Below are 72,089 nucleotides of genomic sequence, written 5' to 3'. Positions count from 1 at the left end.
AGAGAAAAACAAATATCATATATATGTGGAACCTAGATATATGTTCCATATATATATATATATATATATGGAACACATATATGTGGAACCTAGAAAAATGGTACAGATGAACTGGTTTGCAGGGCAGAAATAGAGACACAGATGTAGAGAACAAGTGTATGGACACCAAGGGGGGTAAGCGGCGGGGTGGTGGTTGTGGTGGTGTGATGAATTGGGCAATTGGGATTGACATGTAAACACTGATGTGTATAAAATTGATGACTAATAAGAACCTGCTGTATAAAAAAATAAATAAAATAAAATTCAAAAAAAAAGTTTAGAGAGAGGGAATCTGATGGATCAGTTCAGTCTTTGACATCTGAACATATCATAGGTGGTTGGTATAAGGTAGGTTTGTTTTCTCCTCCCCTCCTCTTCTTCTACCTCTTCTCCTTCATCATCATCGTCAATACACAGGTAATACAATGCAATGATTAAGAGTGAGGGCCTTGACACCAGGCTGTCTGGGTTTGAATCCCAGGTCTGCTACTTATTAGCTCTGTGACGTTAAGCAAATAATATAACTTTCCTTGCCTCTCTTTGCTCCTCCATAAAGCAGGGATACAACAGAAATTACCTCATACAGCTATTGAGCAAATGCAGTGAGTCAACATGGTCCTGGCACATCAATCTTAGCTATTATAATTAATAATAACAGCTACCATTTTAAAGCTCAGGATAGTGTAGTGGCTGTAAGTACAGCCTGTAGCCTCACTGCCAGTCTTTGAATCCCAGCTCTACCATTTACTCATTGTGTGGGCTTGGGCAAGTCATTAAACTCTCTGTGCCTCAGTTTCACCATCTATAGAATGGGAATAATAATGTACCTACCTCCTGAGGATGATGTGAAGAGCAATGAGTTAATACATGCAAAACGTGATTGGAACCAAGATGGTGGAGTAGAAGGACGTGTTCTTGCTCCCTCTTGCAAGAGCACCAGGATCACAACTAGATGCTGGACAATCATCAACAGGAAGACACTGGAACTCACCAAAAAAGATACCCCACGTCCAAGGACAAAGGAGAAACCACAGTGAGACAGTAGGAGGGGCACAACCACAGTAAAATCAAGTCCCATAACTGCTGGGTTGGTGACTCACAGACTGGAGAACACTTATACCACAGAAGTCCACCCACTGGAATGAAGGTTCTGAGCCCCACGTCAGGCTTCCCAACCTGGGGGTCTGGCAACAGGAGGATGAATTCCTAGAGAATCAGACTTTGAAGCCTAGTGGGAATTGATTGCAGGACTTCGACAGGACTGGGGGAAACAGACACTCCACACTTGGAGGGCACACACAAAGTGGTGTGCACATTGGGACCCAGGGGAGAATGAACCACACCTACCTGCTAGTGTTGGAGGGTCTCCTGCAGAGGAGGGGGGTGGCTGTCGCCCACCGTGGGGACAAGGACACTGGCAGCAGAACTTCTGGGAAGTACTCCTTGGCGTGAGCCCTCCAGGAGTCGCCATTAGCTCCACCAAAGAGCCCAGGTAGGCTCCAGTGTCGGGTTGCCTCAGGCCAAACAACCAAACAAACAACCTGGGTGGGGAACCCAGCCCCACCAATCAGCAGTCAAGCGGATTAAAGTTTTACTGAGCTCCGCCCACCAGAGCAACAGTCAGCTCTACCCACCACCAGTCCCTCCCATCAGGAAACTTGCATAAGCCTCTTAGATAGCCTCATCCACCAGAGGGCAGACAGCAGAAGCAAGAAGAACTACAATCCTGCAGCCTGTGGAAAAAAAACCACATTCACAGAAAGATAAACAAGATGAAAAGGCAGAGGGAGGGACAGATGAAGGAACAAGATACCAGATGAAGGAACAAGATAAACCCCCAGAAAAACAACTAAATGAAATGGAGATAGGCAACCTTCCAGAAAAAGAATTCAGAATAATGATAGTGAAGATGATCCAGGACCTCGGAAAAAGAATGGAGGCAAAGATCGGGAAGATGCAAGAAATGTTTAACAAAGATCTAGAAGAATTAAAGAACAAACAAACAGAGATGAACAATACAATAACTAAATGAAAACTACACTGGAAGGAATCAATAGCAGAATAACTGAGGCAGAAGAATGGATAAGTGACCCAAAAGACAGAATGGTGGAATTCACTGCTGCAGAACAAAATAAAGAAAAAAGAATGTAAAGAAATGAAGACAGCCTAAGAGACCTCTGGGACAACATTAAATGCAACAACATTCGCATTATAGGGTCCCAGAAGGAGAAAAGAGAGAGAGAAAGGACCAGGGAAAATGTTTGAAGAGATTATAGTCGAAAACTTCCCTAACATGGGAAAGGAAATAGCCACCCAAGTCCAAGAAGTGCAGAGAGTCCCATACAGGATAAACCCAAGGAGAAACACACTGAGACACATAGTAATCAAACTAGCAAAATTGAAGACAAAGAAAAATTATTAAAAGCAGCAAGGGAAAAATGACAAATAACATACAAGGGAACTCCCATAAGGTTAACAGCTGATTTCTCAGCAGAAACTGTACAAGCCAAAAGGGAGTGGCATGATATACTTAAAGTGATGAAAGGGAAGAACCTACAACCAAAATTACTCTACCTGGCAAGGATCTCATTCAGATTTGATGGAGAAATCAAAAGCTTTACAGACAAGCAAAAGCTAAGAGAATTCAGCACCACCAAACCAGCTCTACAACAAATGCTAAAGGAACTTCTCTAAGTGGGAAACACAAGAGAAGAAAGGACTTACAAAAATAAACCCAAAAAAATTAAGAAAATGGTCATAGGAACACACATATCAATAATTACCCTAAAAGCGAATGGATTAAATGCTCCAAACAAAAGACACAGGCTTGCTGAATGATAACAAAAACAAGACCCATATATATGCTGTCTATAAGAGACCCACTTCAGACCTAGGGACACATTCACACTGAAAGTGAGGGGATGGAAAAAGATATTCCATGCAAATGGAAATTAAAAGAAAGCTGGAGTAGCAATACTCATATCAGATAAAATAGACTATAAAATAAAGAATGTTACAAGAGACAAGGAAGGACACTACATAATGAACAGGGGATCAATCGAAGAAGAAGATATAACAATTATAAATATATACACACCCAACAAAAGAGCACCTCAATACATAAGGCAACTGCTAACAACTATAAAAGAGGAAATTGACAGTAACACAATAATAGTGGGGGGCTTTAACACCTCACTTACACCAATGGACAGATCATCCAAAATGAAAATAAATAAGGAAACAAAAGCTTTAAATGACACAATAGACCAGATAGATTTAATTGATATTTATAGGACATTCCAACCAAAAGCAGCAGATTACACTTCTCAAGTGCGCCCGGAACATTCTTCAGGGTAGATTACATCTTGCGTCACAAATCAAGCTTCAGTAAATTTAAAGAATTGAAATCATATCAAGCATCTTTTCTGACCACAACGCTATGAGATTAGAAATGAATTACAGGGAAAAAAATGTAAAAAACACAAACACATGGAGGCTAAACACTACATTACTAAATAACCAAGAGATCACTGAAGAAATCAAAGAGGAAATCAAAAAATATCTAGAGACAAATGACAATGAAAATATGACAATCCAAAACCTATGGGATGCAGCAAAAGCAGTTCTAAGAGGGAAGTTTATAGCTATACAAGCCTATCTCAAGAAACAAGAAAAATCTCAAATAAACAATCTAACCTTACACCTAAAGGAACTAGAGAAAGAAGAATAAACAAAACCCAAAGTTAGCAGAAGGAAAGAAATCATAAAGATCAGAGCAGAAATAAATGAAATAGAAAATAAGGAAACAATAACAAAGATCAATAAAACTAAAAGCTGGTTCTTTGAGAAGATAAACAATATTGATAAACCATTAGCCAGATTCATCAAGAAAAAGAGGGAGAGTACTTAAATCAATAAAATTAGAAATGAAAAAGGAGAAGTTACAACAGACACTGCAGAAATACAAAGCATCCTAAGAGATTACTACAAGCAACTGTATGCCAATAAAATGGACAACCTGGAAGAAATGGACAAATTCTTAGAAAAGTATAACCTCCCAAGACTGAGCCAGGAAGAAATAGATAATATGAACAGACGAATCACAAGTAATGAAATTGAAACTGTGATTAAAAATCTTCCAACAAACAAAAGTCCAGGACCAGATGGCTTCACAGGTGAATTCTATCAAACATTTAGAGAAGAACTAACAGCCATCATTCTCAAACTCTTCCAAAAATTTGTGGAGGAAGGAACACTCCCAAACTCATTCTATGAGGCCACCATCACCCTGATACCAAAACCAGACTAAGATACTACCAAAAAAGAAAATTACAGACCAATATCACTGATGAATATAGATGCAAAAATCCTCAACAAAATACTAGGACACAGAATCCAACAGCACATTAAAAGGATCATACACCATGATCAAGTGGGATTTATCCCAGGGATGCAAGGATTCTTCAATACATGCAAATCAATCAATGTGATACACCATATTAACAAATTGAAGGAGCAAAACCATATGATCATCTCAATAGATGCAGAAAAACCTTTTGACAAAATTCAACACCCTTTTATGATAAAAACTCTCCAGAAAGTGGGCATAGAGGGAACCTACCTCAACATAATGAAGCTCATATATGACAAACCCACAGCAAACATCATCCTCAATGGTGAAAACCTGAAAGCATTTCCTCTAAAATCAGGAACAAGACAAGTATGTCCACTCTTGCCACTATTATTCAATATAGTTTTGGAAGTCCTAGCCACAGCAATCATAGAAGAAAAAGAAATAAAAAGAATACAAATTGGAAAAGAAGAACTAAAACAGTCACTGTTTGCAGATACCATGATACTATACGTAGAGAATCCTAAAGATGCCACCAGAAAACTACTAGAGCTAATCAATGAATTTGGTAAAGTTGCAGTATACAAAATTAATGCACAGAAATCTCTTGCATTCCTATACACTAATGATAAAAAATCTGAAAGATAAATTAGGGAAACACTCCCATTTACCATTGCAACAAAAAAAATAAAATTCCTAGGAATAAACCTACCTAGGGAGACAAAAGACCTGTATGCAGAAAACTATAAGACACTGATGAAAGGAATTAAAGATGATACCAACAGATGGAGAGATATACCATGTTGTTGGATTGGAAGAATCAGTACTGTGAAAATGACCATACTACCCAAAGCAATCTACAGATTCAATGCAATCCCTACCAAATTACCAATGGCATTTTTTACAGAACTATAAAAAAAAAATCTTAAAATTTGTATGGAGACACAAAAGACCCCGAGTAGCCAAAGCAGTCTTGAGGGAAAAAAACGGAGCTGGAGGAATCAGACTCCCTGACTTCAGACTATACTAAAAAGCTACAGTAATCGAGACAATATGGTACTGGCACCAAAACAGAAACATAGATCAATGGAACAAGATAGCAAGCCCAGAGATAAACCCATGCATCTATGGTCAACTAATCTATGACAAAGGAGGCAAGGATATACAATGGAGAAAAGACAGTCTCTTCAATAAATGGTGCTGAGAAAACTGGACAGCTACATGTAAAAGAATGAAATTAGAACACTCCCTAACACCATACACAAAAATAAACTCACAGTGGATTAAAGACCTAAACGTTAGACCAGACACTATAAAACTCTTAGAGGAAAACATAGGAAGAACACTCTTTGACATAAATCACAGCAAGATCTTTTTTGATCCACCTCCTAGAGTAATGGAAATAAAAACAAAAATAAACAAATGGGACCTAATGAAACTTAAAAGCTTTTACACAGCAAAGGAAACCATAAACAACACGAAAAGCCAACCCTCAGAATGGGAGAAAATATTTGCAAACGAATCAACGGACAAAGGATTACTCTCCAAAATATATAAACAGCTCATGCATCTCAATATTAAAAAAACAAACAACCCAATCCAAAAACGGGCAGAAGACCTAAATAGACATTTCTCCAAAGAAATCATACAGATGGCCAAGAAGCACATGAAGAGCTGCTCAACATCACTAATTATTAGAGAAATGCAAATCAAAACTACAATGAAGTATCAGCTCACACCAGTTAGAATGGGCATCATCAGAAAATCTACAAACAATAAATGCTGGAGAGGGTGTGGAGGAAAGGGAACCCTCCTGCACTGTTGGTGGGAATGTAAATTGATACAGCCACTATGGAGAACAGTATGGAGGTTCCTTAAAAAACTAAAAAAAGAACTACCATATGACCCAGCAATGCCCTCTGGGCATATATCCAGAGAAAACCATAATTCAAAAAGACACATGCACTCCAATGTTCATTGCAGCACTATTTACAATAGCCAGGTCATGGAAGCAACCTAAATGCCCATTGACAGACCAATGGATAAAGAAGATGTGGTACATATATACAATGGAATATTACTCAGCCATAAAAAGGAACGAAATTGGGTCATTTGTTGAGACGTGGATGGATCTAGAGACTGTCATACAGAGTGAAGTGAGAAAGAGAAAAACAAATATCGTATATTAACACATATATGTGGAACCTAGAAAAATGGTACAGATGAACTGGCTTGTGGAGCAGAAATTGAGACACAGATGTAGAGAACAAACATATGGACACCAAGCAGGGAAAGCCGTGGGGGGTTGTTGGTGGTGGTGTGATGAATTGGGAGATTGGAATTGACATGTATATACTGATGTGTATAAAATTGATGACTAATAAGAACCTGCTGTATAAAAAATATATATATGTATATATATTATTCAAGTCATCCAAATATGGAATGACCCAGTTGATTGTATGACTGATTTGACCAATAACAGAGTGATGTGAGTAAAAAATATATATATATTTTATATATATATATTGCTTACACCAAAAAAAAAAACATACACTGTACATTTGCTCTAACCATTAAAGAAAAGTGTGCATTGTCCAGAAGTAAACAACGTCTGTTTTGAAGAGAGAGATAAATACCTCCCTTCCTGGAACATCAATGCTAATACTCCTTTGATGGTAAGACTCTCTTCACAGGTGCCAAGGCCAGGCTGATTTGCTGTGTACGTGCTCATCTGTCTTCTTTGAAATTTTGAAGGAATGTATCCTGTAATGTTTGATGTTGTTTGCTCTGACAAGATACAAAACTGTGCTAAAAACCATGCTTCTTTGGAACAATGCCTCAGAGCTATCTGAGAGACTGTCTCCTTGGCTATAGTCCTCAGTTTGGCTCAAATAAAACTCTTTTCTGGTCCCATTAAAAAAAATACAGGCAAAATGTTTTCAGCAGTGCCTGCCATCTAATAAGGGCTGTGTGTGTGCCATGTAAACTATTCATTTTTATTATCAATTATCTACCCTAACTACCAGCACCATATGAAACATTGTAAAGATACTGTTGCTGTGAACCCACTCAACAGCTCTGCAAGGGTGATATTACAGATATCGGATGAAGAAATTGAGCTTTAGTGGAGCTAAGTGGCCCAAAATAACACACTGAGTAAATCTCAGATCTATCTTCTGCCTAAGCAGACCTCTGACCCACAGCATGATGGTGCTCTTCCAATCAGCAGCAGTGGAGGGAGGGGTGCTGTGGGAAAGAGGATGCAGAGATGCTGGGTTCACATGCCCCCCTACCAACCCCTCCACTCTTTCTGGCAGAGTCTGGGGCAAGACAGTCTCTGTATGTGTGAAAGGAACTCAAAGACATCTCTAGACAACACCATCTGGAATCACCATGGTTGGTGAGTAAGCCTAGAGTCGGGGTGTCTCCAGTAGCGTGCCCCCTTCCCTGCCTCCAGCATATCTTGAACCCAGTTCATAGGTGGGGTTTCTGCCCTGCCTCTGCCCCGTGGTCGCAGTTCTGCTCCTGTTTCACTGGACCAAAATCGAGGTGTGGGCCAGGCAGCACTCCCTGTGGAAGCTCTAGGGGATAATCTGTTCTTGACCTTGTCTAGCTTCTGGTGGCTGCTGGTACTCTGATTTGAAGCCACACCCATGCCTTCTGCTCTGTGTAAAATCTCCCTTTGTCTTCCTCTTACTGAGGATACATGCGATTGTATTTAGGGCGCACCTGATAATCCAGGATAATCTCCCCATCTCAAGATCCTTAATTTAATCACATCTGCAAAGGAGGACCCCCCCCTTCCCTTTGCCACATAAAGTAACATTCACAAGCTCCAGGGATTAGGATGTAGGGGTCATTTTTCCACCTACCACAGTAGGTGATCAACAAAAAGGAATTTCCTTCTCATTCCTGCTGGAAATCATTCTCTGGCAATGTGCAGGGCTAAGAAGAATTTTGTACAGCTGCAGATTACCGTGGGCCCTGTCGGAAGAAGTAGGATGCATGTTTGTTGAATATGGGCCGTGCATGGGCACCATAACGTATCGCCTGGTTAGGAAGTACGTGTTAATATTCCCATTTGACAGAAAGGAAACTGAGACCCAAAGAGCAAGTGGTCAATGAAGGAAAAGCAGGGCAGTTGAAAGCAAATGAAACTAGTGGTTCAAACTTTGGTTTCTGATAAACCTTTTTGACCTTATCAAGTTGCTATCAAAGACTAGGGTAACTACTCGATGGATCGCGCCACCTGGTGTCCATGCAGAGTAACTCTTCTGGGAACCGGCCTGCTCTGCGTTCTGGGACTGGCTTCTTCACTGTCTGCTTTCCTACTGTGGGACAGGTTATTGGGAGTGCTGTGGACATTGAGGCTTTCTGGCCCTGGAGATCTAGGTTTGAAGTTCAGCTCTGCCACTGACTGAATGACCTGGGGCAAGTCACTTCTCCTCTTCTGAACTTTAAATCTAAAATGAAAATGACATCTCTGAGAGTTATGGAGAGATCTTGGGAAAGTATTTTGTAAATGGAATAACTGGAGGTAATGAAAAGAAGCATTATCTGCAATAAAACAGGTCTGGATTCATTTAGAAAAATACTTATTGTGCACCTGCTGTATGCAAGGCACTGTTCTGGATGTGGGAATGTAAGAACAAATAAAACAGACAAAATTCATGTTTCCCTGGAGTTAACATTCTAACATTCTGGCTTCTGAGTCATTCATTCATTCATTCATTCATTTATCTACAAATAGTTTTCTGGTACCACTGTGTGCCAAGCAATTTCCTAAGCAATGGGCATAGAGGGGATCCAATATGGCTAGAGCACAGGGGGCAAGAGCACAGGGTTGGGCAGAGACAGCGCCAGGCTTTATGGGGCCTGAAGCTTATAAAATGTAGAGTATTCTTTTTTTTTTTTTAAAGAAGATGTTGAGGGCTTCCCTGGTGGCACAGTGGTTGAGAGTCCGCCTGCCGATGCAGGGGACACGGGTTCGTGCCCCGGTCCGGGAGGATCCCACATGCCGTGGAGCGGCTGGGCCCGTAGGCCATGGCCGCTGGGTCTGCGCGTCCGGAGCCTGTTGTTCTGCAGCTGGAGGGGCCGTGACAGTGGGAGGCCCGCGTGCCGCAAAAAAAAAAAAAAAAGAAGATGTTGGGGTAGGAGTTTATTAATTAATTAATTAATTTTTGCTGTGTTGGGTCTTCGTTTCTGTGTGAGGGCTTTCTCTAGTTGTGGCAAGCGGGGGCCACTCTTCATCGCGGTGCGCGGGCCTCTCACTATCGCGGCCTCTCTTGTTGCGGAGCACAGGCTCCAGACGCGCAGGTTCAGTAGTTGTGGCTCACGGCCCGGTTGCTCCACGGCATGTGGGATCCTCCCAGACCAGGGCTCGAACCCGTGTCTCCTGCATTAGCAGGCAGATTCTCAACCACTGCGCCACCAGGGAAGCCCGAGTATTCTTTTCTTAAAGAAAAAGAATAAAGTCATAAATACAGAACTAGGTTAGAAAGGGAAATTGTTTCTAGAATGACAGAAGAAATAAATTATAAAATGTTAAAAGCTGACAACCATAAAATCTGGAAACATAGCATAATATTTTATTAATTAGCCGCCATGACATGGTTCTATAATTTTTTCTCTACATTTTTTGCTGTATATTCTTTGACCATATACTCATAAGACAATGATTTTGTTGTTTTTTTATAAAAATATGAAGATGATAATTTAGTGTTTACAAGATTGATTAACTTTTTTGGTGGATAGTTTAAACAATTTTCTTTAAGGTGTAAAGCTTAATGCCATGTAAATTCTTAGGGTTATTGTCAAATTTGAGAAAACCTCTAAATTTCTTTCATACATGAGCTATAAGCCTTTTTATATAGTGACTAAGCTTAAATACTTTTTGGGTTGACAGCATATTAACTAGTTTTATTGTCAGCACCCCCATGTGGTGGTATAATATGAATTCTACATTATCTTCATCCATATCAGTATTTCATGTCAAATAAGTGAGATATTTGAATCTTTCCCCAAATGTATTTATATAATTCACTCCTTTTAATTAATTAGATTATCACAACAATCTACAAGTGTATTCATCACTTTGATTTGAAATGTATCTATTCCTCTTAATGAATTACTATTGCCCTTTGGTATCTGTGGGGCAATTATTCTCCCACAGATACCAAAATCCACGGATGCTCAAGTCTCTTATGTAAAATGACATAATATTTGCATATAACCTACTCACACCCTCCCCATACTTTAAATCATCTCTAGATTACTTATAATACCTAATACAGTGTAAATGCTATGTAAATAGTTGCCACTGTGTGGCAAGTTTAAGTTTCGCTCTTTGGAAATTTCTGGAATTTTTTTTCAAATATTTTTGCTGAGGTTGATTGAAACCACGGATGCAGAGCCTGTGGATATGGAGGGCCTACTATATTACTTTTGTTACCATCTACAGGCCATTTCTTCTGTAAGACATTGCTAGGGCAGAAATGCTAAGTAAGGCATGACCCAACACAATGAGATCATACAACACTCAAATTCCCTCATGGACATACTCGCTATTTACAGTTCGCCATATCCCTACAAACATAGGACTTTGATATCTTCTAGTTTGTGCAATTCCTATTAGAAAGGAAGAAAAAACGTGCAGTGCATTTATAATTGTATAGGCTGCACTGCCAAATATACTTCTGCTTTTAACCAGGCTTTGTGGGGAGCCAAATCCTCTGCATATAGTTTAATACATCTGATGATCAGAAGAATTTTCTGTAGATTAGCTCTAGCACTGTATGTTCCAAATCTTGTTCCACCCATTTTGCACTGATGCTGGGCAATGATACAACATGTGGCCCTGCACCTTCCTGTCACAGTGCAGGGTGAGTCAGCACAGTGGACAATAGGGATATTCCTGGAAGCCATTCCTACACTGAGACGGACAGCAATGACACAACTAAAGATGAAAGGGGCTGTGAACTGTATAAATTGATCCTTCTTGTCCTAATCTGTTCAGGCTGCTATAACAAACTACCATAGACTGGGTGGCTAAACAACAAACATTTGTTTCTCACAGTTCTGGAGGCTGGGAAGTCCAAGATCAAGTTGCCAGCAGATTTGGTGTCCGGTGAGAACCTGCTTTCTAGTTCACAGACAGCTGTCTTCTCGCTGTGTCTTCACAAGGCAGAAAGGTTGAAAGGTCTCCTTTATAAGGGCACTAATCCCATATTATTAACCCATCAGGGTGGAGCCTTCATGACCTAATTACCTCCCAAAGGCCCCATCTCCCAATACCATCACATTGGGGATTAGGATTTCAACATATGAATTTGGAGGGACACAAACATTCAATCCATAACACCTCTGAACCTAAATTAATGTACACCTAACTCAACTCTGCCTTAGCTGCATCCTTCAGGTACTCCATTGCCACAATACAGTATGATAAAGGGAGAGTTGAAAGACATCGATCTTAAAGGATTACCATTAAATATCTTACTTCTGCAATGTTTACAAAAACACACACCCAGGTGAACACACTGCTATGTTTCTCCCAGGGCCTTGGAGGGGCCCATGCAAGCAAGGGCCCTGAAACTGAAGATTCATTGTGGTCAGGATAAATCCACCCATAGGACATGAAGCTAGAATAATAAGTAAGGGGGAGACTATACAGGACCCTGTAGTTGTTAGGAGGGAGTTTGTTTTTATTCTAAGAGCAACAGGAGGACTTAGAGGGCTTTAAAGGGGGGAGACCCTTCTGGCTTCAGTGTGGACAATGGGCTCAAGGAAGGCAAGTGACATGAGGGAGATTGCTGAGAAAGGTGTTGGAGCTTTTCCAGGAGGGAAGTAGCTTAGACCAGGGTAGAGAGGGTAGAGGCAGTGAGAAGTGGATAAAGTCCTATTTGAAGGTGGAGTGATGGGCTTGCTTATGGAGTGATATTAAGGTAGAGGTGAGGTTGGCATCAAGGGCATCTCCCAGATGTCTGCCTGAGTGGTCATTGTGATACCATTCCCTGAGGTGGGAAAAGGGGAGCTAAACCCGAGCTGAATTCTGTCTCTAACATCCCCAACTATGTGACCCTGGACAGGTGGCTTCTCCCTCCAGGCCATTTCCTCATCTCAAAAGGAGGGAAATTACTAACTACCTTGTGAGGTTGTTTGAAGAGTAAATAAGACAACCCATCAGCAAGGAGCCTGGGACCTTATCAATAACCTATATATTGGATGCCATTGTTATTCCAAGATTTATCAGTATTTACTATGAAGTTCAAGGGAGGAAAACAGCCTTTGATCCATATGCTTTTGTATGATTTTTCTTATGTTGTAGCAGTTGGCTTTAGCTATTGAAAGCTGTGATATTCCAGGCAGGAAAATGTTTGCTGTCCCTAAAGTGCTGGTCAATGTGAATGATCTTTTTAACAACAACAATAATGATAGCTAATATTTATTGAGCATTTATTATTGCTAGGCTCTTTACATGCTTCATCTCACTCATCTCTTACAATACCCTATGGCACAGGTACTTTTATTATCATCATTTCCATTTTACAGATGAGAAAAACTAAGGTTAAAGAGATTTAATAACTCTCCAGGGACCTCCTCGCTCTAAGTGCAAAAGATGAGACATCATCCTGGTGATGTTCAGAGGCCAAGCAGAGGGGTCAGACATTACCACCCCTCACAATTGTTTTGCAGTGACTAGTGACCGGGTCGCTGAACAGATAAGCTCCAAGAGCAAGCACCACGCGGGAAACTGCTCTCAGTGTCCCCCATCCCCGCCCCGGTCCGGGTCCCTGGCCCCTGCCCCGCCCTGTGCCCCACCCACTCATGCCGCTGGCCCTTAGCCCCGCCCACCCTACCGCCCCGCCCTAGGCCTGCCCTGTTCCCCGCCCACTGCCCCGCCTATAGCCCCGTGCCATCCCCATAAGCCCCTCCCCTCGCCCCGCCCCGGTCCACTGCCCCGCCCTTCCCCGCCCTGTAGCCCGGCCGCGCACTCCCAGACGCACAGGAGCTCAGGGCGTGGAGCGCCAGAAATCTAACGCGAGGATCTAGCGACTCCTCCTCCAGCCCCTGTTCGGGCACGCCTCGCTTCAGACCCGGCGCTGGAAGTAGGGCGATGGGCGGGACCCACTGGAGGCGGGCTGGATCACGGCGGCCGCGGCCACCCTCATCCCCACACGTGTGCCGCCGGGCTCTTCACCGGCACGAGCCCTGAGGGACCCCGCCTGAGGGGAGGCAATGGGCGCTTGCGGTCACTCCTCAGCCTCGGTGTCCCTCTCTGAGTACCCGGCCTTCAACTCTGAGGAGTCGTGTGTGGAGGGAGCCCTAGGCGTCCGAGCCCTTGGCTCTCGCCGTCTTCTCCTCACGCCCCAGCCCCGCTCCCCGACCCCAGCACCTTCCATTCCTCGCCCCTCCCCCCTTCTCTCTTCCTGGAAGGAGCGCCCTCTGTGGCTCTCTCCACCCCCGACGCCACCCGCCCCCAGGGTCCGCTTTCTAACCCTTCCTCCCGCCCTCTGCTCCCCTTCGCCCACCGCCCTCACTCTCCTCACTGGGACCCTCTTCCACGAATTAAGCCTCCTCCCTGTCTCCTAGTTCCATGTGCTATCCTTAGCTTTACTTTGCATGAAGTCAATTCAACCTAGAAATAACTCACAGGACAATGGGGCTTCTGTGGGGGATTTTTTGTGGGGTGAGGTCTCAGGAAAATCAACGTCTCAGGAATAGTAAATCACAGGGTTGTTTTTTTCTTAAAGTTTACTAGTAATCATACACCTGGGAGCAGTTGAAAAAGACAAATTGGAATTTATTCTAAAATACCAGACACAGGAGAAAGGAAGAAAGTGGAGCCAAGGCAGGCAGAGGCCACACACATTAAAATCTCTAGCTGTCCCATTGAGGAATGTGGTTCGGTAGACTGCATAACCTTTATTTTGGGCCCAATGATTTGATTCTTGGGGTGGAAATGGGCATTGATCAAAGGTCATCTAAGTTTTTAATTCCGTGGCTGATTTTGTTTTTGTATTCGCTTTGGTTCAGTTTTCTCTTTTATCAGAACTTTAAGTAGGAAAGAAGTTAGAAAATGGTTCTCTAGTGGCAGTTTAAGATTACCTATATGTAAACAATGACTTGATTCTTCTCTAGAAGTCAGACAAAGCGTTATGACATTCCTTTGCCTAGTACTGGAGCCTTATGATGTTATTGAGAATAGTACAGTTTGTGGAAATGTGCATAATTATTTTGTCTTTAAGTGAAGGTTTTCTTTTACCATTCTTATTTCAAAACATTAAATTGGATTCTTTTTTTTTCTTTCCTTCCTCTGATTCTTTTCCTATAGTTTCTTTTCTTTTTTAAAAAAAATTATTTATTTTTTGGCTGTGTTGGGTCTTCATGGCTGCGCGCGGGCTTTCTCTAGTTGCGGCGAGCGGGGGATACTCTTCGTTTCGTTGCAGTGCGTGGGCTTCTCATTGCGGTGGCTTCTCGTGTTGCAGAGCATGGGCTCTAGGCTCATGGACTTCAGTAGTTCTGGCACACGGGCTCAGCAGTTGTGGCTCACAGGCTCTAGAGCTCAGCCTCAGTAGTTGTGGCGCACGGACTTAGTTGCTCCACGGCATGTGGGATCTTCCCGGACCAGGGCTTGAACCCGTGTCCCCTGCATTGGCAGGCGGATTCTTAACCACTGCGCCACCAGGGAAGCCCAATATAGTTTTGTATTTTAAATAAAAGTTTCTTTTTATAAGAAAATAATTTGAATTGAATAATGCATTGAATTAGAAGATAATCTATTTTATATAATTAATGAAAAATGGTTTTGCTTGCTGTAAAATAGCACTGAAAGATTTTTGCATTAAAATTTAAATGTCTTTTAATGTTCTCTGTAGTTCATTAAATACTACTAAGGAATACAGGCACCATGTTCTACACACATGTGCTTATGAGTAAGCGAGGGCCATTGGCCAAAATCTGGCTTGCAGCTCACTGGGAGAAGAAACTCACAAAGGCCCATGTATTTGAATGTAATCTAGAAATAACCATTGAAAAAATTCTTTCACCTAAGGTATGTTATTCATTAAAATTATAGTATGTATTTGCTATGACTTATGGAGAGGAAAGGAATTAAAATACATTATATCATGAAATATATTTCCAAGGAAGCTTTACTTCTTAAATGGTCTTCTCTTTTTTATTTCCTATAGCATTTATTTTCTGGACATAAACATATATTGATTTCTGTTGGTAATTAACTCTTATATGTTTATCATAAATTGATTGGATCCTGAAGGATAGAGGCCATGTTTTATACATATTTTGTGATTGTTTCTTATTCCCTAACAAAATATTGTATACACAGTAGGTACCAAATGAGTATTTCTTAGAAAAATAATGGGTGAATGAATAGGGAGAGTAGAAAGAAAGGAGGATTGAATATAAATCAAAATATATATGAAGTCACTTCATAAGCAAGGTACTATGTTCATTATAAAATACTATAACAAGCTATTAGAATTTGCATTAAAATATCATTTTAATATTTTTATAGGTTAAGTAGTTTTCTTCTTGAGAGAAGGATGAATTATAATTGAAAATTTACCATGTGTCAGGCATTGGGCTAGACTTTATGTATGTTCATTAGTTTACTTAATCTTCACAATAACCCTATGAGATAGGCTTCTTTTAGCCTCAGTGAAGTGTGGTAATTAAGAGCATGAACTTCTGAGTTGGTCAAATTTAAATTTAATTCCTCCTCTATCACTTAATAGTTTTGTTACTTTGGGCATGCTGCTTATCATGTCCGAGTCTCAGTTTTTGCTTCTGTAAATAGAGGTTGTTGTCCAAATTAAATAAATTAGTGTATGAAAAGCTCTTAGGACAATTCCTGGCACAAAATAAGTATATAATAAATTGTAGCCATTATTAATAAATTGAAGTTCAGGAAGGTTAAATGACTCAGCCTCAGCAACTGAGCCAAGGCTTGACCCCAAGTCTGCCCGACTGCAAAGGTTATATACGTCCCATAAAACCAATAATAGCATACTTCACTTAAATGCCACATTAGATTATCTTCACTGAATAAAAAGTTAATCATTTTACAAGGTGAGGTAAAAGTTAAGTGATTCACCTTAAATAAGAATACAAAATGTCTGCTTTTTAAAGAGAAGACATTCTTATTATTTTATAATTTTCAAAGAACAGAGTTTATGAATCTAATTTTTAATATTCTAATACTTTAAAAAATTTTTGAAAGGTGAAAATTGCACTTCGAACTTCAGGACACCTTCTTTTGGGAGTTGTTCGAATCTATAATAGGAAGGCAAAGTATCTTTTGGCAGATTGCAGTGAAGCATTGCTTAAAATGAAGATGACATTTCGCCCAGGTATACATGCAATATTGATTTGTCTCACTCATCTTTGTTCCCTTTTGCATTTTTATTTTGGGTGGGCTCTTTTAATTGGCAGCACTCTGTAGTTCCAGTGTGAGTATGGTGAATGTAAACTTCCTTCTGACTGAATCTAAGTTTCCATGGTTAAGAAAAAATTATATTATTTTCCTTGCTCTTTTCCTGTGTTTGCAGGAAGAGGTTATGCTTTCAAAAACTTGGAATGTTCCTGCATATTTACACAAGAAATATACTTAATGCTACCACACTTGTGTAAGAAACTCTGATATTCAGTTTTAATGGGTCACTTGGTTTGCCATATCTGTTTTTGCCTTTATGAGATAAATTAGAAATAGTGTGATTGACAAAACCTAGATATCAGTAATTGTCATTGTTTTCACAATTCTCAAGACTCTAAGTACAATAGCATGCTATTTATGAAATATTATAGAAAATTTTTAGGCATTCCAAAGTGCTAGAGATTTACATATCATAAATAGAACGCTTTCAAATTTTTATTTTAGTTTTAAGACTTTAGTCATTTTCCACCTTGTATTATGTTTATCTAGGTACAGACCTTGCCTCTCACACTAGTCTGCAAGCTCCTTGAAGGCAACATCTTTGTCATACTTATTTTCTGAATCTCTTATAGTGCTTGTCTCAGTGCCTTGCACATACTGTTCCCTCAGTTAATATGGGTGAATCAGGATTGACAAGTTTTTTTTTCTTTATTTAAAATATCTGTAGAATCTCTTAGTAGATTTATAATTATATCAAATATGGTTCAGTGAAATAAATTTGTTCATTATTTCACTTATATATTCCATAAATATTTATTGATCTCATACTTTGTGTGAAACACTATGTTAGGCTCTGGGATACAAGGACAAACAAGACAAATAAGGTCCCTTTGAGCCTGGTGAGAAAATCAGATAATGAAAAAGATTTTCTAAAAAAATTATTATAATAATTATAGATTGTGCTATGAAGGAATATAAAAAGAGTACTACTACAGAAAATAAGAGAGAAGTGTATTTTAGTTAGGCTAATTGGGAAAAGCCTTTCTGAGAGGAAAGAATTTAAGCTCATACTTGAAGAATGAGAAGTATCCAGCCATGTAAGAAGTCCATGAGGGAATAGCATTCCGGAGAGAGGGAACTGCAAGAGCAAAGGTCTTGAGGTGGTAAAGTGCTTGACTCATTCAGAGAGCAAAAGGACCAGTACGGCTGGAGTAGAGTGAGTACGGGAAGGTGTTGTTAGATGATGCCTATAGGTTTTGTAGGGATACAGGGCCCTGATTAGAAATTTAGATTTTATTTAAGTGCACTAGGGAAGTCCCTGAGTCATTTTACGTATGGGGGTGATCTGATATAATTGCATATTTAAAATATCACTCTGGCTGTTTTGTAGAAAATAGACTGAAGAGGAGCAGGAGTGGATACAGGGAAACCAGTTAGGAGACTAAACAGTTAGTCCAGTGAGAGAAAGTAGAGATTTAGTTGGAAGTTGATTTTATATAGCATCATGGCTTATTGAATGTGGTATTTTATCCTTTTCAGGACTGGTTGACCTTCCAAAAGAGGATCTCGAAGCAGCTTACAATGCGATCACATTACCAGAAGAATTTCATGATTTTGATCCCCAAAATATGAAGTAAATTATTTTATTTTCCTTCAATTTGATTTTCCTGATATTTTGTTGTTTTACATTTTCAGATTTCATGAATGCAGATGGAACATAGTTAACAACTGAAATACACATGCAGTTGACAAAGACTTAAATTTAGTGTGAAAGTTCGAAGTAGAAGACGGAAAATGTATCATTATATTCGCTGAATGTAGTTTGCAATATTGACAGTATATTCATTCATTCAATATTTGTTGGGTGCCTGCCATATGCCAAGCACTGTTCTAGGCACTGAGGAGATAGCTCCTGGCCGCATGAATCTTATATTTTAGTTGGGGGAGACAGGTAATAAACAAACAAGTAAATATATAGTATGCTAGGAGATGATCAGCATTATGAAGAGAAATAGAAAATAAAATAACAGAGAGATTAGAAAAGGCTTTTCTAATAAGGTCCAAACAGAAATCTAAAGGAAATGAAGGAACAAATCATTCAGTAATGTGGGGAAGAATGTTCCATGTAAAGCAAATGGAAAGGCTCTAAGGCAGAGCATGTTGGACCTATTCAAAGAACAGCAAGGAGGCAAGTGAGACTGGAGTGGAGTAAATGAAGGGCCCAGTGGTAGGAGATGAGATCAGAGAAATAGCTGGGGTGCAGATGATGGAGGGTGTCATAGGCTGTAATGAGGACTTTTCTTTTAGTCAGATAGGGAGCACAGGAGGGTTTTGAATAGGAAAGTGACTGGATCTGACTTGACTTCAACATGCTTCCTCTGGCTACATACTATAAGGGCGAAAGGAAGGAAGCAGAGAGCCTGTGAGAAGATTATTGCAGTAAGAAGTCCAGACAAGAGATGATAGTCTCTGTGATCAGTTCTCAGTCTTCATTTTATCAAGGTGGTAGCAGTCAAGTTATGGATATATTTTGGAGGCAGAGCTGACAGAGAAAGAGAGAAGTGAAGGTTGACTATATGATTTTTGGCATGAGAATGGAGTTACCAGTTTAATGAGATTAGGATAACTAGAGCATGGCAAGTTTAAAGAGGGCAAGGTAAAGGAAGTAAATTAGGTTTTGGATATAGGTTTTGAGATGACTGTTACACATCCAAGGGGAGTAGGTAGGTAGTTGAATATCTGGGTCTGAAATTCAGGAAAGATGTTTGATGGGATATATAAATTTGAGAGTTGTGAGTATGTAGATGGAACTTCAACCATGAGTCATAAGAAATCCCTGAGGGAATGAGTGTAGATTTGAGAGAGAGAGAGGTCTGAGGACTGAATGTTGGGTCATTCCTAATAGTTAATAATCTGGGAGATGAGGAAGAACTAATAAAGGAGATGGAAAAGGAACAGCCAGTGAGGTAGGAAGAAAATCAAGAGACAGTAGTATTGCAGAGGCCAAGAAGAGAATGTGTTCCATGAGGAAGGGAGTGAACATCAATTTCAAATGCTGTTGGGTATGGTAAGTAAGATAAGGACTGAGAATTGCCCATTGGATTTGACAACCTGGAGATTACAGTCCATTATATCATATGTATAATGAACTAGTGTTTGTAAGGAATACTATTGAGAAAATAAAATTCTCCTTTGTTTTTATAATAAAACATGTTTTTGTTTAAGGGTGTTTGTTTGTTTTTCAGTATACTGCAAAATCATTGTGTTCTGTTCACATGCTTTCCTCAATCTTATGTTTCTCCATAGTGCTATTGATGTTTCAGAATACTTTACTCAGAACCAAAGCAAACCAGAAGAAATCACACTTAGAGAAGATTATGGCAATGATCTACTATTCCACACTGGGAGCTTTGGTGAGAATATTTGAGAAATTCAAATTATAAGTCATAATCAATTATATTTGCATTTTTGTATTAAAACAATGCCAAAGCTATTTCTATGCCAGTAGAAATATCTTTAGAATGAATGAGTTTTTTGATGTATAAATGTAACCCCCCAATAAGCTTATTCTTGCCTTTTTCTACTGTAGGTGTCAATGCCAAGACTCAGGCTTAGCCTATGCTTCCCTTCTCAGTGTACAACCGTTTATTAAATATCTACTATATGTCAGGTGCTATCACAGGCATGGGCAATACAAAGTTTAAAGAAGCATTTCCTGCTCTCAAGGAGCTTCAGGCCGGGAGAGAGACATATAAGTAAACAGTTGCTGTAGTTAACATATACACAAGGTTTTACACATGTGCTGCATACAGAGCCTTCAAAATATATTTCCTCTAAATATATATCAATAACAGATTTTAAAATAGCTTGGGAGTGAGGAGGAAATACACACTAAATACACATTGATTGGGAAACAGAAACTGTTGAATGTATTTTAGAATTAAAGCTATATGGTGTAATTTAACTATATAGTATTTGTTCTTTTTTATGGCGTTTACCATTCTCTGATTTGTATCACGATATTTATTGTATTGGTCTGTTTTGTTCTGAAAACTCCATGAGGGTAAGATCTGTGTCACATTCATCTTTGACTTTCTTATAGTGGCCAAAGCAGTGAGCATAGGAGAAGGCTGGCCTAAATTTGTCTTAGGTGGAGGAGGGTGATCAAGCATCAGTAATGCTCGAGCTACCTCGTAACCTCCACTTCTCATCCTGACTCTCCTTCCATAACTCTTATGATCTATAGCTGTGTTTCTCAAATGATTTGTGGTGAAGGACCAGTTTTATAATTTTTGTCAATTTCCTATCTGTCATGGAATGACAGTTTTGTAAAATATAATAAAAATTAATTACTAGAAAAATTTAAAAACTTACTTAAAAATCAACATGTAAGCCTCAAGTTTTTGTTATTAGATCCAACATGTATAAAATTACTCTGCGACGTTATATTAAAACTTTGTGAACATTTACCTCTAATTTGTGTATTTACTCTGTTGTGGACCAACACTGTCCACAGACCCTACTTTAAGTAGCACGCATCTCTTACTGGCTGTTACCCCAAACCTTGAAATATAACACATTGGTAAAAAGTTAATCATATTTCCTACTGCCCAAGATATTCTTTACACATTTCCCTGTAAATGCTACTGCTCTTCTTCAGCCCTGCAACTTTAGGATCACTTTTAACTATGCTTTCTATACGCTTCATACCAGTGCTAATTAAAAAAAAAAAAATGGAAAGGTCTCAGGTATTCTTTCTGTTTCCCTAGCCACCAGTACTAAATATATATATATATTTAGTTCACCAGTACTAAAGTGCTGAAGTGCTGTATACCCTCCTACACAGTTTCTTCCAGGCCCCACATTTTATACAGCTCTGCAAGAGGAATTGTCCTTAAATTCCATTTTTTTTCCACATCACATTTCTCTTCTTAAGTGCCTTGGGTCCCTATAACTTACTGATAGATACTCCTGCCTCTCCTCAAGGCCCTCTACCAATTTATCACCATCTTTATTAACTTTGTTTTACCTTAATATAGACTTTTTGCTCTAGTCAAGCAAATGTCTTACCAGTCAACCAATACAATTTAGTTGTTCTCAGTTCTGTCTACTACAATTCAAGAAGGTGGGGAGAACATGTCCTGAGTAGACTGACAGACCTGGGTTTGAATCTGGGCTTTCTCTGTTGATTTGCTGTGTGATATTGGGCAGATCACCTAGCTTCTCTGAGCCTTACTGCCCTATATGTTAAATCAGGATATTACTAGCAACATCACAGTTATTTCCCTTATTCTCTCCTTTAGTACTCTCTACCAATAAGGGATTTTCTCTCCTTCAAAAACTATTTCAAACCTAATGTCCTCTAAGAAATATTTAATGTTAATCCATCCTATTCTGGATTATAGTATAAGAGTGAAAGCAAAGATTATTTCTTTAATTTTTTGGTGTACTCTCAGGTTCTCATGATGTTCAGTGCTCAGAATATACTGTCTGTTCATAAATGTTATTATCTTATTGACCAAGAATGATTTTTCTTTTGGGAGCTATCAAGGTGCATCTGGAAGATGTGAACAATATCTTTAGTTCTTTTGAAAAAGTTAATCTTTTCTATTGAGCAAATCTTTAGTCCAATACAATGAAGGTTGCCTTTTTTAGCTCTTTCTTTCTAGAAGATGTAGGCCTGTAGAAAAATTTCCAGTGAGTGATACTTCATGAGTTTCTTTACTGACTAACAGTGACGTGGGTTGCTAGAGGAAGGAAAGAGAGGACCAACCTCTGACCTCTGGGATTTCAGACTTCTAGACTCTGACCCCTGGGGTTTCAGACTTCTGGACCCAAAGATTCAAACCCAAGGAAGGGAAAGAATATGCATGTACTGACAGCCAATCTAGAAGCAGGCAGTTTGAAGCAGGGAGTTCATTTTATCTGCTGCTGTCAGTGTCTCAGGAGTTTTCTCTCATTAGTCTCCATTTTGCTAGAATTCTAACACCGTTACTAAGACGATCTTTGCTGCCTTCAGATCCTGGCTCTATCATTTATTAGGGTGTGACTGTGTGCAAGTTATGAAACCTTTCTGTGGATGTTTCCTTGTCTGTACAATGAGGATTATAATAGTATCCTCTACTACATAGTACAATGCACATAGTAACCACTCAGTTTATGTTAGCTGACCAGGTTTTATCTTTTTTACTGCTGTATCCAACCCCTAGCATATTGCCTAATACCTAGTCATTCAATAAATATCTATTGAACAAATGTTATAAGCCCATTGTTTAATATTTTACCTACCTTTCCATTACTTAGAAGGCAGACATACTCCTTATTTTCCAATCCCTCCTTATGGACAAACAACTCAAGCAACTGTCCATGAAATAATACTCAATCAAGTAGGATATGACCCACCTAAGGTAGAAGAAATCATTTGACTGCCAATAATAACCTTCTGGGAAGTATTAAACTGTACCACCACTAAAAACTCTATCCTGATATTTTGGAAATTTTTGTTATTGTATTGGAAAAAGTGTTAGACTAGAAATCCAGTCTCCACTGATTAGCAGAATGACTTGAATAATTCAAATATTTTTTCTTTTTTCTTTTTTAAATTTAAGTATAATTTACCATGTTGTGCTGATCTCTAGTGTACAGTAAAGTGACTCAGTTTTACACATATATACATTCTTTTTTTAATATTCTTTTCCATTATGGTTTATCCCAGGAGATTGGATATAGTTTCCTGTGCTATACAGTAGAAGCTTGTTGTTTATCTATCAACCCCAAATTTCCAGTCCGTCTGTCTGCCTCCTCCGCTCTCCCTTGGCAACCACAAGTCTGATCTCTATGTCTTTGAGTCTGTTTCTGCTTTGTAGATAGGTTCATTTGTGCCATAATTAGGTTCCACATATAAGTGATATCATATGGTATTTGTTTTTTTCTCTCTGACTTACTTCACATAGTATGATAGTCTCTAGGTCCATCCATGTTGCTGCAAATGGCATTATTTTGTTCTTTTTTATGGCTGAGTAGTATTCCATTGTGTATATATATACTACATCTTCTTTATTCATCTGTTGATGGCCATTTAGGTTGTTTCCATGTTTTGGCTATTGTGAATAGTGCTGCTATGAACATAAGGGTGCATGTATCTTTTTGAATTATAGTTTTGTCCAGGTATATGCCCAAGAGTGGGATTGCTGGATCATATGGTAATTCTATTTTTAGTTTTCTGAGGAACCTCCATACTGTTTTCCATAGTGGCTGCACCAGCTTACATTCCCACCAACAGTGCAAGAGGATTCCCTTTTCTCCACACTCTCTCCAGCATTCGTTATTCGTAGACTTGTTAATGATGGCCATTCTGACCAGTGTGAGGTGGTACCTCATTGTAGTTTTGATTTGCATTTATCTAGTAATTAGTGATGTTAAGCATCTTTTCATATGCCTACTGGTCATCTGTATGTCTTTGAATAATTCAAATAAATGTTTAGCTCTCACTTTTCTCATTGTAAAATGAAAGGAGCTATTCAAAATGATATCTAAATTCTAGCTTCTAACCCTAAAATTCTGTGTTTCTATGACTAACTCAATATTAATTATATGTATTTATTTAGAGGAGCAACCTGAAATTCTCAGAAGACATAGCTTCTTTGATGACAACATATTGCTAAATTCCAGTGGTCCTTTAGTTGAACATAGTTCTGGAAGCCTCATTGGAGAAATGTTTCTGTTCTGTGACAGTGGAGATGGATTTGGAGATGAAGGAGCTGCAGGAGAAATATTTGGTATACTATCTGGTCATATAGAAATTGGATATTTGTTTCAGTCAAATTGCGTAACATACTGGAAGTTTTATTCCATCAAACTAAAATTTCAGATATGCTTCTGTGTCATATAGGTCAACACCGTTTTTTACACAAGTTTTCAAAGTCTATGGTATATTTAAAAATTTAGGCTAGTTCCAAGTAAATAGCTATCTGTTTAAACACATTTATCATATAAGTTCTTGTTTTTATTTTTATAAATTTCTAGTCTTTAGAGGGGAAGAAGTGAGGTAAATATATTCCTCACAAAATATACTAGATTGTATACTAGAAAACATTGTTTTCTTTAGCAGAAATGGTGGGACAGCTATTCTAAAGGATCTGTCCAGCATTTTATATTATTATTTTATATTTATATTATGATATTATTCTAAAGTCATCATAGAAATAGGATAGAGAGAACTTGGAAATCGAAATGCACTTAATTTTAAAGATACTGACTATTATATATCAAATCTTTTTTTTTAATTCTCTAGTTTACAGTATAAGGCTGGTTATGGCAACCTTTTTGAAATTTGAAAACTACGAAAAATAGTGGCTCTACCTTAGATCTCTACCAAAGGAGTTTGAAAACTTTTACTTCTTAATTTGAAATCTAAACATGGCTTTGTAACAAGGCTACTATCTTGGTAGTTTAGTAAATATTTCCTGAAATAAACGTTTATAAATAGACTTTTAATAAAGGAAAGGAAATTAAATATATAAAATTCTACGTCATACTGCATAAAATGTGGTAGTCTATATAATCAGTCAAATCTAATTAAGTAGGGTTCACTCATTTTTGTATCCCATCACAACTCCTTGCATGCAATACTGTCAAGTGTTTAGTGAACAAATGACAGATTCAACTCTGTATAACCAAAGTGTTTATTGTGTTTTCAAGACAATCTGTTGCAAGATGATCAGAATATCCTGTTAGAAGACATGCATTTAAATAGAGAAATTTCCATGCTTCCTGAGCCTCCCGATACTATAGTGGGTATGTTGTTTCTTTTGTGTAGAATGTGAACAGATACTAATATTCAAATTAAGCCTCAAAACTTATGGGTTTAAGTAGCAGTATAGTATAGTGAAAGATAATAACGAGTGTTGTCCCTCAAACTCTTAGTCTGACTTTAGATAATATAGAATAGAAAACTAAGTTCTGGGAAAAGTACAATGATGGGTATTTAATCGGGATTGGGTTTATTTGTTATGAGAGCACATTTAAATACTCTGCCAAAATACCCTGCTTTTGAATCATTAAAATAATATATGTTACATAGTAAAAGCATCATTAATGTTTGACACTAACATGGTTGTTAATTATTAATATCACATTAATATTAATATAGCTTGACAATCTATATATAATTTGATAGAAATTATAAATTTGGGGATATTTTCTACTTGAAATTGATGTGAAAGTACCTCAGATGATTTGAAGTCTTGTAGTCTGATTTTTCTTAAGAATTAAAAGAATGATTAGCCCCATTTTGATTTTTCACTCTTTTTGATGTTACATTTGCTTTCTAACACAGTAGTAGAAATTTTAAATGTAAAAAGAGGCAATAAAAATTTAGTTATGTGTGGTTCTTTATGGGTCAACTAATCATTAACAGAACACAATTTTTTTAGCAGACATATTGCCAAATTTATGTCAATCATTTATTGTGGTTCCTATCTCTGTTTTCACTTCTGATGTGACTGTAGCCCAGCCTTAGATGTGACAGGTGCAAAAGAGGGTGATACTACTTGACTCACCTGAACACTGCAGGCCCCAGACTGTATAATCTCTGAGTCTCTTCAGCTCTATTAAATACATGATTCTAAGAATTCAGATGTGGCTCCAGTTAGCAATATAAATCTACAGTTAGTTTATCTTTCACTTTAATTCTCATACAGTCCTCTAGTTTGCAACATAACCATTATTTTTTTTAATAAATCCTTTTATGGCAACGTTGATTAGTAGAACCAGATAATCCTGAGTGTATATGTCCACCTGAAAATGAAAAAATGGATGAAACCACATTATCAAATGAAGAGGAAGGATTTACCCTTGAGCCAATTGATGCTTCAGGTCAGAGTCATTCATGTTTTTATGTTTAGTTTTGATGCACTACTATCTTATTTACCCTGAGATATTTTAATAATTATTAAAATATTATAGGAGGTAGTCAATCTAGTAATAACATTCATAATACAATAAGGGAAAGGTGTGAAGAAAATTTGGGATGGTCCTTTCATTATATTCAGTCTTGGTCAAACCATCTATCCAGCTTGGGAAATTGGAAAATGTAAAACAGAGTTCAGTTCCAATAGTTATCAAGCCATTATTCTGGGCACAGAAATGAAGACATAGTTCCTGCTTTTAAGAAGCTTACAGTCTGATCAGGAGATAAATAAGCATGCAGTATAAAATAAGACAGAGTAAAAGGGTCAGAATAGAGGCACTGAATATGAATCTAATATATAACTAGATCTTTTAAGAATATGCTAATTTTAAGTAGTATAATTGATATTTCAGTTTATAAACTCAGGCATGCAAAGAATAAAACATTCAACGTTTTCTTTGCAAAATTCAACTCTGAGCCTCTATCCCACTTGGTTGGCAAGAAATGCAATCTGCAAACCTCCCCTATCTGCCCTGAGCCATGTATAGTATCAAAGTTTGGGGGAGGGGTACAGCAGGTGGAAGGGAACTTCTGGTCATCAGCCACACCACCGTGTGATACCCAGTGTCCCAGCCTACATAACCTCTGGAGTCATCACACAGCCAGCCCCTTTGGAATCTTGTCCTATTCCCAAGATTTTACTGAGGCACATCAGCAAGCAAGTTCCTTTGGCTCCATCTGATCTCAGATCTCCACCCATTCCAGAAAATCTAACTGCCCCCCACTCCCCTTTTGCATCTTTACTAAGGAAAAGCTTGACTTCTACTTTCTACCTGGCCAAATTAGTTAAAGGAGCAAAATCCCATGGCCCTAACTACCTACTAGGAATTTGTATATGAATTTCAATGGGGGAGGGAAAAATACACTGGACAAATACAAATTAATGTTTTAAAAAGTTATCCTGTTAGGTAGATATTTTAAGGAACTTTAGAACTGAGTGACTTCCCTCTCAATATACTCTCTGCTCCACATTCCTCAGTTGTCCACTTAGTAGATCAACAGGGTGCCTGCCTCCTAAGCACTTTACAAAATGTGTTAACCCTTGGCTGCTGAGACACACTAGCTGTGCAAAAACCATATAAAACATAATTTTCAGTAGAGAGAAGGAGATTTTCTTCCCAAGTCAACTCTGTAGGTTGTATTGTGGTAGACATTTCTTAGATATGCAATGCCTAGAATATCATTATACAAAGTTGTACAACCTATCACATTTGTATGTATTTATTATATTTAGACATTGCTGAAAAAAGAAAAGGCAAAAAGAGGAAACTGCTCATAGATCCAGTCAAGGAGATCAGTAGCAAAATTATGCATAGACAGCTTACTTCCTTTACGGACACACTCATGGTTTTGGAACTTGCACCTCCTACCCAAAGGTTGATGATGTGGAAACAGAGGGGAGGAGCAGACACACTTCTGTCAACTGCTGCCCAGGATCTGACTCATGCTGAACTGAAAATGGTAATAGTTTCTATTCTTTTACATGGGTGCAATGTTTGGTGATAAATAAATACATATTTATATTCATATATACAACGGAATTTAAACTTGTGAAAAAATACCCCCTTTTGAATTAATTTGCTGGATGTGTGTGCATGAATAATAGTTTTAAAGTTTTAGCATATATGCTTGTATTTTGTTGAATTGCTTTACTTGTACAAAAGCGAGAAACAAAAATGTATATTTTTACAGTTGTTTACAAAATGCTTTGTGTCCTCTGGCTTTAAACTTGGAAGAAAACTGATGCAGAAGGAGTCAGTAAGGGAAGAAATGGGAAGCGAAAACATAGTAGGTGAGACATCCTAATTCTATTGGTGTTGAGGGGAATGTTGTAGAAACAAAACTTTGATTTTACATTTCAAAATTAAGATGGGATCCAATTCCATATTCCCAAGTATAAATGCTCTTAGAAGAGTACTTGAACTTAAAAGAAATTGTTAGATCAGCCTTGCGTTCTTCTATGTGGATTAATTTTTGTCCAACAAACTACCTTAAAAAGATGAAGTATATATACTATGTGGACTATTCTTAATCTCACTCTTTCCTACCTCCCCCACCCGCAAAGGCAGTACTCACAAGCCTTCAACAAAGAAAATTTTATACCTCGTAGGATAATGTTTCACTTTAAGACAACTAACATGAAAAATCACTTAGTGATAAGAATAGCATTTAAACAATACAGTTAACCTGAGATATAGATATATCTATCCCCCTAGAGGATACATGAAATTTTAATAATATTAATAATGAATTATTATTGTGACTATTATAAAGGAATAATAAAGCTAACTTATGTGGTGAGTGAACCTCTGCTTACTGAAGGCATTAAAATCTGCTGAACAATATACTAAGATGGACTTGGTATATCCATGTTGTCTTGTGAGTTAAATGTGTGGGAACGAGAGTGGAGGAGATGGGTGGTGGAACATGGGGAGTCGAGGTGATAAAGAGGCAGATGAAGGAAAATGGAAGATAAATATGTGAGACTTGGGGTGCTATAAGAAAGTTTGTGCACGCTTAAATTCTTGGATTTTAAGTTGTCAGAAGTTTTCTTTTGTAACAACCATATCCCAATTTTAAGTTTGAAAGATATGTTAGTGAAATCTTTTTTACTTCCTTAATAATTCAGAGACCTCCATGATGGAAGAGCCAAATTCCCTGCAAGAGTTAAGTCAATCCAAAACTTGGAAGGAAGCTACTGATGGATCTAAGTGTAGCTCTTGTGAGGATACCAATAAAAATATTAACTCTGATGTAAGTTAACCAACGAGAGTAATAAAAATATTATTATCTTCCTGTCACATACAGTGAAGGAACATTGAGACTCTGGTATATCGTCTTATATTTATAGTTTATATTTCATCTTACGTTATTCTATAACTAGTATGTAGCAGTACTACAGGGTAAAACATAATTTACATCTGCAGAACAGTATTTTCTAGAAGTTTAGGATAGTAAATCACAAGATAAGTAGTTTCATACTGGAAGAGTATTTTTCATGGTACACTGAATAAATTATTATACCTGAATCTGGTTATATGCTGAGGTCTCACATTCAATATGTCATGGAATCCTTTAGAACTCTAGAAAATACACCTATGCTTTGCTTCTGATCATAAGTTCACCCTTCCTAACTCTAAAAATAATATGTGTTAGACCCACCAATTATCTTAGCCTGAAAGACTAAAGATCCATGACCAAAAAATTTTTTTTTAATTTTTACTTGAAGACATAATTTTTATTTGAAAAATAGTTATTAAAAAAATGTAGGGGCTTCCCTGGTGGCGCAGTGGTTGAGAGTCCGCCTGCCAATGCAGGGGATACGGGTTCGTGCCCCGGTCCGGAAAGATCCTGCATGCCGCGGAGCGGCGGGGCCCGTGAGCCATGGCCGCTGAGCCTGCGCGTCCGGAGCCTGTGCTCCGCAACGGGAGAGGCCACAACACTGAGAGGCCCGCGTACCGCAAAAAAAAAAAAAAAAAAAAAAATGTAGTTGGAAAAAGTGTGCTGTAAAATATTTTCCCAATGTCACTTTACTGACTGTACAAGTGTAAATATTATACCACACCAGATAAAAAGAAAACAGTGCTTTTCTGGTTTGTTCCATCATCACTGTATTTTGATAACCACTCAGGGAATTGAGAGTCAATCCACATTGAAACTGAATGCCCTTGGAAGGAAAGACAATTTCATAATACATTAAAACAGAATGTGTTTTAATTTGATCATATACTGGATATTGAGATACTGGGTTGCCAGTACTACTCTCTTCCTTATTTGGATTCAGACATTTCTTAGAATGCACCTACTGAAATTACGATTAGGTAAATTTGTTTAGTTTATTATTTTTTAACATAGTGACAAAATTTTGGTGCTTGCAGTGAAGGAAAGATTGTCGCACTACTTCTTTTGAACCTTTTACTCCTTTACCCTATACTTATGCTTTAACCTTCAATTTCATTCTTATTCTGCTTCCAAAAATGGTGAACAGATATGAAATATAGTCAGTAATGGAAGCACAGTCAATTTAAATGGATAGAAAAATATTGATTCTGATAATCATTTTCAAATCTTTCAAAAATTCAAACAATTTTTTGTAAAATAACTGCACAATTGAGAGTATCTAAAATGTAGAATATTCATAGAAATTAAAAGGGAGAAAACATGATAGGGCTCCACAAACATGTATATTAAAGAATAAAATGCAACCTCATACTCATGAAAATTTTTAAAAGCTAAAATGAAAAATCAAGTAAGCTATGTTGTGGGAAGCTTCTAACTTAACCACAACCACCGATAACAGCTGGGGAATGAAGCTTCGAGACAGGCTGAAGATGAGAAAGGGGCCAACAGCTTCCATAGCAATGAGAAAAGAGAGTGTTGATGAATGGAGAATTTCTCTTTTTCCGTCTTCCTTTATGTCTTCGCTCCCCTTCCAGAGGACACAGTTTTTCTTCCCTCTTGCTAGTGGCAGCTCCAGCAGCAGTGGCAAGAATCCTGTCATGGCCCTAGGTAGGGATATTAATATCCCTTCTGCCATTCTCATTCCCTCTGCTTACAGTTCTTCTTCCTCTGCCACCTGGTTCTGGCATGAGAATAGAGGTAGGGCACTGGGGCAAAGACAAACTGCTTCAAAGAAAGTGGTCTCAGCTGTGCAGCAGCAGAGACTTTTGATATGACATCTGTAGTGTTGAGGGAAATAGGAAGGGAAAAGATACATAGCAAGGAGGGCAGAACATGCAAGTTCTTCATTGCGGGAGGCATAAAGAAAACAGGAATATTTAAGTCAGGGATTGCCTATTTGGGATATTTCAGAAATAATATTTTGAGAATGCAGGTAGTATTTTAAATTACTTTTAGAAATGAGCATCCATGTGATTAAAGCATTTAATAAAATGAGATTGTTCCTGTGATGACTACTACTACTGTGATAACTTACCTATATTTCCCTAATTTGCTTTAGCAGGATATTGCTGAAATGGTATCTTCAGCTGCTGAGGAATCATCTTTAATGAATGCCATCTTAGCACAAGGAACTGAAAACTGTCCAATTGAATTGGTAAATAGATGTATAGTCTTAAGAATGTTATTTAAAACTTTGTTCCTAAATAGTTAACACCTTATTTACCTAAAAATTGTTTTTAGCTGTCACGTTACTCTCTAAAATTACAATTTAAATTTGTGTTCTTAACAAAGATGTGTATGAGTAGCTTGATAAAACATATTCAGAATTCCTTTGATCTTTTATTCTTTAATTTATTTTGAAACTTTAAGTAATTTTAAAGAAATGTATGGGATTTTTATGCTTATCACAGGTAGTCATGGGTTTAAAATTTTGAGAATCATTGTTTTAAGTTATTCTTATAAAAACTGTAAAGAAGCAGAGCTGTATTATGGCTATGTCCTAGGGCATTTGAAATTTCATTTTATTTAAAGAAAAATGTATGGGCATTATTTCCCAAAACAATGACTCACGGTCTATACCAAGACCTTGGCTGATATAGACCAAGGTCTGAGTCAAGACTTCTAGAAATCAGAAAAAGGGAATGGTCTGCACAGAGGACCACAAGTCAGTAGCAAAGCCAGAGCTAACATGTGACTCACCTGACTCCATATAGATTACTGTCTTATTTCTCTAGTCCTTGTCCCATAGTGCTGAAGGCATTTTTAAGATTGTAATGAATTTCAACAAAATTTCTTAAATAATATCAAAACACTTACTAATGCCTAATGTTAGTTTGTTTTTAAATAAATTATCTTTACAATGAGTTCTAAGACTATTAAATTGTTTTTTTCATATGACTGACTTCTCTGGATAATCTAAGACAGAATAAATACATGAAATTTTTACCTGAAACATCCAAACAACTGAGCCAGAAGAGAGTTGAGTCACTTTCGCCTTTCTCTTTGCTTCTAGACACAGGTTATTTTCATACATGGTCAAGAAAACCACAACACAGCACAAGTTCAGCTGTTTTAATAATCCACAGGGCTTTCCACACAATGGACTCAGCTGTAGGGTGTCCAGATAGATCAAGTGGACAGGCTTCAGCAAAATGCACAGACTATTTTTTTCTGAGCCTTTTCCTGATTTGTTTAGTTGTACAATATAGGTGAAGCTGCAGTCTCATGGATCTTTAAAAAAGAGTTGGGCCATTGCTTTTTACACTTGAAAAATACATTTGTGTATTTAACAATAAAATAAACATTAGTAATTGGGTGAACTAGTTTATCCCAGAATAAACCAGAAAGAAATAAACATAAATTTTACCTGGAGGAATTCAGAAAACTCTTCAGAATAAAATTGACCATGTTTTCAGATCACTATCTTTGGAATGTAAGAAAGGATGCTGTATAGGCAGAACCAGGAAGCCAGTACAGCTGGCAAGAATGGGGACTTGGCAGTCCCCTTAGCCTCAAAAGATTTAAAATATCATACAGGATATTCTGAAGCTCTCTGAAATCATCTCGGAGTTCATGAAATTGAATGCAATTTTAAGAAGTGTCTGGGCTCCAGAGGTATACACGAAAACTTGACAAACAGTGGAGCTGTGATAAGGGTGACACAGAAGCTGTTAGGTTTCATGGTCAGAGATAGCATTGGGAAAATTATAAAGTAGGTCAGATCTGTGCCACTTGCCTCCCCCAACCCTTTGTAGTCTTGCTTTTTTATCAGACTCATCAGCACCTTTCCTATGCCCAGTTCTGTTCTCAGCTTATAAGGTGTTAGTTGGTAAGGGCTTAGAATGAGTTCCTGTGAAGGGATTTCAACTCTACAAGTTTTAAATATTAAGGTGTTTCTGAAAGTGGCTAAAAACTGAAAAGATTGAATCTATTCAAATAACATGAAAGGCAGTGGGTTGATCTTTTTCGGACAAGGCACCCTTGAAATTCGTAAGATTCCTAACCTAATTGTACATACTAAACATCAGTTATTGTTACAGCTTTTATATCACCAGATAAATTCATATAAAGGCCTTTACAAGGTAGTTCTTCTATAGCTTTTTGTTTACTCCTGTCATCTGAGTTCAGATTGACCAGAGCTGGGACAGTCCTAGCCAAAAGTGGTCATCTTTACTTCTAAAAGTAAGTGCACAATGCCTGGGATGCATCACCAATAGAGATGGCAGAATCTCCAACTCTGGAACCCCTTGTCAGAAGATAGCCTGGGAGCATAGATATAATCCTGTAAAGACTGAGCTATATTTGTATATTAGTCATATTCTCTCAATTATCAGACTATAAGCTCCTTATTTGGCAGGACCCAGTGTTACAGTTGTGTTTCTTGCGGCAGCTAACACTATGGTTGGCAAATAGTAAACATTCAGTAAAATTTGGTTAAATGAAATATTATATCAATTATTCAAACAGGAGTCATTGGGGAATGAACAAAATATTGAGGCGGAGAGATGGAATCGAAGAATACTTCAGATGTTAAATAGCTTGCGGGTAAGACTTAGTAGGGTTTGTCAACCCTATTTTTATTTTTAAAAATAAGTAAAATGTTGAGTTCAACCTTCTAAATATTAATAAAAATAAAACAATTTTCATTGTGTTTTTGTTGAGGCCAAATTACACTAGAGTGAAATGATTTTTAAGCTGTATACCCGAGCCTAAATGTGAGTTTGCTTTTAGTGCCTACATGTTCTAATCAATTCTTACCCATTTTCATGTCCCTAGACATCTATTCTATGTCCAGTTCTTGTGTTTAGCAGCCTGTTAACTAATTCTCAGTGTGAAACTAAATTTATAACAGTTTAAGAATGAAACAGATAATTTTAAAATTTAACTTATATTTTTATCAAAATAATACATGTAGGGCTTCCCTGGTGGCGCAGTGGTTGAGAGTCCGCCTGCCGATGCAGGGGACACAGGTTCGTGCCCCGGTCCGGGAAGATCCCACATGCCGCGGAGCGGCTGGGCCCGTGGGCCATGGCCGCTGAGCCTGCGCGTCCGCAGCCTGTGCTCCGCAACGGGAGAGACCACAACAGTGAGAGTCGCGCGTACCGCAAAAAAAAAAAATAATACATGTATATAATTTTGAAAGTTCAGTAGTACTATGCTTAAGGCTGAAAGGGAAACACAGAAGTCTTTTGTCCCGCCCCTCCTTATGCCTAAGTTCTGCTTACCAGAGGAAACTATATAAACTGTTTCTTTTAGTATTTATATCTATGTTTCTAATTACATGTTCTTACTGCTCTTTCCTAATATTTCAGCTTTATATTTTATCTGTTGACTTCTTTCAGAAGAAAATGAAAATTTAGCTTAGTTATTATATCTCCCCTGCCCCAGTGTATTTTCAGCACAGTATTCAGTGCTTACAATGTTATAATTAGAATAGTCACGATGCAGGTTTGATTGTGACACAGAGCCAAAATGTCAGTGGCTTAAAAAGATAGAAGTTTATTTCTCTGTCAGGTAGGGTACTATCTGGTATGGCAGCTATGTTCACAAAGTTGTCAGAGGCCCAGGTTCCCTTTATCTCATTTTCTTTATCCTTGGGATCCAAAATGGCTAACTATCCACCATGTCTGCATTCCAATCAGCAGCAAAGTTTCCTTTAAGGGTATATCCCGGAAATTGTATGTATCACTTTTCACATTTAACTGACCAGCACTTAATCACCTTGCCACATCTAGCTGGGAAACGTAGTCCTTATCTGGCAACCATGGGACCAGCTAATAATTCTATTACTATGGAGGAAGAAGAAAATGGATATTAAGGGACAACCATCAGTTGCCACCATTATGTAAAAATTAGTTTAAATTGAGGCTTCATAAGCATAATTACATTTCTTGCCAACTTTATGGGTTTTTTATTTTGGTGTTAATCTTTACCTCATTTTTCACATTTGCTTAGTATCTATATACCCATCCTTAATTCTTTTTCAAAACTCTGACAATAAAATAAAACCCCTTTTAGTATGGTCAAATACATCAATTAATTCATCAGTTCCTTTCTTTTTTCTTGAAAATATCCTTCCCAGAGCTCATCCTCCTCTTGTTCTAATCTAGACTAGTTGCTCTCTAGGTCTGCTCCACAGTTTTTGTCTTGAGACATTCCTTTACCATAACATGGGAATTCCTATGTCTCTTTCCTATGTTAGTCCCTCTATTTTTGATGATTTGATCTTTATCTTGAATTTTTTTGGTGGTTAACATCCTCTCATAGTTTCCTGAGACAAAGAGTGCATAGGAGGTCAACTAATCTATGACAAAGGAGGCAAGGATTGACAGTGGAGAAAAGACAGTCTCTTCAATAAGTGCTGCTGGGAAAACTGGACAGCTACATGTAAAAGAATGAGATCAGAACACTCCCTAACACCATACACAAGAATATACTCCAAATGGATTAAAGACCTAAATGTAAGACTGGACGCTATAAAACTCTTGGAGGAAAACATAGGAAGAATACTCTTTGACATAAATCACAGCAAGATCTTTTTTGACCCACCTCCTAGAGTAATGAAAATAAAAACAAAAATAAACAAATGGGACCTAATGAAACTTCAAAGCTTTTGCACAGAAAAGGAAACTATAAACAAGAGGAAAAGGCAACCCTCCAAATGGGAGAAAATATTTGCAAATGAACCAATGGACAAAGGATTAATTTCCAAAATATATAAACAGCTCCTGCAGCTCAATATTAAAAAAACAAACAACCCAATCCAAAAATGGGCAGAAAACCTAAGTAGACATTTCTCCAAAGAAGACATACAGATGGACAAGAAGCACATGAAAAGCTGCTCAACATCACTAATTATTAGAGAAATGCAAATAAAAACTACAATGAGGTATCACCTCACACCGGTTAGAATGGGCATCATCAGGGCTTCCCTGGTGGCGCAGCGGTTGAGAGTCCGCCTGCCAATGCAGGGGACACGGGTTCGTGCCCCGGTCCAGGAAGATCCCACATGCCATGGAGTGGCTGGGCCCATGAGCCATGGCCGCTGAGCCTGTGCGTACAGAGCCTGTGTTCCGCAACAGGAGAGGCCACAACAGTGAGAGGCCCGCGTATCACAAAAAAAAAAAAAAAAAAAAGAATGGTCATCATCAGAAAATCTACAAACAACAAATGCTGGAGAGGGTGTGGAGGAAAGGGAACCCTCATGCACTGTTGGTGGGAATGTAAATTGATACAGCCACTATGGAGAACAGTATGGAAACTAAAAATAGTATTACCATATGACCCAGTAATCCCAGTACTGGGCATATACCCAGAGAAATCCATAATTCAAAAAGAAACATGCACCCCAGTGTTCACTGCAGCACTGTTTACAATAGCCAGGTCATAGAAGCAACCTAAATGCCCATCGACAGACTAATGGATAAAGAAGACGTGGTACATACATACCATGGAATATTACTCAGCTATAAAAAGGAACGAAATTGGGTCATTTGTACAGACGTGGATGGGCCTAGAGACTGTCATACAGAGTGAAGTAAGTGAGAAAGAGAAAAACAAATATCGTATATTAACGCATATATGTGGAACCTAGAAAAATGGTACAGATGAACTGGTTTGCAGGCCAGGAATAGAGACACAGATATAGAGAACAAACATGGACACCAAGGGGGGAACGTGGCGGGGGGGTGGGGGGCGGGTGGTGGTATGAATTGGGAGATTGGGATTGACATGTATACACTAATATGTATAAAATAGATAACAAGAACCTGCTGTATAAAAAATAAAGAAATTAAATTAAATTTTAAAAAAAAGAGGGCTTCCCTGGTGGCGCAGTGGTTAAGAATCCACCTGCCAATTCAGGGGACACGGGTTCGAGCCCTGGTCCAGGAAGATCCCACATGCTGCGGAGCCAAGAAGTCCATGCGCCGCAACTACTGAGCCTGTGTGCCACAACTACTGAAGCCCACGCACCTAGAGCCTGTGCTCTGCAACAAGAGAAGCCACCACAGTGAGAAGCCTGCGCCCCACAATGAAGAGTAGACCCCGCTCACCACAACTAGAGAAAGCCTGTGCACAGCAACGAAGACCCAACACAGCTATAAATAAAAAATAAATAAATTAATTTTTTTAAAAAAAGAGTTCATAAGAGATAGAGACCCTACATACAAGTCTGAAAATATCTTTATTTTACCTTTAACTTTATTGGGTGTATCTGAACATAGTTTGAAAATAATAACTCTCAGATCTTGAAGGCTTTGCAACATTTCTAGGCATCTGTGTTGTTATTGAAAAGTCAGATGCTGCTTGGTTGGTGGTCTTTTGTAGGTGACCTTTATTTTCTCTCTGGAAGCTTTTAGATCTTTTCTTTATCCCCAGTGGCCTGAAATTTCATGATGATGTGCTCTGGTATGGGTCTTTTTCATTTATTGTGCTAAACATGTAATAGATTCTTTATTCTGAGAGTTCATGTTCTTGCATTGGAAATTGTTTTGGATTTCCTCCTTGTTAATCTAGTCTCCTTTTCTGCACTACCTCTGCGTCAGATGTTGGATCTCCTGAATTGCACCTTTACTTTTTTTTTTTTTTTTTTTTGCGGTACGTGGGCCTCTCACTGTTGCGGCTTCTCCCGTTGCGGGGCACAGGCTCCGGACGCGCAGACTCAGCGGCCATGGCTCACGGGCCCAGCCACTCCGTGGCATGTGGGATCCTCCCGGACCGGGGCACGAACCCGTGTCCCCTGCATCGGCAGGTGGACTCTCAACCACTGCGCCACCAGGGAAGCCCCTTAGTGATTCTCTTGAATGCATTATTTTCTGCTCTTGAATGTTAGAAATTTTATCCAAATGTCTCTTAGATCTCTTTTTTTTTTAAAGAGTGAGACACCAAAAAGCTGATTGGAGGTTAGATAAGCATGGATGGGGCTTGTAGACTTGTGGTCTTTATAGTGAGATAGTTGGGTGGTGCCCCCCCAATACACACACACACACACACACACACACACGTCATTATCTATAGGATTTTTTTCCTTGGAATGTTCACTTTCCCAGCTTAATCTTCAGATCTACTGCCTAGGAGATATAAGCATGATGCCCGTGGTTCAGGAACCAAAGGGAGTAAGGGAGAGGCTGCAGTCTCACTGTTTAGACATTAGAATTTCCCATATTCCCCCAGTCTGTAACACTTCTCCTCCACCATCCACAGTGCCTATTATTCCAAGTCTAGAACCTCACTGGTTGATATCTCCAGAAAGACAACTCCCTGCTTCCTGCTAGGTATGGGAGTAGTGGTCTTAAGGTTCTGTGAGGTGGTGGAGTAGACCTGAGGATCTAACTGTTCCCAAGTAGCCTTTTAAGGAACTCTCATGTTTTTAGCTTCACCCCTCATTTCCAGCTTATGACATCCTGCTGCCTACAATTCCTGAGCTTTTCCTAGGTTTTGTTTCACTTTGGGGTTTTGTCTTTTGTTTTATTCAAGTGTGTTTATAGGGATGGTATCCCTCTCATCTTGATTCAGGATGCTTTTAGAGCTGCTTCTGTCTGAAGGAGCATCCTTCTGTAAGCCTTGCTTTTATTCCTGTAGGCTGGCGAGAACAAGGAGCAACCAACACACAAAACTACTGTTTGTGCATTGCTAGAGGTGGTAGTGATTTTATGGCATCCTGGGTATTTCATAACCATGGAGTAGGAATTGGGGCTCTGGACCAGGTGCTTCTTCTCATGTTTCCTCTTCTCTTTTGGAGAGGGATGAAGGAGATCCTTTGCAAGAGGCACATACTCATGGGGAGGCTGTCACTGCTGGAAATGCTTTTTTTTAATTATTATTTTACAGTTTTCATGTTTTATTGTACTTAACTTAAATTTCACCATTAAATACTGAGCAGAAGTATATGCTGGCCTTATGTCCAGATTTTTGACATGTAAAGATAAACGGACGGATGGCCTTAAGGATGTGATGTATTAGAGGTTGTAGAATATATTAAATAATTAGAGAATCTGGGGGTAGTAACATTCTGTCTATATACATTTACACATTTAGTGGCACAAGTAAACTCTATAGGGACAGGAAGACAGATGTAAAGCTTTGGGTTGCAATTAGAGGAAAAGCCCATTCAGGACTGAACTGAGAGGTCCTTGCTTGCTGACAGAATCTCCCCTTGACTTCAGACTTTAGACAAACTAAGTAGTTTTTTTGTTCAGTGTACAAAAACCACTGAATTGTACAAAATCCCTATTAGTCATGAGAAGCAGTAGCAACAAGATAGATTAAGGAATTGGCTCAAGCCAATTCAGATTGTAGGGTCTGGCCAGTCAGAAGTGAGCAGGGCTGGCTGGAGGCTGAAAATCCAATTAGATGTTGCAGTTCAAGTCTGGGATCTATAGATTAGAACAGCCAGCAAGAAACTCAGTCTAGAGGCAGAATGGTTAGTGCATTCCTCAAAAATCCTTGTTCTCCAAATAAGTTCCTAAAAGACTTTCCTCAAACAGGGTCAAGTTTCTGTATCTCAAGTTGGCTTGCTTTTTGCTGGCTTTCCTCTCTGCTGGCATGTAGGGTTCGGCTTTCTCTAAGTCTGATAGTCTTCCACTTTGTATTTCTCTCCTTCCTTTATTCCTTTACCTTCATTTTAGAGGAGTTTCTGGAGGAAACAGAATAATCCACTCAGGGTGTTTTTCAAAAGGATTCTTGGAATTGAGAAGGCTGTCCCTGCTCTCTCCCTGGGGAAAAAGCCACCCGATCTGCATTTTGTCTCCTCAAGAGGGGGGGATAAATGAAGGCTTGGCATGCCATCTCTGAAAGGTTGCTGACACTGGGCTGCTCCTTTGGTTGAGATAAAGTATGATAAATTATTTAACTTATTGATTTGTTAAGTGTTATGGACTGGCAAAAAAACCCAAAACAAAACAGAACAGAAAACCCTTGTATATGTTATTTAAAAAAAAAAATGCTTCACAGCTATCAAATTAGTACAATACTCACAGGGATACTGACCAGTATTCACCACAGTATTTCTAACTAAAAAACAATACTCCTGTTCTAGAAATCTGATTCCAAGTACGTAGTCTAATTAAATACTTTATTGTACCTCAGTTTTTTCTAGTAGATTCACAGGTGTCCTATAGTGAATCCAACATCTTTTTAATCTGTGCAAAGAAACTGGGAGATGTATTTAGTCATATTCCCCTGCCATTACATTTACCACTAGAGTTGTTTAGTCACCCCCATCCTGCAGTACCTTTAAAGAAAACAAGCCTGATAGGCTGATAATTTTCATTGATTTTGAAGATTCCCAAGGTTCTGTGGACTTTTTTCTGCCTGCAAGTCTAAATTAATTTGCACTTTCTCCAGGAGCCACTTATGTTAACATCAAGTTTTTAAAAGACCTAACATTTGTACAACACATTAGAAATTTGTGTAATACTTTAGAGTTCTTTTGCATGTATTTTCTCAATGAACCAAGCTGTGCTCAATGACCTATGATGTTTTTTATGTTTCCTGATAAGTCATTTGCATTTCTCCATTTAAGAATTTCACAGTCACTTATCAAAAATATCAATATTTTGTTGTTCATTATGCATCCACAGCCTGCTTTATTTCTAATCATCTTGTTTCCCTTTCCTTTCTTCTTTTATAATTGTTTTCCCAGGAATCCAACAAGATGGGAATGCAGTACTTTAGTCTGATGAAGCTCTGCAGAAATAATGACCGAAAACAAGCTGCAGCCAAATTTTATAGCTTTCTTGTCCTAAAAAAACAGCGGGCTATTGAGCTGAGGCAGAGTGCTCCCTATGCAGATATTATAGCTACAGAGGGACCAATGTTCCATAAAATGTGAAGGAAATCCAGAACATGCAGATTTATGTCACCATTGGAATTTCCTTATAGATTGTTCAGTTTAATGCCAAAGCTGTCTGGAAGCAGCTGAAGGTCTGATCCATTTCATAAATAGGTTGATCTCGTATTTCCTCTTTGTAAGCTCAGAATAATCATAGCTAGAATTGGAAACCTATATGCTTACAGCAATACTTAATTATAGCTAAGTAATATTTTAACTTAGCTGACTTGAATGCATATCATTTACCATTTCCCTGACTTGAACGTTGCATTTAGAATACATTGTTAAAATACTTTATGCCTTCAAGAAACATTCAAGGATTTTTTAAAAATTGGATTATTTACTTAAATTTTATGGGATTAATTAATAATTAACGCTTTCTTATTTCCCCACAGACAATAATTTATTTGATCCTAATGCATATCATTCTTGATTTGATATGCCCCGGCTTTTAATCTAATATCTTAATTGAAGAGTTATAAAATTCACCTTAGCTTTTAATTATCTGAGTGGCTTTAGTCTAATAATAGATCATTCAACCTATTTATATACTATTTAATGATTATTATGACCATTATTTATGTATCAGCAAAACTGCTTCTTAACATTAAAAAAATTAACGCATACTTATTCAGCATGTTGTCTGCAGCTACAATTCAAGTAAAGGTCACTAAAATAAATGTTCTTTATGTGGTGTTTACTGAGCATTTTTTTTTTTACATCTTTATTGGAGTATAATTGCTTTACAATGGTGTGTTAGTTTCTGCTTTATAACAAAGTGAATCAGTTATACATATACATATGTTCCCATATCTCTTCCCTCTTGCGACTCCCTCCCTCCCACCCTCCCTATCCCACCCTCGCCCCCAGGCGGTCACAAAGCACCGAGCCCATACCCCTGTGCCATGCGGCTGCTTCCCACTAGCTATCTACCTTACGTTTGTTAGTGTATATATGTCCATGCCTCTCTCTCGCCCTGTCACAGCTCACCCTTCCTCCTCCCCATATCCTCAAGTCCGTTCTCCAGTAGGTCTGTGTCTTTATTCCTGTCTTACCCCTAGGTTCTTCATGACATTTTTTTTTCTTAAATTCCATATATATGTGTTAGCATATGGTATTTGTCTTTCTCTTTCTGACTTACTTCACTCTGTATGACAGACTCTAGGTCTATCCACCTCATTACAAATAGCTCAATTTCGTTTCTTTTCATGGCTGAGTAATATTGCATTGTATATATGTGCCACATCTTCTTTATCCATTCATCCGATGATGGACACTTAGGTTGTTTCCATCTCCGGGCTATTGTAAATAGAGCTGCAGTGAACATTTTGGTACATGACTCTTTTTGAATTTTGGTTTTCTCAGGGTATATGCCCAGTAGTGGGATTGCTGGGTCATATGGTAGTTCTATTTGTAGTTTTTTAAGGAACCTCCATACTGTTCTCCATAGTGGCTGTACCTATTCACATTCCCACCAGCAGTGCAAGAGTGTTCCCTTTTCTCCACACCCTCTCCAGCATTTTTCTAGATTTTTTGATAATGGCCATCTGACTGGTGTGAGATGATATCTCATTGTAGTTTTGATTTGCATTTCTCTAATGATTAATGATGTTGTGCATTCTTTCATGTGTTTGTTGGCAGTCTGTATATCTTCTTCGGAGAAATGTCTAATTAGGTCTTCTGCCCATTTTTGGATTGGGTTGTTTGGTTTTTTGTTATTGAGCTGCATGAGCTGGTTGTAAATTTTGGAGATTAATCCTTTGTCAGTTGCTTCATTTGCAAATACTTTCTCCCATTCTGAGGGTTGTCTTTTGGTCTTGTTTATGGTTTCCTTTGCTGTGCAAAAGCTTTGCAGTTTCATTAGATCCCATTTGTTTATTTTTGTTTTTATTTCCATTTCTCTAGGAGGTGGGTCAAAAAGGATCTTGCTGTGAATTATGTCATAGAGTGTTCTGCCTATGTTTTCCTCTAAGAGTTTGATAGTTTCTGGCCTTACATTTAGGTCTTTAATCCATTTTGAGCTTTTTTTTGTGTATGGTGTTAGGGAGTGATCTAATCTCATACTTTTACATGTACCTGTCCAGTTTTCCCAGCACCACTTATTGAAGAGGCTGCTCTTTCTCCACTGTACTGTCCTTTCTCCTTTATCAAAGATAAGGTGACCATATGTGCGTGGGTTTATCTCTGGGCTTTCTATCCTGTTCCATTGATCTATCTTTCTGTTTTTGTGCCAGTACCATGCTGTCTTGATTACTGCAGCTTTGTAGTATTGTCTGAAGTCAGGGAGTACTGAGCATTTTTGATATTACAACCATTCTTTTTCTTTTTTCTTAGTTGAAGTTTAAGTTAAGAAATTTTCATGTAATGTTCTGTGAGCTCCATAGTGTGCTATAAAATGAAGCCTGTGGGACTGTCTAAAATACTATTGTATCTGGTATTATGCTACAGACTAAATTCTAAATGACCCCTTTGAAAGTATTAACTATAAGTTTTAAATGTCAAAATTGCCTTTTTATAAATTTCCTTTAATTCTTAATCAGCACACAGAAAAAATTGACTTTTTAATTTTGGTGCACAGTTCTATGAATTTTACATGTATAGATTCCTGTAAGCACCACCAGAACTAGGATACAAGAAAACTATGTTGTACTATCCCTTAGTAGTCACACCCTTCCCCCATTCTAACTCCTGGCAAGTACTCTTCTACATGACTATAGTTTTATCTTTTTAAGAATGTCATAAAAATGGAATTACATAGTATGTAACCTTTTTGAGACTGGCTTCTTTCACTGGGTGTGTCTTTGAGCTTAGTACAAATTGTAGCAAGTGTCAGTGGTTCAATCCTATGTATTGCTGAGTAGTGTTCTGTTGTCTGGATATACCACAGTTTATTTATCCATTTACCCCCTGAAGGACATTTAAGTTGTTTCCAGCTTTTGACAATTATAAATAAAGATGCTACTTATACCTGTGTATAGTTTTTTTGGTTTTTTTTTTTTTGCAGTATGCGGGCCTCTCACTGTTGTGGCCTCTCCCGTTGCAGAGCACAGGCTCCGGACGCACAGGCTCAATGGCCATGGCTCACGGGCCTAGCCGCTCCGTGGCATGTGGGATCTTCCCGGACTGGGGCACGAACCCGTGTCCCCTGCATCAGCAGGCGGACTCTCAACCACTGCGCCACCAGGGAAGCCCTGTGTATAGTTTTTGTGTGAATAAAAGTTTCTTCTCTAAGATAAATGTCTAGGCCTGGGTCATATGATAAGTGCATGTTTTTTGTTTTTATAATTAGAGTATAGTTGCTTTACAATATTGTGTTAGTTTATACTGTACAGCAAAGTGAATTAGCTATATGTATACATATATCCCCTCTTTTTTGGGTTTCCTTCTCATTTAGGTCACCACAGAACACTGAGTAGAGTTCTCTGTGCTATACAGTAGGTTCTCATTAGCCATCTATTTTATACATAGTATCAGTAGTGTATATATGTCAATCCCAATCTCCCAATTCATCCCACTCCCTCCTTCCCCCTTGGTATCCATACGTTTGTTCTCTACATCCATGTCTGTATTTCTGCTTTGTAAATAAGGTCGTCTATACCAATTTTTTCAGATTCCACATATATGTGTTAATATACGATACTTGTTTTTCTCTTTCTGACTTACTTCACTCTGTATGACAGTCTCTAGATCCATCCATATCTCTACAAATGACCCAATTTCATTCCTTTTTATGGCTGAGTAATATTCCATCTTCTTTATCCATTCCTCTGTTGATGGACATTTAGGTTGTTTTCCATGTCCTGCCTATTGTAAATAGTGCTGTAATGAACATTGGGGTGCATGTGTCTTTGAATTATGGTTTTCTCTGGGTATGTGCCCAGTAGAGGGATTGCTAGGTCATATGATATTTCTATTTTTAGTTTTTTAAGGAACCTCCGTACTGTTCTCCATTGTGGCTGTATCAATTTACATTGCCACCAAAAATGCATGAGGGTTCCCTTTTCTTCACACCCTCTCCAGCATTTATTGTTTGTAGATTTTTTTGTTGGTTTGTTTTCTTAACATCTTTATTGGAATATAATTGCTTTACAGTGGTGTGTTAGTTTCTGCTTTATAACAAAGTGAATCAGCTATACATACACATATATCCCCATATCCCCTCCCTTTTGCGTCTCCCTCCCACCCTCCCTATCCCACTCCTCTAGGTGGTCACAAAGCACCGAGCTGATCTCCCGTGCTATACTGCTGCTTCCCACTAGCTATCTATTTTACATTCGGTAGTATATATAAGTCCATGCCACTCTCTCACTTCGTCCCAGTTTACCCTTCTCCCTTCCCGTGTCCTCAAGTCCGTTCTCTACGTCTGCATCTTTATTCCTGTCCTGCCCCTAGGATCTTCATAACCAATTTTTTTTGCCTTAGATTCCATATATATGTGTTAGCATACGGTATTTGTTTTTCTCTTTCTGACTTACTTCACTCTGTATGACAGACTCTAGGTCCATCCACCTCACTAAAAACAACTCAATTTTGTTTCTTTGTATGGCTGAGTAATATTCCATTGTATATATGTGCCACATTTTCTTTATCCATTCATCTGTTGATGGACACTTAGGTTGCTTCCATGTCCTGGCTATTGTAAATAGAGCTTCAGTGAACATTGTGGTACATGACTCTTTTTGAATAATGGTTTTCTCAGGGTATATGACCAGTAGTGGGATTGCTGGGTAGTATGGTAGTTTTATTTTTAGTTTTTTAAGGAACCTCCATACTGTTCTCCATAGTGGCTGTATCAGTTTACATTCCCACCAACAGTGCAAGCGGATTCCCTTTTCTCCACACCCTCTCCAGCATTTATTTGTAGATTTTTTGATGGTGGCCATTCTGACTGGTGTGAGGTGATACCTCATTGTAGTTTTTTTTTTAAATTTTTGAATTTTATTACTTTTTTATACAGCAAGTTCTTATTAGTTACCCATTTTACACATATTACTGTATATATGTCAATCCCAATCTCCCAATCCATCACACCACTGCCATCTTCCGCCCCACCACTTTCCCCCCTTGGTGTCCATACGTTTTCTCTCTATATCTGTGTCTTTATTTCTGCCCTGAAAACCAATTCATCTGTACCATTTTTCTAGGTTCCACATATATGCGTTAATATATGATATTTGTTTTTTTCTTTCTGCCTTACTTCACTCTGTATGACAGTCTCTAGATCCATCCACGTCTCTACAAATGACCCAATTTCGTTCCTTTTTATGGCTGAGTAATATTCCATTGTATACATGTACCAAATCTTTTTATCCATTTGTCTGTCGATGGGCATTTAGGTTGCTTCCATGACCTGGTTTTGTAAATAGTGCTGCAATAAACATTGGGGTACATGTGTCTTTTCGAATTATGGTTTTCTCTGGATATATGCCAAGTATTGGGATTGCTGGATCATATGGTAATTCTATTTTTAGTTTTTTAAGGAACCTCCATACTGTTCTCCATAGTGGCTGTGTCAATTTACATTCCCACCAACAGTGCATGAGGTTCCCGTTTCTCCACACCCTCTCCAGCATTCGTTGTTTGTAGATTTTCTGATGATGCCCATTCTAACTGGTGGGAGGTGATACCTCATTGTAGTTTTGATTTTCAGTTCTCTAATAATTAGTGATGTTGAGCAGCTTTTCATGTGCTTCTTGACCATCTGTATGTCTTCTTTGGAGAAATGTCCATTTAGGTCTTCTGCCCATTTTTGGATTGGGTTATTATTTTTTTAATATTCAGCTGCATGAGCTGTTTATATATTTTGGAGATTACTCCTTTGTCCCTTGATTCGTTTGCAAATATTTTCTCCCATTCTGAGGGTTGTCTTTTCATCTTCTTTGTAGTTTCCTTTGCTTTGAAAAAGCTTTTAAGTTTCATTAGGTCCCATTTGTTTATTTTTGTTTTTATTTCCATTACTCTAGGAGGTAGATCAAAAAAGATCTTGCTGTGATTTATGTCAAAGAGTGTTCTTCCTATGTTTTCCTCTAAGAGTTTTATAGTGTCTGGTCTTACATTTAGGTCTCAAATCCATTTTGAGTTTATTTTTGTGTATGGTGTTAGGGAGTATTCTAATTTCATTCTTTTACATTTAGCTGTCCAGTTTTCCCAGCACCACTTATTGAAGAGACTGTCTTTTCTCCATTGTATATCCTTGCCTCCTTTGTCATAGAGTAGTTGACCATAGGTATGTGGGTTTATCTCTGAGCTTTCTATCCTGTTCCATTGATCTATATTTCTGTTTTGGTGCCAGTACCATATTGTCTTGATTACTGTAGCTTTGTAGTATAGTCTGAAGTCAGGGAGTCTATTCTTCCAGCTCCATTTTTTTCCCTCAAGACTGCTTTGGCTACTCGGGGTCTTTTGTGTCTCCATACAAATTTTAAGATTTTTTGTTCTAGTTCTGTAAAAAATGTCATTGGTAATTTTGTAGGGATTGCATTGAATCTGTAGATTGCTTTGGGTAGTATAGTCATTTTCACAATATTGATTCTTCCAATCCAACAACATGGTATATTCCTCCATCTGTTGGCATCATCTTTAATTTCTTTCATCAGTGTCTTATAGTTTTCTCCATACAGGTCTTTTTTTTCCTTAGGTAAGTTTATTCGTAGGTAGTTTATTCTTTTTGTTGCAATGGTAAATGGGAGGGTTTCCTTAATTTATCTTTCAGATTTTTCATCATTAGTGTATAGGAATGCAAGAGATTTCTGTGCATTAATTTTGTATACTGCACCTTTACCAAATTCATTCATTAGCTTTAGTAGTTTTCTGGTGGCATCTTTAGGATTCTTTATGTAATGTCATGTCATCTGCAAACAGTGACAGTTTTACTTTTTCTTTTCCAATTTGTATCCCTTTTATTTCTTTTCCTTCTCTGATTGCCGTGACTAGGACTTCCAAAACTATGTTGAATAATAGAGGCAAGAGAGGACATCCTTGTCTTGTTCCTCATATTAGAGGAAATGCTTTCAGTTTTTCACCATTGAGAATGATGTTTGCTGTGGGTTTGTCATATATAGCCTTTATTATGTTGAGGTAGGTTCCCTCTATGCCCAGTTTCTGGAGATTTTTTTTTATTATAAATGGGTGTTGAATTTTATCAAAAGCTTTTTCTGCATCTATTGAAATGATCATATGGTTTTTATTCTTCAATTTGTTAATATGGTGTATCACATTGATTGATTTGCGTGTATTGAAGAATCCTTGAATCCCTGGGATAAATCCCACTTGGTCATGGTATTTGATCCTTTTAATGTGTTGTTGGATTCTGTGTGCTAGTATTTCGTTGAGGATTTTTGCATCTATATTCGTCAGTGATATTGGTCTATAATTTTCCTTTTTTGTAGTATCTTTGTCTGGTTTTGCTATCAGGTGATGGTGGCCTCATAGAATGAGTTTGGGAGTGTTCCTTCCTCCACAATTTTTTGGAAGAGTTTGAGAATGATGGGTGTTAGCTCTTCTCTAAATGTTTGATAGAGTTCACCTGTGAAGCCATTTGGTGCTGGACTTTTGTTTGTTGGAAGATTTTTAATCACAGTTTCAATTTCATTACTTGTGATTGGTCTGTTCACATTTTCTATTTCTTCCTGGTTCAGTCTTGGAAGGTTATACCTTTCTAAGAATTTGTCCATTTCTTCCAAGTTGTCCATTTTATTGGCCTAGAGTTGCTTGCAGTAGTCTCTTAGGATGTTTTGTATTTCTGTGGTGTCTGTTGTAACTTCTCCTTTTTCATTTCTAATTTTATTGATATGAGTCCTCTCCCTCTTTTTCTTGATGAGTCTGGCTAATGGTTAATCAATTTTGTTTATCTTCTCAAAGAGCAAGCTTTTAGTTTTATTGATCTTTGCTACTGTTTTCTTTGTTTCTATTTCATTTATTTCTGCTCTGATCTTTATGATTTATTCCTCCTACTAACTTTGGGTTTTGTTTGTTCTTCATTCTCTTGTTCCTTTAGATGTAAGGTTAGTTTGTTTATTTGAGATGTTTCTTGTTTCTTCAGGTAGGCTTGTATTGCTGTAAACTTCCCTCTTAAAACTGCTTTTACTGCATCCCATAGGTTTTGGATCATTGTGTTTTTCTTGTAATTTGTCTCTAGGTATTTTTTGATTTCCTCTTTGACTTCTTCAGTGATCTCTTGGTTATTTAGTAATGTAGTGTTTAGCCTCCGTGTGTTTGTGCGGTTTTTACATTTTTTCCCTGTAATTGATTTCTAATCTCATAGTGCTATGGTCAGAAATGATGCTTGGTATGATTTCAGTTTTTTAAAATTTACTGAGGCTTGACTTGTGACCCAAGATGTGATCTAATCTGGAGAATGTTCCATGTGCACTTGAAAAGAAAGTGTAATCTGCTGGTTTGGGATGGAATGTCCTATAAATATCAATTAAATCTATCTGGTCTATTGTGTCATTTAAAGCTTGTGTTTCCTTATTTATTTTCTGTTTGGATGATCTGTCCATTGATGTAAGTGAGGTGTTAAAGTCCCCCACTATTATTGTGTTACTGTTGATACTCTTTTATAGCTGTTAGCAGTTGCCTTATGTATTGAGGTGTTCTTATGTTGGGTGCATATATATTTATAATTGTTATATCTTCTTCTTGGATTGATCCCTTGATCAATATGTAGTGTCCTTCCTTGTCTCTTGGAACATTCTTTATTTTAAAGTCCATTTTATCTGGTATGAGTATTGCTACTCCAGCTTTCTTTTGATTTCCATTTGCATGGAATATCTTTTTCCATCTCCTCACTTTCAGTGTGTTTGTGTCCCTAGGTCTGAAGTGGGTCTCTTGTAGATAGTATATATATGGGTCTTGTTTTTGTATCCATTCAGGGAGCCTGTGTCTTTTGTTTGGAGCATTTAATCTATTCTCGTTTAAGGTAATTATTGATATGTATGTTCCTATTACAATTTTCTTAATTTTTAGGGGTTTGTTTTTGTAGGTCCTTTTCTTCTCTTGTGTTTCCCACTTAGTGAAGTTCCTTTAGCATTTTTTTGTAGAGCTGGTTTGGTGGTGCTGAATTCTCTTAGCTTTTGCTTGTCTGTAAAGCTTTTGATTTCTCCCTTGAATCTGAATGAGATCCTTGCCGTGTAGAGTAATTTTGGTTGTAGGTTCTTCCCTTTCATCATTTTAAATATATCATGGCAATCCCTTCTGCCTTGTAGAGTTTCTGCTGAGAAATCAGCTGTTAACCTTATGGGAGTTCCCTTGTACGTTATTTGTCATTTTTCCCTTGCTGCTTTCAATAAGTTTTCTTTGTCTTTAATTTTTGCTAATTTGATTACTATATGTCTCGGCGTGTTTCTTCTTGAGTTTATCCTGCCTGGGATTCTCTGAGCTTCCTGGACTTGGGTGGCTAGTTCCTTTCCCACATTAGGGATGTTTTCGACTACAATCTCTTCAAATATTTTCTCAGGTACTTTCTCTCTCTTCTCCTTCTGGACCCCTATAAAGCAAATGTTGTTGCGTCTAATGTTGTCCCAGAGGTCCCTTAGGCTGTCCTCATTTCTTTTCATTCTTTTTTCTTTATTGTGTTCCACGACAGTGAATTCCACCTTTCTCTCTTCCAGGTCACTTATCCATTCTTCTGCCTCAGTTATTCTGCTGTTGCTTCCTTCTAGTCTGTTTTTCATTTCAGTTATTTTATTGTTCATCTCTGTCTGTTCTTTAATTCTACTAGGTGTTTGTTCTTTAATTCTTCTAGGCCTTTGTTAAACATTTCTTGCATCTTCTCGATCTTTGCCTCCATTCTTTTTCCAAGGTCCTGGATCATCTTCACTATCATTATTCTGAATTATTTTTCTGGAAGGTTGCCCATCTCCACTTCATTTAGTTGTTTTTCTGGGGTTTTATCTTGTTCCTTCATCTGGTACATAGCCCTCTGCCTTTTCATCTTGTGTACCTTTCTGTGAATGTGTTTTTTGTTCCACACGCTGCAGGATTGTAGCCCTTCTTGCTTCTCCTGTCTGCCCTCTGGTGGATGAGGCATTCTAAGAGGCTTGTGCAAGTTTCCTTATAGGATGGACTGGTTGTGGGTCAAGCTGAGTGTTGCTCTGATGGGCAGTGCTCAAAACTTTAATCTGCTTGTCTGCTGGTGGGTGGGGCTTGGTTCCCTCCCTGTTGGTTGTTTGGCCTGAGGCGACCCAACACTGAAGCCTACCTGGGCTCTTTGGTGGAGCTAATGGCGGACTCTGGGAGGGCTCACGCCAAGGAGTACTTCCCAGAAGTTCTGCTGCCAGTGTCCTTGTCCTAACGGTGAGCCACAGCCACCCCCTGCCTCTGCAGTAGACCCTCCAACACTAGTAGGTAGGTCTGGTTCGGCCTCTTTTGGGATTACTGCTCCTTCCCCTGGGTCCCAATACGCACACTACTTTGTGTGTGTCCTCCAAGAGTGGAGTCTCTGTTTCCCCCAGTCCTGTTGAAGTCCTGCAAGCAAATCCCGCTAGCCTTCAAAGTCTGATCCTCTAGGAATTCCTCTTCCCGTTGCTGGACCCCCAGGTTGGGAAGCCTGACGTGGGGCTCAGAACCTTCACTCCAGTGGGTGGACTTCTGTGGTATACGTGTTCTCCAGTTCGCGAGTCACCCACCCAGCAGTTATGGGAATTGATTTTATTGTGATTGCGCCCCTCCTACCATCTCATTGTGGCTCCTTCTTTGTCTTTGGATATGGGGCATCTTTGTTAGTGAGTTCCAGTGTCTTCCTGTCAATGATTGTTCAGCAGTTAGTTGTGATTCTGGTGCTCTCGCAAGAGGGAGTCCAGTTTTATATATTTTTTGATGAGTGTATGTTGAAACTTGTTAAATGCTTTTTCTGAATTGATTAGATACTGAGGTTTTTCTCTAGACTATTAAATATTACACCAACCAAGTTTTTTGTTTTTTTTTTTGGCTGTGTTGGGTCTTCGTTGCTGTGCGTGGGCTTTCTCTAGTTGTGACAAGTGGGAGCTACTCTTCGTTGCAGTGCACAGACTTCTCCTTGTCCTGGCTTCTCGTGTTGCAGAGCACAGGCTCTAGGTGCGGGGGCTTCAGTAGTTGTGGTATGCAGGCTCAGTAGTTGTGGCCCTTGGGCCCTAGAGCGCAGGCTCAGTAGTTGTGGTACGTGGGCTTTTTTGCTCTGCGGCATGTGGGATCTTCCTGGTCCAGGGCTCAAACCCGTGTCCCCTGCATTGGCAGGCAGATTCTTAACCACTGCACCACCAGGGAAGCACACCAACCAAGTTTTGAATTTTTAACCAGCTTTACATATCCAGGATAAACTCTACTTGGTCATGGTATATTATTTCTTTTATGTATCATTGGATTCAATTTGCTAATATAGTTTAACAGCTTTACTGAGATATAATTCACATATGATAAAAGTTTTAAAGTGTTAAAAAACCCTTTTATAAAGTGTTAAATTCATGGTTTTTCATATATTCACAGTATCATGCAACCAATACCATGATCTCATTTTAGAACATTTTAATCATTCATATAGCAACCCCATACTCATAAGCAATGACTCTTCACTCCCTCCTTCCCCACAGCTCCTGGCAACAAGTAATCCACTTTCTGTCACTCGTATAATATATGGCTTTTTGTTTCTGGCTCTTTTTCACTTAGCATAATGTTCATTTATGTTGTAGAATATATCTGTACCTCATTCCTTTTAATGGTCAAATTAATATTCCATTATATGGATATGCATTTTGTTTATCCATTCATCTGTTGCTAGACATACGAGTCGTTTCCATTTTTTGACTATAATGAATAATGTTGCTGTGAACAACAGTTTATAATTTTTTGTGTATACATGTTTTCATCTTTCCTGGATGTATATGTAGGGGTGGAATTGCTGGGTCATATGATAATTCTATGTTTAACTTTTTAAGGAATTGTCAAGCTGTTTTCCAAAGTACCTGTGCCATTTTAAATTTCCACCAACAATATATGAGAGTTCCAATTTCTCTATATCTTTGCCAACACTTGCTATTGCCCCTTTTTTGATTATAGTTATCCTAGTGAGTATAAAATAATATCTCATGGTGTTGATTTGCATTTTCCTAATAACTAATGATGTTGATCATCTTTTCACATAGATTTGCTAGTATTTTGTTTAGGATTTTTGCATCTGTGTTCATGAGGGATATTGGTCTGTATTTTCTTGTACTGCCTTTTTCTGATCTTGGTATCAGGGAAGTACTGACCTCATAAAAATAACTTGGAAAGTGTTTCCTCCTATTTTATTTTTCTGTGAAAAGACTGTGTAGAGCTGGTACTATTTCTTCTTTAAGTGTTTGGTAGAATTCACCCATGAAACCATCTGGATCTGGAGATTTATATTTTGGAATGTTTTAAACTATGAATTCAATTTTTAAAATAGTTGTAAGGCTATGCAGTTATCTATTTCATTTTGGGTGAGTTTTAGTAGTTTGTGGTTTTCAAGGAATTGTTCCATCTCATCTAAATTGGTGATTATGTGTGTAGAGTTGTTTAGAGTGTTCCCTAATTATCCTTTTAATGTCTGCAGGGTCCATAGTAATAACCCCTCTTTCATTTCATGTATTGTTAATTTGTATCTTCTCTCTTTTTTTCTTTTAAATCATATTAGAGGCTTATTAATTTTATTGGTCTTTTCAAAGAACCAGCTTTTGGTTTCATTGATTTTCTCCTTTGCTTTTCTTTTTCAGTTTCATTGATTTCTGGTGTGATATTTATTGTTTCCTTCCTGCAGCTTGCTTTGAGTTTATTTTGCTCTTATTTTTTAGTTTTATTAAGGTGGAAGCTTAATTGATTTGAGACCTTCTTTAAACAGTTAATGCTATATATTTCCCTCCAAGCACTGCTTTAGCTGCATTGCACAAATTTTGACATGTTGTATTTTCATTTTTGTTCAGTTCAAAATATTTTCTAATTTCCCTTGAGACTTCCACTTTGACCTGTGGATTATTTAGAAGTATGTTGTTTAATTTTCAAGGGAGAGTTTCCTGTTACCTTTCTGCAATTATTTCTAGTCTAATTCATTATGGTCAGAGAACATACTTTAAATGATTTTGCTTCTTTTAAATTTATTAAGGTTTGTTTTATGACCTAGTGTAGGGTCTGTCTTGATGGATGACACTTGAATATATTCTGCAGTTGTTAGGTGAAATGTCAATTGAACCTAGTTCGTTGTTAGTGCTATTCAGTTCTTCTATATCCTGGCTTATTTGCTGTCTACTAGTTCTACTGATTACAGAGAAAGGAGTGTTCACGTCTGCAACTATAATTGTGAATCTATTTATTCTCTCGGTTATGACAAGTTTTGCTTCATGTATTTTGAAGCTCTTCTACAATTATTTACAATTATTATGTATTCCTTGTGAAATGACCCTTTTATTTTTATATAATGATTCTCTTTATCTCTGGTAATTTTCTTTGCTTTGAAGTCTACTTTTTCTCATATTAAGCCATTCCAGCTCTCCTTTAATTCGTATTATGGTATATCTTTCCCCATCTTTTACTTTTAGCTTACCTATATCATTATATTTAAAGTGAGTTTCTTGTAGAAAGCATCTAATTAAGTCATTTTTTATCCATCCTGAAAATCTCTGTTTAATTGATGTTTATACATTTAATGTAAATATTGACATGTTTGGATTTAGATCTACCATTTTATTATTTGCTTACTGTTTGTTTCCTCTATTTTTCATTCCTCTGTTTCCTCCTTTCTCGCCCTCTTTTGGAATATTTGAACTTTTTTTTTAGAATTCCATTTTAATTTATCTGTTGTTTTTTACTGTATCTTTTGTTATAGATATTTTTAAATGGTTTCTTTAAGGATTACAAAATAAATACTTAACTTTTCACAGTCTACTTAGAATCAGTATTTTACCACTTCAAGAGGAGTGTAGAAACCTTGTACCATATAAGTTCCTTTATACTTCCTGCTTTATGTGTAATCAAAATTGTCATGTATTACATCTACCTACATTGAAACCCCATCAGACAGTGTTATGATTTTTGCTTTCAACTGTCAAACATATTTTAAAGAATTCAAGAGGAGGACAGTCTATTAAATTTACCCAAATATTTACCATTTTTATTGTCCTTCTTTCCTCCCTGATGTTCTAAGTTTCCTTCTAATATAATTTCCCTTCTGTCTAAAGAATTTCCTTTAACAGTTCTTTCATAGCAGGTCTGCTGACAACGAATTTTCTTAACTTACCTTTATCTGAGAAATGTCTTTATTTTACTTTTATTCCTGATGGATATTTTTGCTGGGTATAGAATCCTGGTTGACTGCTCTTTTCTGTCAGAAATTTAAAATTCTTGTTCCATTTTTCTCCTGCCCTTCATGGTTTCAGTTGAGAAATTCAGTTATTCAAATCTTTATTCCTATGTAATTAACACATCATTTTTCTCTGATTGCTTGCAAGATTTTTTCTTTATTTTTAGTCTTCAATAGTAACTGGGATCATTATTTTTCTATTATTATCATTATTTGGTTTATCCTCTTTGGGGTTCACCAGAAAGCCGGAGCTTGTAGCTTTGTTTACTCTGCTCTGTTTTGCTGCCTTCTCCCCACAATTGCACCTGCATCTGAAGCCAAATGGTGGGAGGACGGGAAGAGACAAAAGAAAATAAATAAATAAAAATAAAAACAAAAAACCAGCAGAGGTTCACTCTCTTAGGACTACAGATACTTGATTGGAGAAGTTTTTCCTCCCTCAGAGTTTTAGGGATCTGTGGGTCCCTGATGTCACAGCTACCACTGCAGGATTCCCTGGGAGCTTGGGCATGAGATAATGGAGAAAAGATTAAAAAATAAAAGAAAAATTATTTCCCCCTCTCACTCCGAGCATTAGGGGTCTCCTTTCCTAACCCTAAAGTCAGAACTAGGAAGATTCATGGGCACTCTCTCTGTGTTGATTCCCCAAGTCCAGGTTTTGGGCTTCCTTCAGACCAGGCTGGGGGATACCAGAGGAAGAAAAACTGGTAAATTCACTAGTCAGTGGTATGTCAGATTCTATCCTTCTTCCCCAATTTCCTGCTAGTATTTTCGGAGTCCTCAAGTAGCTGCTACATACATTTTGTTCAGGTTTATTGTGGCATTCAGTGGGAGGAATGTGCTTACCCAGAATTGGAACCAAAATTGCTTTTGAAACTAAACAAATTTAAGTATTTCCCAATGTGTACAAAACAAAAACTACTAATTTCTTTAGAATAATTTGTTTTATGCTTAAAACCCTCACTTATTATAATTTATGTTGTAACTAAACATTGGTTCTCTTCTTCTCAATCACACACTTTATGTTACTGAGGAGAGATTCTTAACACCATCCCAGATGGGAGTAATGTGGTTAGAGGTCCTCTCTCTTTTTGTGGGGTGAAGTTCCTTGTGGATATTTCTGGGAAATGTAGTCTTCTAAGTACCAAGGGAAAAAACCTGAGGACAAACAAAACATATTTTTTAAATAAGGATCTCAGGAATTATCTCCTGATAAACAAACAACAATTACATGGCTTCCTTTGGTTTTGCTTTAAGTGTAAATAAGTCACTTATATAATTTAGGTGGGCCTTAGGGCAGATAAAACATTTCATCAATTAACTTGCTTATTTAGCATTAGTTTTTTGTTTGTTTGTTTTTAGACAGAAGGTCTTAACTTCACATGGCTTTTTCAACTACAATTTCCTATTTCTGCCACGATTGCTGTCATGTTTTTCCACAAAGCATAATATAATGATGGCCATCTGATAGGAGAATTCAGTTTAATTGAATGAGGGAAAAATATTACCAGTGCAAAAAAAACTTATAGGCATTTGTTGCAAAATTATATGTATTGTTATAGAGTAATGGATTTACCACAAATCAGAGCTACACAAAGATTTAACTTTGAAAAGTAACAGTTAATTTGAAATAATTATTTTTTTCATGTACATTGTAAATATTAACTATTTCTCACCAGGCCAGTATTGCAGAGTCATGATAGGAAGTTGGTGAAGTCACTTTACAAATACTTCTCTTGGAAAATTCAGTTTAGGGTGGAGGGTACCAGGTACAGCCTTGCCAAAAGTAGACTGAGACTTTAGGACTTAAAAGTCTTAAGAGACGAGGATAGCATTTGGCCTTGTGTTCTTATAGAAGACTAGGGCCTGGCACAATGCATGCTTGCTCTCTCATTCACTTAGTCAATATTTATTGAGCACCTGATATGTGTTAGGCACCATTGTAAGCACTGGGGATATGGCAGGAGACAGAACAAAGTCCCTTCCTTCCTGGAGTGTACATTCTAGTGGGGGTAATAATGAAAGACTACAAATAGTAAAAATACAATCTGGTGGCGAAGTACAGCAAAACTGGGGCAGAGGAAGTGAGGGAGGAGGGAATCACTATTTTATTTTGGATGGTCAAGGAAGGCCTCCCTGGGACAGTGACATTTGAGCAGAGATCTGGAAGAAGTGACAGATGGTTTGAGCAGAGGAATGACAAATCAGATAGTTAGGGCTGGTTCAGAAGGAGGGAGCCCCTTCCCATTGAGCTCCACTTCCCACACATGGAGCAGATAAGAAACCAGGCCCAGAGAGTGAGTTAACTTATCTAAAGTTGCAGGGCTAGAAGTGGAAACGCTAGGCAGAGAGTCCAGTTTTCTTTACTTTTCCCACTTGTTTTTCCTCTTCTTCCCCTGTGATAGTGGGTGGAAGACAGACACAGAGGGGAAAGGTGTATAATAAACACTTACTTTAGGTTGTGACTGCATATGTTTCCAATGATTCACCATCTTGTTTAAGATTCTTGCTATCATTTTCCTAAGTAGTCTGAGTGCTGTTTGCATTAAATACTCACAGGTACTTGATTTGAGGAGTGAAAAATGTTCTCAGAGGAATTCGGATCAAATTACTATTTAAGCCAACCGTGTGACAGGGAGTAAGACTGTTATCATCATCCGATGTTACAGATGGGAAAGCTGAGGCCCATAGAGGTGAGGGGGCTTGCCCAGGGTCACACGACCTGTCAGAGGGCCAACGTGCTCTCCTCCAGGCCCCGCCGCCCAGTTATAAGTACAGGCCGGTGTGGAGGTAGGAGAGGCCCCTAACTCCACGCATGCTGGCGTCTTCCGCGCTCTCTGGAGCAAGACACTAACTATCTCTTTAAGAAGGAAAGTGAAGCGGGCCGCTTACGCAGCTGCCGGCGAGCCGCCGACTGGCTGGTCCCCTCCATCTACCTCACCCTCCCCTCCCCTCCCTCCCTCCCTCCCTCCCTCCCGGCAGCCCCAGCCCCAGCGAGCACGCAGCTAGCCGCCTCCAGTAGGGACTCCAGAGAGCAGTTCGGCGGCCTGGGCAGGGCAGCCGAAGCTATGGAAGCCTCTGCAGGTGATGACAGGAACCTCCGGGCCCACCGCCCAGCTGTGCCGCCGCAGCCCAGAGTGCCAAGTGCGGGGTGGGGGTAGGGGAGGCGCGGGCCCCGCAGGGGAGCGGCCGGAGCTCCCGGCGGGCAGCCGGCCCTCCAGGCTTTCCGGCCGCGGCGGCCCAGCTGTCAGCGGTCGGGGACTCGGCTGCGCGCTGTCCCCGCCCGCGCTCACCCGCCCCTGTCTGTCTGTTTTCCCCACCGCCGCAGGTTGCTGATCTGGGCCAGGCAGCTGCAGCAGCGACTGCAGAGGCGCTGCGCCAAGCCGGGCCGGAGTGGTGAGAGCCGGCGGGACTGCGGAGGGCGAGTGGACTCAGGTGAGGAGGCCTCGGCGGAGCAGGGATGGGGGCCTGCGCTGCACCGCGGCGGCCGGCGGGCGGGGGCTGCTCTCTGCGGTAGAATTCCTCAGAGGGCACCAGCCGAGGAGGGGTTAACTGTGACTCGTTCTTACCATCCCTTCATTCCCCTACATCCCTCGAAGCGCCCCACCACCACCACCTAGAAATTCACTAATTAGAGGATGCTGGTGGCAGCAGAGAAGATGCCCAGAGTGGGCTATTTGGAGGATTTTGGGGATCACCCCATTCCTATTTGTTTGACAAACATTTAAGCCTCTTTCTTTCTTGGAGGAGGAGCAAGAGTACCTGGGGGAGGGGGAAGCAGGGAACCCCACACCCAGCCCAAGGTCAAGTGCCAATGACTGCTTCCTTCCCATATTCTCCCCTGAGAAGAAAAAAATGTCCATGACCCCTAGAGTAGGAGATCTAAGACTCAGTCTCCATGGATTCTCCACAGGCTGTGATGGTTTCTTCTGCTCCTTGGCAGGGAGCTGGGCTGTTGGGAACACCTCCTAGCCTGGGAAGCGCCCATATACCCTTACTCAACCCAGCAGATTGAGGAGAGGCCTGGCGACACACTGCCTGTTTCCTCTGCCTTCTCTGCCCATCTGGAGGTGGGATGGGCTGGAGTTGCTTCCCAGAAAAAGGTGATCTCTGCAGGCATGGTCGGGTAGGGAAAGTGCCAGAGATTGGGGTTCTAGTCCTTTAGCTTGCTCGTAGGCCACAAGTAGCCATCTTAAAATTCTGTAGGCGTGGGTGTCTGTCTGTTAATCTGTTAAATTCAGGAGTTGGATTAGATGGTCTGTACAGTTTTAATATGCCATTCAAGCAGCTCTTACATGTCAGGGGGACATACCTAATAAAGCAACCCAGAATTTAAACTTGGGTCTATGAAATAATTGGGGTTTCCTCAGTTGATCTTTTTCAACTCGAGACTTCTCAAGTGAAACATTGACTGTGTGGGCCTCGTGGAACCGGAGGTATCAGACAGTCCTATATTGTCATCTCTGCGCCATCACTGGGATGACCTTTGTCAAGTTACCTCCCTTCCCCAAGCTTCAGTTTCCTCATCTGTAAATCTGGGAAGAAGGGTATGTATCTCAGAGAGTTGATATAAGGATTGAATGAGACATATATGAAAGCATTTAAAATAGTGCCTGTGCCTGGCACATAGTAGGTTCTCAGGGACACAGGAGTTGGGAGATAGACTGGAGGAGAGAGGAGGGGTGGCTGCTCTTTGTCCGGTTCTCGCCCACCTCCCCCACCCCACCGGTCTCTTTTACATCCCTGCGGATGGTTCCCTGCCAGGGGATAATGAATGCTGGAGTGTGTTGCGCTGCCAGGCTGAGGGGCCTAGGAAGCAATCAGGAGGTACAAACATTTCCACTGCAAGGGCACTGACGTCATTCCAGCAACGATGGTCCCAGGGAGGCATATATAGCCCAGCACTGGGTTTGGAAAATCTTGGCATCCGAGGGCAGAATCCCTAAGGGAACAGAAGCATCAGAATCTTGTGTGCTGTCAGGGAGGCAGGGACCGTGGCTTTCTGATTTCACATGGATCCCACTGCTGCTCCCTTGCCCTCCCAGGAATCTCTCATTAGAATCTCCATGAGACAAGGAGGTCAAGTTTTCGGTGTCTGTATTTTCTATTCTCTACCTTCCCTCCTGCTGTCCTGTTCAGCCTTTCATTCATCTTTTCTTGCTCCAGTTTATTTCAAAGATACATTCTGCCGCTTGACAGCATGATAAAGAAGCCTCCCCATAGGGTGGGGCAGGGCATTTTACTGCTGCACCATTTGGGCCAAAAGAAGTTGTTATGTCCCCACCTGCCCTCAATCCCCATTAGATTGTGAGCTCCTTCCAGCAGAGGCATGGACTTTTTCCTCTCTGTGTCTCCGATCTCTAGCCCATGGCTAGGCATAAAGTGGGTCCTCAGGAAGTGTTGAATCAAATAAGTTGGAGGAAATTATGTTCCTAAGCCAACCAGGTTAGGGAGAAACTGTGAGAATGTGTTGACAGTGTAGGGAAAAGCATTTTAAAGTATAGGGTACTGTGCCAGTTGTTGACTGTCGTTATTTATTGCTCTTACTGTTATTATTGCTATTGCCAGGGGCCAACAGTTGTTTTACCTTCTCCTCAAGTCAGGCTTGAAGGGACTAGATGTGCCTGGGGGGTGTGATTATGTTGACAAACAGATGGTTCTGGCTGGTGAAAGATAAGCATGAAGGGAAGAGGATGGGAAAAGAGTGATTCCAGCCACTTCCTGTGTTTCGGGGAGGGGGCAGATAAGGAGAATCAAACGGGCCAAAATGGACATGTAGCAAAAAATCAGGAGACCCAGGTCCCAGGTCTTGTTCCACCACCACCTCAATGTGTGACCTTGGGCCAATCACGCCTCCACTCAAGACCTCTGGGTCTCCAGCTATAAAACGAGAAGACTGGACCACATGATCCCTAAGGCCCCTTCTGGTTCTGACATTTTGTCAAATGGATTTTGTTAAATAAAAACGAGACACCTATTATTACTTTCAGTATCATTTATGGAATAGCAGACCATTACATATTTTAGGTAATCCTCATAACAGATTATACCACTTTGTTTTGTTTTGTTTTTGTTTTTGCGGTACGCGGGCCTCTCACTGTTGTGGCCTCTCCCGTTGCGGAGCACAGGCTCCGGACGCGCAGGCTCAGCGGCCATGGCTCACGGGCCCAGCCGCTCCGTGGCATGTGGGATTCTCCCGGACCGGGGCCGGGGCATGAACCCGTGTCCCCTGCATCGGCAGGCGGACTCTCAACCACTGCGCCACCAGGGAAGCCCAGATTATACCACTTTGAAAGATGAGGAGACCGAGGCTTAGAGAGAGTGACTTGCCTAAGACTGCACAGCTCTAAGTGGCAGACTTGTTATCTGACACCCGGTCTATCTGACTTGAAAGGGTGAGCTCTTGCAAAGGTTTCACAACCTCTCCTTGTCATCACTGTGAATTGTGTGTACACTTGCACACGTGCATAAGGCTTTGGAGGAGGGAAAGCTGTGAAGGATTCGTGACAAAAGATCAGGCATTTCCCCAAAGGGATTGTTGCAGGGGACTTGCTGGGTTGAAGACTGTGTAAGTCAGTGCTGGAAAGTCTTCCTTGCGCTGTGAGCTCTGCTTTGCTGATGGGTGGTGGGTGCCCCTTTACCAAGGAGAGCAGCCAGGAGTGAATGACAGTCATGACAGGCACACTTTTTGAGCTCCTCCTATGTCCTGTGCTCTGTTTTACACAGGTTCACTTACTTCTCAGACAATCCTATAACGTAGGCACTACAATTTTACCCATTTTACAAGTGAGGAAGCCAGGGCAGTGAGGCAAAGGATCTCGCCCAGAGTTACACAGCTAATGTGTGGTAGAACTCGAGACAGTTTAGCTGGAAATGCACTGTCCTGAGAGTTGGAAAGGCTGCTTTTAGTCCGAGCCCTCTCACTGACGGAGTGATTTTGGATCGGCCAGTTTCCTTCTGCATGTCACAAATGGGCTGGATGCGTCTATGGCTCTAAGGGGCCTAAATGCTGCCTTATCCCAGAACAGGAGTGGAGGGGATTCCTTGTCTAGCTAAACATATATCAGCCTTTGTTTATTATTTATTTATCAGGCCCTAGACCAAGTGCACAGGATAAAGGAAGGAGTAAGAGGCGGTCCCTAGTTTCAAGAAGCTCACGGCTAACAGAGGGAGACAAATATCTAAATGTGTAGGTATGATGAACCATCTAGGAGCTGTGATAATACTGATGTGGGTGTAATGGGACAGGGAGGGGGATGGCCTTTCCTACTCAGTGGGTCAGGAAGGTGAGGGTGATGCCATTTTCTGTGTTGAATTTGTGTGTAATAATAATAATAATAAATGTTCTACCCAACTTAGGACATTTTCAAACAGTTCTTGGCTCTTGACCCCAGCAACCCAAAATGTGGCCACAGGGTCTGAGGGGCCATCCAGACTCCCTTCTGTGGCACAGTTCCAAAGGAACCATCCATTTGTCCCAGGTGGGCCTGAACCTTCCCTGTCATCAGAGGCCTCTAGAGGCAGGACTCTGAGGCTCCTCTTGGAAAGCCTGTCTAGTGCCTATAACAATGCAATAGGCTTGGGAACTTCTTCCTCATGTCATTCTTTCACCTGTCTGGAGCACCTGACCCCTGGAGAGATGAAGGCATTTACCCAAGATTACTCAGCAAGGCTGGGATCAGAACTCTGGCCTAATGGAATTGCATTTCTGAGCCATATGTGCATCTTTCTACATCTGGGTCACCAGGGACCTAAGGGGCTGTTTCTTCATTTGATGGGCAGCTTGCACTGAGTGGGAGGTTTGATGCAGGTGATGTGAAGCTTGAGCTGAGGGCCCTTATAGAGGATGAGGCCTGTGTTCCCAGGCTGCTTTTTACTGCTTAGTGGAGAGATATTTATGAAGTGTTTGTCACATGCTAGCACCTCTGAATTGAGGTGCTGAGCCAACCAAAAGGGAGCATCTGGGAAGCAGCCTGGTGCAGTGGAAAGAGCCAGCACCGAGGGGCCGGGAGACTCACTTTAGCTCTGCCAGGACTCCCTGGGTGGCCTGGGGCGAGACTCTTTGCTTTTCCACACCTGCAAAATGATAGTCAGAGGTGGTGATCTCTAAGGGCTCTTCATGTGCTGACTGGCTAATAATTCAGTATCTCTTCCCTCTGTTCCAGAACCACTTTAGGGGGTACAAGAGTGGATAGGATACAGATAACTGTAACTTGAGGAAGAATGAGATAAATATAACAAGAGGAATGAACAAATGCTCTGTCAGTTTGCTAGAGGGAGAGGGCTTGGGAAAAGCTCAGTTCAAAAGCCACCTCTTCAAAGATAAGATGAGATGTAGATAGAGGTGGGGTTTTTTTGAACCACGAGGAGTAGCAGAAACATGCTATCATTCTGTGACAAGAAGGCTGTATAGCAGAGCAATGGTCCTCAGACTTAGACTTCAAAGATCAGTACATTTGGGAATGTATCCTAGGTTGGCCAACTTTTTAATCTGCCAGGCAAAGACACATGACACTTGTTCTGTTTACTATTACTATCATATAGTGAGAGAAAGAACATTTTAATACCTTTAGCCCCAAAGTAAGAAGGCTATATAAAATCAGAAAAAAGTATTCGTTCAAACTGAATGCATTTTGCTGTATTAAAAACTCACTGCAGGGGCTTCCCTGGTGGCGCAGTGGTTGAGAGTCCACCTGCCGATGCAGGGGACACGGGTTCGTGCCCCGGTCCGGGAAGATCCCTCATGCCGCGGAGCGGCTGGGCCTGTGAGCCATGGCCACTGAGCCTGCGCGTCCGGAGCCTGTGCTCCGCAACGGGAGAGGCCACAACAGTGAGAGGCCCGCGTACCACAAAAAAAAGAAAAAAAAAAAAAACTCACTGCATTGTCCATACTTTTGCTGCAGACCAGTGTCCTTGTGTTTGGCTCTGAAGTCAGGCTGCTTGGGTTCGAATCCTGGCCAAGTTACTTTTTCTCTCAGAGCCTCTGCTTCCTCATCTGTGAAATGGGGACATGATGCTATCTACCTCATAAGGTCATTAGGAGGTCCGCATGCCATGATAAAACATGAAAAGCAAGGGACCTCAAACCCTGTTGTCTATGTTGGGCTCTTTGGGGGTGATAGCAAATTAGAGAGTGTTGCTTGAAAGAGGTGGCTGCTAGCCTGCTCTCGCCACCGCTGCCATGCAAGAACTTGGGGCTCGTGTTGTCAGATCTTCTCATTTGTAAGAAATCTGGATGTTTGTGACATCTCTTGATTTTTTTAATGTGGCCAACTAGGAAACACTTTAAAACGCACCCATTAATGTGTGTCTGTGTCAGGCCATCAGCCTGTGTCCCCTGATGTACAGTGTTAGATGCCAGGTGCGTAGTGCTCCTAGTTGTCACCTGAGGATGAGGGCGGAGAAGGGAAACGAGGCTGGAAGTGCAGGCCTGGGCCAGGGATGCCCTATCTGCAAGGCAAGGGAACATATTACTTTGGCCACTTGTGATCTTCTGCTTCTGGGTCCCCAGCTTCAAAGGCCTAATTAGTGCCCCTTCCGTTCTGGCAGCACTGTCAGAATGGAGCCTCTAGAGACTGAGGCCTCCAGGCACCTCTGAGCCCCCTTGAAGCTGTCACACTAGTCGGCCTCCCTACCACAGGGTCTCTGGAAGCCTGGTGGGCAGCCTCAGAAGAGGGAACTTGGCTGATGGCACATGAAGCTGGCATAGAAGCCACACCCGAGGAGAGGCTCTGGCAGCTCCTCAGCGGTAGAGGTGCTTCCTGTTCTCTGGAAGCCCTGCTGGTTCTGCCACCTCTGCCTGGGTTGTGATGAGGTCTGGACAGCAAGTGGTCTCTCTGTAGAGAGCTCTGCCACACAGCCACCACCGAGGAAAAGCTGGGATCTGAGTGTGGAGGAAGCCTGGAGCCTTCTCAGAGAAGGACCTCAGAGGAGCTCCTAATTAGCAGGAGGGGTCCCGCTGACATGCTTTCAGGACATTCTGGGATTCAGTCTAAAGCCACTGAGGACAGTTTACATTTTTGTGGCTCTAGTTAATCAAATATTCATCAAGCACCTACTGTGGTCAGGCTTTATCCGGGCCGCTGTGGGAGAATGCAAAGAAGTATTTCCATCCATTCATTCAGCCAGTGTGTACAGAGTGTCTGCTCTGTAAGCAGGCCCCAAGATGTGGTCCCTCCCCTTAGGGAGCTTTTTAGGCTGATAAATATATATGGATGGTACATGGAGCCTGGCTCATAGAAATATTAATAACAGCTGCTGTTCAATTGTGTGCCTTCTGAGTAAAAGATACTAGCCATATAGTACCTGCTTTAAAGAGTGGGTACTGGGATTGAATGGAATCCTCATCTGAAGCACTCAGCACTGTGCCCGCCACACACTGGTGCTCAATAAAAGGGTAGCTGCATTATAGTTAACTTGGAAAATTGGGCAGATCCAGAAGAAAGGCCAAGACACAGATGGGTCAGAGAAAACAAGAAGCAAAACAATTCAGGCCCACTTAGCATATGTTATCCTCATTTTATAGATGAGGACACTGAGGCTCAGAGAGAGGAAGTAGTTTGTTCAGAGTTACACAGCTGCTGTGTAGCAGAGCCTACACTTAAATGCTGGTCAGTTTGGCATCGAAGCTATGTTCTTTCTTCTAAGCCATATTGCCTCTAAAGAAGTGGTTAATGAACAGAACAATAAAACTACCACATTCGGCAGGGGAGGCAGTGCCACCTGGTGAGGTCAGGAGTTTTTATAATTGAGGAAGCTGGGACTAGTGGAAAGAAGGAACTGGCCAGAGTTATATAACCAGGAAGTGGTAGGGTTGGGACCCCAATCTAGGCATACTGGACATGACTTCCCACACTGCTGGGACAGAATAGTAGCCGTTGAGGGTAAAGATAGTTGTCTCCAGATACTCAAAGTTCAGTCACAGGAAAGAGCCCAGACTTCCATATGCCCTGAGGGGCAGACCCCAGACCAGTACTTACAAGTGCCAGCCAGGGAGGAAAATTTTGGCTCAGTTCTAGGAAGAACATTCTAAATTGAAAAACCATCTAGCAGGGATTCCCTGGTGGCGCAGTGGTTTAGGGTCCACCTGCCGATGCAGGAGACACGGGTTCGTGCCCCGGTCTGGGAGGATCCCGCATGCCGTGGAGCGGCTGGGCCTGTGAGCCATGGCCGCTGAGCCTGCGCGTCAGGAGCCTGTGCTCCGCAACGGGAGAGGCCACAGCAGTGAGAGGCCCGCGTACCGCAAAAAAAAAACACAAAAAAACAAAACATCTAGCAATGAAACAATATGTTTTGAGAGCTAGCTCCTCATCTCTGGGCAGCTCACATAGGTCTGAATGTTCTAGAAGGAGTTCTTGCAATGTAATGGGGTTTGGAATGGCTGTGCTTGGCAGTCTTACAATCTAGAGGATCTGGAGTTCTAGTATAGGACTGGTCACAGGTGATGCAAGCAGTGGGTGCCACTGGCGACCCCAGGAGAAAGGGTAACTGTAGGCTGGAGCTATCTGAGAAAGCTTCCTGGAGGAGGAACTAGAGCAGGATCTAAAGGGCTGCGAAAAGGGAGAGGAGTAGGACTGGGTAAGGTGAGCCCGCCAGTCTAGCTGGACTGTGGGGTTAGTGCTTCTCAGCAAAGGGTCTTCCCCTGTTCTCTGGGGCTTTTTAAATGGTGGAAATGACACAGTGAGTCCTGGGTCTTTCCTCATTAGGAGGCTGGTTTGGCACCACATCCCCCTCTTACCTCCCAGCCATCCCTGCCTCCTCTCTTCATTGTACCACTCACCTCCTCCCACCCTCCCTTTCAGAGGTGGCAGACTTTGGACATTGAGCTCCCTGGGAGAAAGGTGTGCCAAACGTGGCCTCTGCCGTGAGGCGAAGCCCGCAGCGTCTGACAAAGGCCACCTTCCTTGCATTCGGGCACAGAGCTGAAGCCGACCTGGGCCTCCTAGCATCTGCTTGCTGCTCAGGGTGAGCCCTGGCTTCAGAGTCAGGCCTGGCTCATCTCCAGTTCTGCTCCTTGTTAGCCTGGGACCTCAGACAAATTGTCTTACCCCCAGGGCCATGTTCTCATCTACCAAAGAGGGATCGATCATTCCTGCCTGAAAGGAGAGCGATGATCTGCTGAAAGGGCCTGGCATAGAGCAGATGTCCGCACAAATGCCCCTCTTCTGCACGGCCTTAATCGCTTCTCTGCCCACTGGGTCCCAACCCTTGTCCAGGTGAATGATAAGAGGGACACCACATACCAGGTGCAGGGATGTGTGACTTAGTGCATCCTCCTACCGCTCTGTGAGGAAGGTATTATTATAGAAGAGGAAACTGAGTCACAGAGAATTTAAGCAACTTGTCTGTTATATGCAGCCTAGCTACCAAATATCTGATTCCAGAGCCCACCTTCTCTCCACCCCTTTTTCTCCCTTTGCTTTTTCATCCTTTCTCTCCCTATTTCTGTTCTCAGGCCTGTGAGTATCCGTTTGTCCCTCCTCAGCCCTTAGCTGGGCTCTTACGAGCAAGATTACCAGCCCGGGGCCTGATTGGAGTGAGCCGGCCTAAGAGCTAGAGAGAGGCATTCTGTTACTTCAGAAATGTCCCTAAGGGACCCTTGGTCCCATTCTATCCCAGGTCAGCAGTATACCTTCCACGAGCCTTTCCTTTCTACCTAAATTACTTTTACTCACCCCAGTTCCCTCTGCTTGGAATTTTCTTCCCACCACTCCTGCTATCTCCCCATGTTCCCATTTGTCTCAAGGACCAGCTCACATGCCATATTTCAAGGGTCTCTCTTCATCAGCTCCTTCCCAGAGCCCAGGCTCCTAGTCACCAGACCAAGGTCTGTGTTCGCAGAGGACGGAGAGCACCTGACCCTCCATGCCCTCCCATTCCCTGCCCTGCAGAGAGCAGCCCATGCTGGGCAGTACCCAGGGCCCAGCCTGGAGCTGTAGGACACCTTGAGCCAACTCTCTGTTTTGTGGCTTCCTTCTGGAAGGAAGGGGGTGGGGCCCATGCCTGGGAGAGGATGGGCTTCAGAGTTTGTTAGGACTGGCAGGAGATCGCCATTGTAAGGAATCCCAGAGGTTAGCCTTCAGATGAAGGAGACCAGGATCCAAGCCTAGACAGCGTGAGACCCCTCGCCCTGCTCTCTGAGTGGTCGAGAACAGAGAGCATGGACTTTGCAGTTGGACATGCTTGGTCTCGAACATGGACTGACTTTGTGACCATGGGCAAGTCACTTGATTTCTCTGACCTTTTGTTTCCTCAGTAGTAAAAATGGGCATCATAATCATAATCCCAGCCTCATAGGAGCAAAGCTGGGTAGAGAATTAAACTAGATTAGAAATCCCATATGTGTAAAGCCCCCAGCACAGGGTTTAGCACACAGTAGGTGCTTAATAAATGCCAGTACCCTTCCATGCACAGTTAGAAGGAAAGAACTTTATAACTTCTCTAGTTCTCCAAAGATCCGATACATCTTCAGTTGGTAGTGAGCTCCTCTCTCACTGGAGGTATTCAAACTGGGTCTGGGTGACTGCAGAACAGGAATGTTATTCAGAGAAGTGAAGCTTCAATCAGATGGATGTTGGGCTTTGAAACCTTCAGATTCTTTCCTGCCCTGAATTTCTGCAATTCTGTGAAGACTTTGACTCAGATCTCATTAGTCAGTTATTAGAAATCAGTTGGGGTTCAGCTTGGATGTCTGCTTAGCACAGATACAGGACAGAATCCGACTGGAGTTACGAGCTTTCTCCCAAGAGGTGGCAAGGCTAGAAACAAAATCGGGTCCAAGAAGAAGAGTTCTCATAGCTCCTGTGAAGGGAACCTGCCTGGTATATTTGGGGCATGAAGCTAAATGTTTAGGCTGAATTTTGGGAAGGCTTCCCCATGGCCAATAGCATGAACTGCCCAGGGCAAGGCCTGTGTTTGATTTATCTCTGAATCCCCAGTGCCCAGCGCAAGCCAGGCACACAGGAAGTATTCTGGACGAATAACGAGCAAATGGCAAGTAGCCTTGGTGTTTCTCACAGATGGAATCCTGAGTTGAGAGACTCTTAGGACTCCCCTGGAGGCCAAGTGGCAGGTTCATACTCAGTGCATGTACGTCCGTGTGTCTGTGTCCAGGTCCCAGGCTTCCCAGAAAGACTCCTCCTGCTTCCTGCTGCCCTGCCTTCTTCTCTTTCCCCTGCCCCTTCCCCTCCTTCCAGCTTTATTGATGTACAGACGACATACATCAAGCTGCACATACTTAAAGTGTACAGTTTGGTAAGTTTTGACATAGTATGTAACCCATGAAACCATCACCACAATTAAGATAGTGAACACATCCATCAACCCCCAAAGTTTCCTCTTGCACCTCTGTAATTCCTTCCTCTCATGCCTCCCTCTCCCCTCCCTTGTCCAGGCAACCACTGACCTGCTTTCTGTCACTATCAATTACTTTGCATTTTCTAGAATTTTGTGTAAATGGAATCATACAGAATATACTTTTTGGGAGGCGGTGGGGGTCTGGCTTCTTTCACCCGGCATGATTATTTAGAGATTCAAGTTGTTGTGTACATCAGTTTATTCCTTTTTATTTCTGAGTACACATAGTACACCATTGTATGTAAGGGTAAACCATGATTTGTTTTGCCCTTCATCTGTTGATGGACATTTGGTTTTTTCCTAGTTTTTTGTTATTATAAATAAAGCTGCTGTGAACAATTGTGTATAAGTCTTTGTATGGACATACCTTCCTGTTCTCTAGGGTAAATACCTAGGAGTGAAGTGGAGCGGCTAGATCATTTGGTAAATATATATTTAACTTTTAAAAAAACTGCCCAAGTGTTTCCAGAGTGGTTGTACCATTTTACATTCCCAGCAGCAGCGTATGAGAGTTCTGGTTTCTCTGCATCCGCAACAGTACTTGGTATGATCAGTCTATTTAATTTTTTTTTTTTTTTTTTGCGGTACGCGGGCCTCTCAGTGTTGTGGCCTCTCCCGTTGCGGAGCACAGGCTCCGGACGCGCAGGCTCAGCGGCCATGGCTCACGGGCCCAGCCGCTACACGGCATGTGGGATCTTCCCAGACCGGGGCACGAACCCGTGTCCCCTGCATCGGCAGGCGGACTCTCAACCACTGCGCCACCAGGGAAGCCCCAGTCTATTTAATTTAAATCATTCCAATAGGTGTATAGTGGTATCTCCTTATGGCTTTAATTTGCATTTTCCTAATGACTAACGATGTTGAGCATCTTTTTGTGTGCTTATTTGCCATCCATATATCTTTGGTGAATTATTTGTTCAAGTATTTTGCCAACTTTTAAATATTTAACTATTTGGCTGTTGGTCTTAATATTATTGAGTTGTAAGGGTTGTTTATACATACTCGATACAAGTTCCTTGTCAAATATATATTTTGCAGCTATTTTCTCCCAATCTGTGTCTTGCCCCAGAGAGCCCTGTGGGAGTTTCAGACTCAGCGTGTGTATGTATGTATGTGTGTGTGTTTGTGTGTGTGTGTGAGAGAGAGACTCAGAAAGAGACTAGCTTCCTGAGAGATTGCAGCCTCTGAATTCAGTCCTTCTCTACTATCATGTGGAATCACAGGACAGCACCTAGAGGTACTTAAAATTCGCACATCTCCACAGCTTTGTTTTGCAAACAGGGGGCCTGAGTTCCTGAGACCATGGGGTGTAGCGTCAGAGCCCACACAGACCTCTGATCTCTAGAGGAAGAGGGCCCATGCTGGGTGCCTTGATGCCTTTGATTCCGGTGACACTTGGTGAAGCAGGTCACCTTTCTCCCTCGCCTTGTATGTGCAATGGGCACGGCACTGCCTTTCTGTGGGTGAGAGGCAGGTGCAGAACTCTGTAGCTGACCATCTCAACTCCAAGGACAAGGAGCGCGTCAGCACCATCTATCGTCACAAAAGGCATTTGGGAGACAGAGGAGGAGGAGCCATATATTCATTAAGGAATGTTTGTTGAGCTCCACGCTGGGCCAGGCTCGAGATGCACTGGCTGGAACAGCGCAGGGCAACCTTCTCTGCTCTGCTCTGGGTGTGTGGAGCCTGGTTGAGGGCATCACTACCTCTTCTGCCAGTGCCCTTGCACAGCTCGCCAGCAGTGCACATTGCTGCTTAAGCCAAACGCCTCTGTGTCTGTGTGTCTGTGTATGTAGACTTAGAAACCCTCAAAAAATGGAAGATAGTGATCCACAGCAGATGTGTGTAAACAGCCTGTGTCCTCCTGGTATAACAAAAGAGCACATGCCATGGGGCCACCGTGGCGAGAGCTGTGAACTCTGTCTCCCGTGGAGCCACACGTGGGCATCCGTG

General features: G+C 40.3%; 1 protein-coding gene and 1 pseudogene across 4 annotated transcripts; one reads left to right on the top strand and one right to left on the bottom strand.

Moving 5' to 3' along the window:
- Nucleotides 1–15,302: 15,302 nt before the first annotated feature.
- Nucleotides 15,303–41,491, top strand: RAD21L1 (RAD21 cohesin complex component like 1; the record flags this gene model as incomplete). 3 transcript variants are annotated; one of them, XM_082856743.1, is made up of 13 exons in its annotated part: nt 15,303–15,446; nt 16,635–16,764; nt 18,327–18,420; nt 20,094–20,200; nt 24,395–24,565; nt 25,488–25,583; nt 26,553–26,663; nt 27,992–28,218; nt 28,450–28,549; nt 29,387–29,511; nt 31,721–31,813; nt 34,126–34,203; nt 41,303–41,491. In XM_082856743.1, the coding sequence occupies 13 exons, from the start codon at nt 15,303–15,305 to the stop codon at nt 41,489–41,491; spliced, it is 1,665 nt and encodes a 554-aa protein (XP_082712869.1). The 3 variants fall into 3 exon arrangements, with proteins under 3 accessions (XP_082712869.1, XP_082712868.1, XP_082712870.1); XM_082856742.1 differs by having other exon boundaries at nt 31,718–31,813; XM_082856744.1 differs by lacking the exon at nt 26,553–26,663 and having other exon boundaries at nt 31,718–31,813.
- Nucleotides 39,182–40,281, bottom strand: LOC309972903 (small ribosomal subunit protein eS27-like; annotated as a pseudogene). The gene is made up of 2 exons: nt 40,276–40,281; nt 39,182–39,434 (listed from the first exon to the last, which is right to left on the bottom strand). The product of its transcript is annotated as a small ribosomal subunit protein eS27-like (transcript).
- Nucleotides 41,492–72,089: the final 30,598 nt, after the last annotated feature.

This window comes from Leucopleurus acutus (assembly GCF_964270905.1).
Source record: "Leucopleurus acutus genome assembly, chromosome: 16".
In the NCBI taxonomy this organism is placed as follows: Eukaryota; Metazoa; Chordata; class Mammalia; order Artiodactyla; family Delphinidae; genus Leucopleurus; species Leucopleurus acutus.
The sequence above is the reverse complement of the archived record's forward strand: the minus strand, read 5'-3'. Positions and strand labels throughout refer to the sequence as shown.